Source organism: Meriones unguiculatus, chromosome 12, assembly GCF_030254825.1.
Source record: "Meriones unguiculatus strain TT.TT164.6M chromosome 12, Bangor_MerUng_6.1, whole genome shotgun sequence".
NCBI lineage: Eukaryota > Metazoa > Chordata > Mammalia > Rodentia > Muridae > Meriones > Meriones unguiculatus.
Window position 1 is genome coordinate 97876241 of NC_083360.1, and position 60948 is coordinate 97937188.

The 60948-nt window shown below is 50.2% G+C and overlaps 3 long non-coding RNA genes across 5 annotated transcripts; 1 reads left to right on the forward strand and 2 right to left on the reverse strand.

Annotated features, from left to right (window-relative positions):
- Positions 1-14444: 14444 nt before the first annotated feature.
- Positions 14445-41133, reverse strand: LOC132646686 (uncharacterized). 2 transcript variants are annotated; one of them, XR_009584935.1, is made up of 4 exons: positions 40898-41133; positions 31252-31390; positions 17047-17160; positions 14445-15687 (listed from the first exon to the last, which is right to left on the reverse strand). It is a non-coding gene; the product is annotated as an uncharacterized LOC132646686 (long non-coding RNA). The 2 variants fall into 2 exon arrangements; XR_009584934.1 differs by lacking the exons at positions 31252-31390; positions 40898-41133 and adding an exon at positions 18605-21223.
- Positions 23354-25822, reverse strand: LOC132646685 (uncharacterized). The gene is made up of 2 exons (XR_009584933.1): positions 25575-25822; positions 23354-24517 (listed from the first exon to the last, which is right to left on the reverse strand). It is a non-coding gene; the product is annotated as an uncharacterized LOC132646685 (long non-coding RNA).
- Positions 41134-53440: 12307 nt separating the features above from the next.
- On the forward strand, positions 53441-60176 carry LOC132646687 (uncharacterized). Of its 2 annotated transcripts, none has more exons than XR_009584937.1 (3): positions 53441-53846; positions 54541-54681; positions 59524-60176. It is a non-coding gene; the product is annotated as an uncharacterized LOC132646687 (long non-coding RNA). The 2 variants fall into 2 exon arrangements; XR_009584936.1 differs by lacking the exon at positions 59524-60176 and adding an exon at positions 55428-59146.
- The last annotated feature ends 772 nt before the right edge of the window (positions 60177-60948 follow it).

The following is a 60948-nucleotide window of genomic DNA, read 5'->3' on the forward strand; positions in this document are numbered from 1 at the left end:
AGTTGCTAGTATTAAAGGAACCTTATTTTTATTTAAAAGTTCTTGCAAAATTAAACGAATCTTGCTGTATTTTGACTCTACACTAAGTCATACAGTCACTCACTTTACCCAACTATTTTATCAGTTTTGTGAATTATAGTTCATGTTTCTGGATTTCTTTGTTTACTTAGTTATTAGAGACGGGTCTCACCTTGTTACCCTGGCTTCCTTGGAACAATTCACTGTGTAGAACCACTTGACCAGATTGAACTTTGAACTCGTGATGATCTTCCTGCCTCTGTCTCCCAGATTCTGGCATTGCACCACTATGTCCTACTTTTTGTTTAGGCTTTGTTTGCTTGTTTTTAAATTTTATTTATTTTGAGACAGGGTCTCACAATGTTGTCCTGACTGTCCCAGAACTCACTGTATAGACCAGGCTGGACTGGAACTCACAGGTATCCACCTGCCTCACCTCATGAGATTAGACGCCTCATGTAACCTTCACAGACCTCAAACTCACTAAGGAGCCAAGGATGACCTCGAACTCTTGACCTGCTTATCTCTACCTTCCAGTTGCCGGGATCATAGGCATATGTTACCACACTGACTTGCTTTTAGTTTTCCTAAGTTCTTGATTATGTTTGCACTGTATATTTGCATATCATAGTAACAGCTCTCCAGCCCTAGATTTGAGCAATGGAGGCAACGTGAAGAAAACAGTTCTTCACTTTCAAACTCGTATGACCTTTGCTGAGACTTCCTCTAAGAAGAGGGGTGGAAGAAATATATACTCAAAACCACAAACTGTTGTTGAGAGAAGTTCATTAGAGGATTCAGTATTGCTATAGGATCATTTTTCCCCATATGAATCTGTAACTCCATAATGCACCGACCTGGGGCTTCTTTGTAGAGAGTGATGGGCCAAGATCCTGTTCGCTCTGAGGAGGAAGAACAAAGCAAAGTGGGCCTGACTTCACACTTCCAAACAATGACACAAAATCAAGACACTGTTGCCCTGATGTAAAGACAGACTAATATCTCAGCAGAACAGTCAGAGCCAAGCCTGTTGAGACTTGATGGAGCTATCAAGGTTGTGCCATGAGAGAAAGGGTAATCTCTCAGCAAAGGGTGCTGAGGCAACCAGAAATCCATAGGAGAAAAGAAAACAGAAGAAGGTCCTGCTCTTTACCTCACACGGTGCATAAAATGAGGATGTCAGGACAGTCAAGGAGTGGCACACACTGTAGGAACAGAGGAGCCCAAGAGCTGGAGAATTAGGTCCTAGGGCAGAAGGTCATTAAGAAAATTATTGTAAATTAAATATTATCCATCCATCCATCCATCCATCCATCCACCCATCTATCTATCTCATGCACTCAGGTGGTCAGAGTTAATGGCAAGTGTCTTGCCTGATGAAACATACAGCTGTTCCCCAAACTGGTAGATTTAAATAAAATCTATAGCTTAATTTTTGTGCCTTTTCCATAAGTCCAAACAACTCTAACTAAAGGCATTTGAGATTTTTAGGTCAGTGTCTCACTGTGTTACCCAGATTAGCCTTGAACTCATGGTGCTTCTCTCTCTGAAATTTTAGACACTGCCCACCAAGACTCCTGGCTGCTACTGATAATAATAATAATAATATAATAACTTTAAATGGATGATAGGTTAGAGCTAAAACTTCCAGAAGAAACTAATGGAAAATCTGAGTAGCCTTGGGCTTGAAGGTTTCTTAAGTGTGAGCAATAGTCACAAGCTTTAAGAGTCAGTAAAATGGACTTCATTGAATATCGCTGCAGAAGTTAACGGGTACGCCAAACACTGTGAAGAAAGTACTTGCAGAACACCTATCTGACGAAAGACTTGCGTCCAGACTACATGAACAGCTCATAACTCATGAGACGAGCGACTTAACTGAGAGAGGGCCTGTATCCAGACAGCTTACAAGAGGACTGTACAGGCGGCCGAGAAGCCCAGAAGAGGCTGGGCTGCTGGGCGTGATGGAGATGCAAAGGAAGCCTACAGCTCCCGCCCCCGTCAGAACGGCTGCGCTTTAAAAGACCTGAGCCTACCGAATGCTGACAACGATGTGGACAGGAACTAGTGGGATGGCAAAACAGCAGTGGCTTTGGAGAACAATTTGGCTCAGGACTGAAGCGATGACTCGGTGGTTTAGAGCAAGTTCTCAGCACCCACCCACATGGCGGCTCACAACGGTAACTCCAGTTCTAGGGGATCTAGTGACCTCTTCTGGCCGCCTTGGGTACTGCACACTCATGAATTTTGTAGGCAAAAATGCTCATACACTTAAAAACAATAAGTGCTTTTAAAAGATATTCATTTTCAGTTTATTATGTCTGCATATATGCCTGAGTGTGTGTCTTTGCATCGTGTGTGTAAGAGCCAGGTGAGTCGGAAGAGACCCTGGATGCCGTGACCCTGGCCTTACAGGCAGCTGTAAGCTACTGCGAGGGTGCTGGGACCGAACCTGCGTCTTCTGCAAGAGCAGCCAGTGCTCTTAGCCACTGAGCCATCTTTCTAGGCCCCAAATAGAAATAGAAAGGGAATAATTAAAAAAAAAAAACAAAACAGAAAGGAAACCAGTTTTGCAATTTCTTCCAAGGATAAACTTGCACTCACCCTCTGATCTAGCTCTGTTAGGTGAACAGAAATGGAAGGATGCACACAGAGGCCTGTACAAAAATGCCTGCTGACCCTTTATTTCTACTATCCCCCGGTGGGAAATAATCCGACGGTACAGAAGTGGCTAAAAACAAACATTTATGTCTCTATCGTGGCCTCCAGCGATAGACAGGCATGACCCGCTAGACACAGCGCTGACATGGGATTTACTGCTCTCGTGTAGAAGAATGTGAAAGTACAAAAAGTGTAAGCTGCTCAATAGCGTCCAGTCAGTGTTGTCTGGTGGCACCGGGAGCGTGGGGCAGAGGAGACAGAGATGATGAAGGGGCGGGAGGAAGCGGAAGGAGGGATGAGCATTATCTTGACTGTGGGGTGATTCACGGGTGTTTATTATGTATGTGAGAAGTAACCAGATTGTACGCTTTAAATATTATGGCACAGTTCTGAGCTGGGACATGCAAAGATAAGGACCCCTGCTCCTCCAACATACATACTGCTTGTTGAAAAGTCTAGTGGGTCCAGCGACTGTGGTCTCTGGCGTGCCAGGTCTGGGTGGCGTCAAGAATTTGCATGCCATGATCTCTAGAGGATGTCGACAGCATGTCCCGCATGCTGAAGACCACGGGATGTTCAGGATGAGGCAGACAGCCTTGTTCTGATACTCTTCTGCCTGGATGGCACCCCAACACTTGTCTGCCCGTGAGGGACTCACGCACTGTGCGGGCAGGTGCCTTCCCGGGCTATAGCTCCACTCTCCTGTCTGCGGGCATGCCTTGGGGCCCGATGTTGGCAGGGACGCCTCTGCCCTAACTTTCACCGTGGATGCTGCGTAGGAGTCCAGAGCCCGTGGGGCCTTGGGTTGTGCTGCACAGTGGGGCAGCTGTAATGACCACCCGCAGTGGGCTCAGCGTGGCTGTGGCTGTGCCCTGTCGATGACCCCTCGGAAGTGTGAGGTTGGCAGCTCCCCAGACACGGTCTTGGCTGAGTTCTTTTCCCTGGGCTCTTTTCCCCTGGCCCTGCTGCTGTGAACTGCTGCTAGGTTACCTGTTGGGAGTTGACTTGTATTCCCAGAAAACTGTATGCTGAAGTCTCAATTCTCAGCACTTAAGAATTTGACCTTATTTGGAACAAGGTCTTTGCCGATTGGGTTGGGTTCGGAGATCCAGAAGGAAGAGATCAGTGTACTGAGTGTGTATGTGCCTCATTCTAGTCTATGTACTGAAATCCTAGCTTTTAATGTGACTGAACTGAGAGCTGAGGCCTTTGCAAAGCGATAGGGTCAGAAGGCGGAGGAAGCTCTGAGTGCTGAAGGCCTGAGTGGGGTGTGTGCTATTGACATGAGCTGGCCTTGCCAAGGACCTGTGCTTCAGAACCATGAGAAAACGGCTCTGGGAGCAGATGTTGATGGCGTTGTGCTCAGAAAATGTCTACCATGGCTTTCTCCCCCTGATGTTTATTGCCGGGAGACTGCTCCTACTGGGATTAGCTAAATAAGCCTGCACCCTTGTTTATCTGTGTGTAATAACGCAGTCTCCTCATTCAGCTACGGGAAATAGCCCCTGCGTCTCTCCTCAGTTCTATGTAATAAACACGCTGAAGTACAGCAATTTCTCCTTCAGAGAGGTCGGTGCACCTGACCCCAGCTTTTCTGTGTGTCTGGCTCCTCTTCATCCCTTCCCCTCCCTGGTCAGGCCCATCCTTGGCACCTACTGGATGCTGTACTCGTGGTGTAAGAATCAGAGTCTGCGTTGGCTTCCCTCCTCTCATTGTGACCAGAGACTTGACAGCAACAGCTGGAGGAGCAAAGGCCTACTTTACCTGGCTTTGGAGCGCTCAAAGGCCTACTTTACCTGGCTTTGGAGTGCTCGGTCCTTTAGGACAGGAGGGCGTGGTGGAGCAGACAGGGAGGTGAGACAAGCTGAGCAGGAAGGGGCCAGGACAAGACACAGCTCCTTGAGGCCCATCTACAGTAGCTCGCCTCCTCCCACCAAAATTCCCATTCCGCAGCCCAGCCGCTTCCCAGTCTGTCAATGCTGAAACCACTGGTGGAGCAAGGTGTTTTTATGATGGACCCCTGGGGACACGAGTCCTCTCTGTAGATGCTCTCCCAGACTCCAACACGGGCTTCACTGCTCTTTCAGGAGGGTCTCAGTCCTTAACCGTCAAGATTAACCATCACTGTCCTTAGGAGAGGCCCCTGGGACCTCCTCACTCTCTCTAACCTCCCCAGACACAATGAAAAGTGTGTGGTCTGCAGGCTGGAAGAAGACTCCTGTGAAGGAGGAATCCGCTAGCACCTTGATCTCAGTGTCTTCATCCTCCGCACACGGTAGAAACATCTATTTCAATGGGGTTTTGGTGGAGACATTGGGATGCCCAGCTGTTGGGCCCCGGGCAGCTGCAGTGCACAAGACGCCCCTGGCTGAGGTGGGCCCCTGGTCACTGCGCACATAGAAGGCTGTCTGCAGAGTGGCAGGAGGCCCCGACGGCTGCGGGCCCCCGAGCCTGCCAGGTGGGGGGGTGGGAGAGGAGCTGGCTTATTCTTCCTACTTTCTTTCTGTTTTTAAATCGCAGTGCGTATGCTTTGTATAAAGGTAAACACGCTGTTTTAAGTAGCTCTAACGCTGGTTATTAGATCTCAGTTTCTTAAACTAAGAAATGGCTTCTTCAGCCTCTTTTGAAGTCATCTCATTGCCATTTTTAAATTCAGTGATGGAGTCGTACCTTGTTACCTTTAACTGTTATCTTTCTGTCAACTGTCCCATCAGCCTCCGGTCAAGCCTCTGTTCCTGGCACAGTGCATCCTGTCCTATAAAATCCATCTTGTTTGTTCTGATGTAAGGTCTGGAGGTTGCTTGTGTACATATGTAAGGATTTCCAGATCAGTGGTTTTAAAATCTTTTAAAAATATATTGCCAAGCTCTTTTTGTTCTTGTCTTTTCTCCTCCTTCTCTCCCATGCCCTCGTGTTTTTGAGACAAGAGCTCATGTAACCTGACATTAAAATAGTTATTTAGCTGAGGCTAGTCTTGAACTCCTAATCCTCCCTCTCCATGCTGGAGTTACAGGTGTGCACCTTGCATCCATGTCCCCAATGAGGCCTTTTCTCAGTTGTTCCTCCATTTAGTTTTTCGTGTGTGTGTGTGTGTGTGTGTGTGTGTGTGTGTGTGTGATGCCCTCTGTCCTGCAGGTGCTGGGGACTGAGCCCAGGTCCGCCGAGGGAGCTGTAAGTTCTCTTAACCATGGAACCATCTCCGAAGCCTCCGTATCCATGTGCTGTGTGTACAGCCGCCCTTCCTACACACCCCGAGTGTCTTGGCCTCTTCAAGAGCCAGATTTGACTCCTTGGGAGAGCTATCTTCCCATGGAGAACCCGTGCTTAGAATGTTCTTTATTTGCATGTTCCTGTTATTAAGCTATGGGGTCAGGACATATTTTACACCTTAGAATGCCCTGTTCGCCAGCCCATGCCCTTCACAGCTGAGGAACAATTCACAGAGCAGCACAGATTTAAGCAAAGACACAATCAGTTCCTTGGCTCCTCTCTGGCCACCTTCTAAAATGCACCAGCTGTTGACCTTTGACTTCACTAGTGAGATCAGCTCCAGAGCCTTCTCCAGTCCACCCCTTCTCCAGCACTTTGCCCAAGCTGTTCCCCTCTCTGGCCAATCACAGCCGAGATCGGCCACTGTTTCTATCTCAGCACCACACAGGAAGCCGCCTCCCCAGCTCAGCGCCCTGACCCCAAATGGCTACCCTCATGGATACTTCTCAGCTCTTGCTTTGGCCTCTAGGCCTGTCCCAGCTGCACAGAGTACATTAGAGACAGAAGTGGTGGCTATCTTACACTGTGTGAGATTTTCCTCTTCATGGCAGTGACCTCCATGGTCTCACGTGTCACTTGCTAGGTCAGAGACACAACACAGTTAGTTTTAAAAGAGGACAAAGTGTGCTACTCTCTGACCAACATAGGATGTGGAATAAAATCACAACCAAAACAAACAAAAAAATAAACCCACTACTTGGAAATTGAGAAGTACTCACTGAATCAACAGCTGACCTAGGAAGGAAATCAAGAACACACACGTTTACTCAGAAAACAATGATGGTTAGAACAGGCTGCACTGGCCTCTGGAATGTCCTCAAAGCTGCACTTTAAGGAAATTCAGCGACTTGAACTTTTCCCCTTTTTTGGTAGTTGATAAAAAAACATATTTTAGAAAGCATCTACCATAAGGTATTGGGAAAATTGTGAGCCAGCAATCCAGAGCAGAGGGAAGGATGAAAAACCAGGCAAAGAGGGTCAGAGGTGTTCTGAAAGAAAAAAACAGGTTAAGCAACCTCAATAAAGAAGACCAAGAGTTAAGCATTGCAAATTAAATCCACAATTCAATAAAATTAAGTTTCAGTAGGGAGATACCAACAGATATATTGAAAACCGGAAAGGAAAACACAGAAGCGTGCTGTCGGTAATGTTTGAACACAGAGAAAAGAACAAACTTTTTACAATAGGGAAGTCTAACAAAGCTAACAGTTTTGGGAAGAGAGAAATTAGAAAGGCGGGAGCCTGTGGCGGAAGGTGCAGAGCAGCAAGGGCACCCACAGCCTGTGCTGAGACAGGTGCATGGCTCCCAGAGCCAGCATTCTGCCTCGCTGTCTCCTCCAGCGCGGCGGGGACTGCGCCGGGGCAGTCAGGGAACCTTCTGAGTGACAGCTGACTCTGCAAGTCACCTTCGCCTTTCCTTCTGTCTGCTTTTGATCAACATATTTGCCAAGTTCCCTGGGGCTCGTGTTTGTGTGTGCACCCACACACGTGCCTGCATGTTCGTGATCATGTGTGTGCACGTGGGTGCCCTGCCTCAGGACACTTTGTGAGAACTGTGTCTCTCCCGGGAACTTGAAGAGCACCATAGGCTAGGCTGGATGACCAGCAAGGCCTAGGGATGCCTGTGACTCTGCCCCCAGCACGGGAAGTGCAATAGGACAAGCCTGTGGACACACCTGGCTCTTTTATGTGGGTGCTGGGGACCGCATCAAGTCCTCCTGATTGTATAAACAAGCAGAGAAGTAAGAAGATGCAGAGAGTGTGAATCTCACCAAAGATCCTTGGATTGGGCAGGACTTGAATTGCCTGCATACAGCAGGGGTCCTGAGCAAGTTCAGTCCCGTATCTCAGGTGTATTCTCTTGGGCAAAAGGCTCCTGGGGGCAGGCTGCTCAGGGCTCTCCTGGCTGCCAGAGCCTGCCTCCTGGCCCCCAGGGTGCTTCATACTTTCTTCACTGCTAGTCTCAGGAGCTTAGCTACCATATCTGCCCTCATGGGACAGGAAAGGGTGGGGAAGGCCCTATGAATAATCCCTTTGTAGACATCCTCTGCACATCCATTGTTGGGCCGCCTGACCAGCCTGAGTCTCAAGGAAGCCCAGGGGGAGGTGCTATCCTTTCACTGGGTGTAATGCCACCACAGACAGAAGCAGATTCTGTTTCAAAGCAAGAAGAGAAACATTAGCAGGCAGCCAGCTCTCCCCGTCATGTGCCCACATGGAGCCTGTCCATGATCTACCCGGATGTTGCCATGCCAGGTACAAGACGAGCCTTCAAAGAGATCTGCAGCCTTAGACCGTCGTCATTAGAAGTTGATGAGTTGATGTTAGGCAGAGCAGGTGTCCCTGCCGAGCTCTGTGCCGGCCTGAGTAGACTGGAGCAACAGTGGACGGGACACGTAGCCGCAGCTCCTACAGGGAAGCCCTTGTCCTGCAGACGTCGCCAGGAGATGGACGGTTAAGTCAAGTCGATGTTTCCCAAGGCATGCAGTGAGGCAGCCATGGCGGCCTCTGGGCTCACTTTCTGCTTTGACATTATTCTGGCCTCTCTACCGCACCGCCCGTCCTTTTTTGGCTTTGGTGGGGTGGGGTGGGGGGTTGTTTCTGTTGACTCAGCTTGGTCTGCTCTAACAAAATGGCGCGGACAGGGCTGAGCAGCAGGCGTTTGCTTCTCCCTGGTTTTCACAGGCTGTGAGGGCCAAGGTGGACGTGCGGGCTGCTGCGGGCTTCCTGCGGGGTCCCACGTCCTGTCTTGTGAACAGCCAGCCACATTCCTGCTATGCGTGTTTATGTGGTACACTCACGGAGATCTCCTTTCTTTCTTTTCCTCTTGGTAACGCCCCCAACCCACCATGAGAGTCCTTACCCGTGTCCCCAAGTAAACCCCCAAGCCTCTAAAGGGCCCATCGCCGGGCACGGGCTTGTTGGCCGGTGTGGGAAGGGGCTGCTCCGTGATTCCTCACCTCTCACAGTCTGAGCGTTTCCTCGCCACGGGAACTCTGGTTTTGTGCAGAGTGGCAATGCACTCAGGCTAAAACCAAGCAAAACAGACGTCACTCACAGCCACCAGCGGCCATGACACAGCTGAGGCCTGATGAGGAGGATATTGGGTGGGGGTTCCTGAAATGCTGTTGTTTTTCAACTTCAGACGATTAATTGAGTGAGCACACGGCTTGTTTCAGCTTTTCCCTTTTACAAAGAATGCGAAAATCGATGCCTGGGAATGTAGCGGCGGTCTTAGGAGATGAGGCTGAGAACGGCATCCGGGGAGGAGCCTGAGTCCTTGCCGTCATCACGGCAGCCTCTCCCCCCGCCCCCCCCCCCCAGGCCTCCTACCGGACTATGGACTCCCCTGGACTCTGGAAAGATAGATCTGACTAACGAACTATATTTGGGCTTCAAAATTCGAGCTGAAATGAGGACAGGACACTAAAACTCGTTTCTGTGCGGCCCTGCAAGATGGCTGGGTGTGTAAGAGTGCGGTACAAGCCTAAAACAACAGGCGTTCGACTCCAAGATCCCAGGATGGAAAGAGAGAGCCAGTGTCGGACATTTGACCTCTGACCTCCACACGCTCTTCATGGCACTGTGTACCCGCACCCTCCCACCCCACATGAGCACTAACAAAAAAAAAAAGAATGTTTTTTTCCTAAACTGTAACACCGTTGTGTTCACCCCCACCTCTTTTTCCTCGGCTCTGAGGATGGCCCAAGGCCTTGAGCAAGCCAGGAAGCTGCTGTACCAGGCGCTGGCCCGTCCCCGGTGGCCTGTACGCATTTGCAGCTGGATCAAGGTGGTATATGTTCAAAGTTCTTAGCACTCACTAGTAAGTGTCTTTCCCATTATACGGTCTTTTAAAACTTAATTGAATATTCTTATCCTTCGGGTAGACAGTAAGGGTGACACCCTTCCCCTCCTAGAGAAGAAACTGGTGGTCTGATTGCTATTATTCGGGGCTAAATATAGGTGGGAGGGGGAAATGCCTGCTGTTTGTTTTAGGTTAATTGCCGGTTCCTGCTGAAAATGTATTACAAGATACAAATAAGCAAAAGAGACAATAGAAAAAAGATGATGACACATGAAAGTTAAAATAAACTATGAGATCAGGAAGTGATTAACCAAATAACAAACAAATGCAGTAAAAATTGTTCTGCTAAAAACATACACTTGTTTCAGAATGAAAAAACAAAATCTGTTAGCAAATTACCCAGGGGCTTTACCCATTTTTTCCCCCTTCTTTCTTAAAGAACAAACCCAGAATATCAGAGAGTTTGATTGTTGCTAGCCAGGCTGAGAATGCTGTGAGCCTGCCTGAGCCGGTGGCTTGGAGGTAAAGGCAGGAGCTACTCTGATACAGCCCACCTTGAGTTTGATCTTGGACACCCACGTGCTGGAAGGAGAGAAGTGACCCCACAGTTCTCCCCTGGCCTCTACTCGGGAGCCACAGCCCCTCCCCAAATAAAGAAATGTATTTAAACAAACAAGCGAAACCGTGGGAGTCCCTGACTTTAGGGACATGATGACTCTGGGCTTTACTTTAAAGATGACTGGGAAGGGGTGGGGGTGGGGCGGCTGCAGGAAGGCCAGTTGGCTCTTGTGCATCATGTTGAAATTTGGGGAGCAGGTCCCAAGAAGTTCCTTATGCTCCCTGCTTATTTTTAAATAGGTTTTAAGTTTTCCATAATAGTGGGGTTTGTTTGTTTGCTTGTTTGTTTGTTTTAAGAGAGCTTCTAAATACAACTTCAATTTGGGTTTTTATAAAAAGATTGAAAGACTAGAAAACATTAGGCCAGATTCCCACATTGCAAAACCAGCCTGGGCTGAGAGTCGGCCACCCGGGGCAGGCCCGACCCAGCGTCCACCGGCTGTACCCTGACTTGCCCTTGACCCTGACCACAGCCTGAATGCACTTACCTCAGCTCTCCTGACAGAGCTTTTTCCACTTCCCGTCTCACATCCTCCTTCACCCAGCTGGCCCTGGGAGTGGGACTGGGCCAGCCAGGCTGCCGGCTCTTCATTAGTTTGGGATGCTTTTCTCCTAGACTCTTTTTCTGTACTGTAAATTCATTTAGGTTCCAGTCCAGCATTTTGAAACCCCAAAGCTAGAAAGAACCACTTCTCCCCAGTCCAATTCCTTCTATCATGTCGATTCCCAGGAGGCAGTGAGAACAGGACACACAGACACCACTGGGTGTGTGTACGTGTGACCCAGTAAATCGTGAGTGAGCTTGATAGCAAGAGCACAGGCCCTTTACCAGGGGCTACACCACGAAAGAAACACTCCTTTCCCCTCCAATCGCCTGCTGCACGCAGTCTCCAGTGAGCTGTGGAGCCCACAGCCCCTGCCCCTTCACGACAGCGTGCTGAGCAGCCCAGTCTTGTGCAGGTAATCCACAGCCACCGTGAGTTCAAGAGTGCAGCGTCCATGTTGTCACTGGAAGCTCACCTCCCCCTCCCTGCTCCCCTTTGCTCTTCCTCCACAGAGTTCCTATGCCTTTGAGGTGATGACACCGACATTCCATTTGTGGTTGGGCTTCCAACCAGGCATTTACTCCTGGTACCTTGGGCAGTTCTGATTCTGCCTCCACCTCTAGTCGTGGCAAAAAGGAGCTTCGCCGACCACGGCTGACACCACACTAACCTAGGGCATAAACACAGCTATTGAGAAAGGTGGTTTTGCGGGTACATCGGATGCATTTGACAGAACGACAGCAGTGGCTTTTTCACCGGGGCCTACTCCCTCCTCATGCGAAGGCAGTTGACACTGTGTGACCCTGTGAGCCCATTGGTGCAATCGTGGTAGGTCTGTTATTGGGTAAGAAACCACTTCCTGATTGGATTTGAGGCCTGCTTCGCAGAGAATCCACATCTGGCAATGCAAACCTGGTTGAAAGCCTCCAACCAGGAATGACACATTGACACTGTGACCCGGGGGTACACCCAGGAGCATCGGATAAAGTGTGGGTGCAGCTGTGCCCCCGCCGCACTGGCAAAGGCTTAAAAGCTGCTCGAACACTCTGGCCCGGGTGAAGACCGGATCCTTTCTGGGAAGCTCACTCAGTGGCACTTACGCTGTCCCCAAGAGACTTGGCCAGGCTCAGGGAGACTCGGGGACCTGTGCTCATTGCAGAGTCGTCTGTAATGCCGATAAGTTGGAAACATCTAGAGACGTATTGATAGGGGAGTCGATGGGCAAACTGTTATACGCAGATGAGGAGAGGCACACTCTGGCAGATTTCTAATCACAGGATGCTGCTGGAGTGATTGCAGAGCATGGCCACTTGCTACTGGGGAGAAAGCATGCAGTCCAGCAAAGGCCTTTTACACTCTTGTTTACACGTGTGCCCTGAAATACCCTCATTAAGCTTGGATGCCAATAGCAAACAAGTGGGCAGGACAGACAAATCATAGGAATAACCTCTTTGGGAAGAAGGGGAATATGAGATCAAGCACTGAGTGAAGGGATAGAAAAGTGAGTCCTGCCTATACAAATAATGCCTTGAACCCAGTGGGGCGGTTAATTTACTCTGAGCACAAGCAGAACCCTAAGCCAAAACAAAACCCAAGTTAATGTTTAATGCATGTGGCAGGAAAAGAAAGCTTCAGCTAGGGCCTTACGAGAGGAGACAGGGCGGCAGTCACTGGGGGGGCTATGGGGCTGCTGTGGTTGGGGGAGGCGGCTTTGGGCAGCTTCAGGGGAGGCAGGAGGCTCTATCCTGTAACCTCTAACCTGATCGTCCTGTCCCGATCGCTGATCTCACTCTGGGACCCCTCTGTGCCATAGCCTCAACTTGCTTTAATCACAAATGTCTGGCTTCCTTGAGGCCTTGTCCAGTGTTCTTAGAGAAACTGATGGCTAGTAAGAGTTTCCCACAGAGAATGTCACTGCATGATGCTTTCAACCTGTCATTTACCTGAACCCCCTCTGTAAGGGTCAAGAGGCCTGGGAACAAATAGTTCATGTTAGCTGCCTCAGCGCCAACACTACCATGCCAGAGCCATTCCACTGACTTTTCATGTGGAAGGACGGAAGGAGGACTTTTAACTGGCAGCTTTATAGGGCAGGAGCCTCACTTTGGGGGATAGAGGTGAGAAAGACAGATGATGAGTTATTTTCTGTCTTCTCAATCCATCCTTCCTCCACATTGCACCCCCTAGTGCCAACACACTGCTCTCAGTGGTGAGCCCATGCCAGGTAATGTGCTGGGCCCTGCAGCCACCTGCCCTTGAGGCTGTTCCGCTGGAGAGCAAGGCACATGTTGCCTTGCACAGCAGGGGAAGATCAGGGCTACAGCAGGACGCTGTGGAGAGCAAGAGCACCTTGAGACACAGAGGTGAGGTGACGTCAGATGGCAAAATATCAGGGTGCTTCTCTGGCTGAAGTGTGCAGAGTGGAGGCTGGAAGACTCTGGAAGCAACAGGACAGGAACAGCAGGGGATGGGGCCACGGGAAAAAGAGCACATTCCAGCTGGGGCCAGAATTGCACAGAGACTTATCGCCACAGGTCACTCACATTTGGATTTGGGGTCAACAAAGGCCGGGGGAGTTAGAACTTAGGCTCTATCTGTCTCCTTTCTGAAGCCAGCAGAGCTGCCTTAGTTCCCCCAGTTCTCTGTTCTGAAAGCCAGGGCCACCATTTGCAGAGATGCATTTCCTGACTGGCTGGGTTTTTGGTATGGAAGCCTCATTCCCAGTCTTGACGTGAAGAGTAGACAATGGAATAGATCCTCCTCCTTCTCTGTTTATTTTTCTGAAACAGTGTCTCCTGTGGTCCAGATGTCTAGAACTGGCTGCACAGCTGATGATGCCCCTGAACCTCTGGTTCTCTCACCTCCACATCCCTACTCTTAGGATTGCAGGTGTGAGTGACCACGCCTAATTTTTGTGGTGCCCGGGATCAACCCCATGTGTAGTAGGAAGCACTCAGCCAAACAAGCTACATATGCAGCCCAGAAGCTCTGCTCTCACCAGTGCCTCAGAACCACCATTGAGGGCGACGGGCCTGGTTCTAGTGGGTGTGTTGCTCACTGAGGAGACAGATAGGGGCAGCGAGGTGCCTGGGCTTCCAGTCTGAGGGGCTCTGCATACCTGGCAGAGCCGGGTGGGCACAGGACAGGGTGAAGCTGTGGTTGTCAGCCTCCATGGTGGAGCCCAGATCCCTCTCTTGTAGTCCTTAAGCTCGTGTCGTCTCCTTCCATGATGAACAACCACCAAAACAAAGCAGAAGTGACAGAATGTGCTGAAGAGCCTGGCCCAGACAGCACCTGCATTAATTTCTTGCTTGAGGTGCTGCTCACTGTGGACAAGGCCAACTTCCGTGGCATAGGAGAGGTGGAGCAGCCATGTTGGGGGCCTATGTGATGAGGATTGGAACCCTCCTGCCAACAACCATGTGAAGAATTGCCAGAGCCTGCTGGCAGAGTTGAACAGTTCCTGAGTGGGGAGTGAGGGCTGAAATAATTAAAGCAAGTCACACCACACACGGGATCAGCTCGAGAGGGCTGTCAGCAAGACTGCTGAGGGAGTTTATTCCACAATTCCTTTATACAGGCAAAGCAAAAACAAGTCACATCAATACAGGAAAGAAGTTCGTGGAACTGCCAAAATTGTTTTCTAAAACTATAGCAGATATGGTCCAAGGTCACACAAACAAGTTTTAAGGAACTTGGTGAAACATCCTCCTGTCTCGAGGTGAAATATCTCTGACTCAGGGTGAAGGCCAGGGCGAAAACATGTTTCCTGCTGAATACTCAATAACAAAGCAGATTGACAAACAAGTAGCTCTCCACTGGTCTCCCTTTTTAAAGTTTTGAAAGACCATATCATAAGAGCTATGGAGCAGAAGATTGGGCCTGTCCTAGGTTGTCTCTCTTGAAATATTCTTACCTATCATTGGTACATGAATTCCATCACTTGTGCCCTGTCTTAGGTTGAATATTCCTCAGAGAGTTCTTACCTACTTTGACTACCAACCTCTGATAGGGTAGATGCTGGAGTTTAATCTTATGCAGATCAGCTTTAACATTCCAGAAGGCCTTGATGAAGGTTTTAATTACCACTGGCAGGAGACATGATTCTAATAAGAGTAATAAGCCAAGTCCTATAACACTCCATAAAAGTGACGTAAAAGATGACCAGGAGGGCTATAATAGCTGTAATAATTAACCCAACCATTCTTTTAGGTCTGCTTCTAGCACTTATAATCCCTTATCAGAACACCAAGCCTGAGAAACACTCACAGGAACTATAATAAAGGAAGGCTGTAGAACAAGCAGAGCTTAGAAATACAGTTTGTTAGTTTACATTGATGACAAGAAACATTAAAGGTTGGATCTTGTATAAAAATGTTAACAAGCCAAACAACAAAGCATTAGGAGGTATTACACAGGCAGTTACAGGGCCTCCTGAGAGTTTCTGCAGCAAGCTTCTAAATGTAGGTCTGCTGAAAACCAGAATCAGACCAAAGTCCCACAGTCAGTCCTCTTTCCCAGTCTTCCCGACTTTGTTGAGAATTGTCCTGATTACCACACCAATCAAGCCTAAAAGGTTTCTCTGCACAACATCTTCTCCCAGGAGTAGAATGCAACATAGGTGAGTCAGGTGCATAAGCCCAACACAGCTCTCCGTTCACCATCAGGACAGAATTCATTATCGTCAGCAGCAGGAGCATCCTTCTTCTGGGAAACACCTCCCACAAATCACACCAACCTTTCTGGGATCCACCGGGCTCCTTCTGCATCCTATGGAAAAACATAAACAAGCCCTTTTTCTCATATTAATACAGGGTCAGGGCCCTGCCATAATCCAGTAATGAGGGCAAAAACTCTGAAAAGCTTGGCTTGTATATCCCAAACCATTATCAGTCTTTATAAGGGGAGGAATACCAATTGTAGCAAAACATTTTAAGTAATGACTCCTCCTGCCAAAGGAGTTGCCATGATAAATCCTGAAAAGGTATCAACCGTTACATGAACATATTTTAGTTTTCCAAATTCTGGGATCTGAGTTACATCCCTAGATTTTAAGTTTAAGTTAACTTTATGTTACAGATTTTAAACATACCCAATGACCAATAACCAAGACATATAGAACTTATACATTCAAAACAGACAGACAAAACACCTTGCTATTTGTTGAATCCAATTTTTTTTTATGACCAAAGAGGCTTTGTAGCAGAATTAACTTATTAGCTTTCTTACTGGAAAAACTGAAAAGCTGCTCTTTTTTTATTATTATTATTTTTATTGCTCGAGTGATTTTAGCTGCAGCTTGACACTGCTCAGCAAATTCTGACTTCCATAATAAATTATTCCCTCCTTATAAACATGCTCTTGCTAATTGCTCCCAGTCCCCTGAGCAGAGGGCCTCAGTAGACAAGGACTCTAACAGAGCTTGAGTAAAAGGTGCTGTAGGACCATATTGAGCGCATACAGTTTTCAGTTCTTTTAATTGTTTACTGGTAGAGGAGTATGGATTCCCACCATAGTACCCTGTCCATCAGGTTGCTCTATAACTGGAAAACCATAAAACTCAGGTGTATCTTCTTTCTGCCTAGCTTGCTGTAAAGAAGCTTGTAAAGGGACACAGCTGCTTGCGCAGTGGACAAAGGACAGCAACTGTAGCCGTCCCGGGAGGAGGGTCTGAGCCTGCAATCAATGAGGGAGTTGGAGTGGGGGATTGAACCTCATCTAATTTTCCAATTTTACTGTTTGTTTACTCCAAGCCCCATTCCAACGTTTTTTTCTTTTTGCCAAGGCTCGAGTTTTTTTTTTTTTTTTTAAATATCCATAGCTGGATATCTCTCCACTATCCTCTGATATCTATCTACTCCTCCAGCTGTGCAACCTCATCAGGATCTAAGTCATCCTCAAAGTCTTCTCCTAACAAGGAATTATTGTCATCAGGAGACAGAGAACTCTTCAAGAGGAGCCGACTGTTTTATCTCATTTTGTCCTGAAGCCCCCTGTTTGTCTTTCCTCTTTCCCTCTGGCCCTGAAAGTTTCACTTTCTTTGTCTCATGCCACAGATACAGACTGTCTCTAATTAAAGGCCGTACAAAAAACATGACACTACTGCCTTGACTCTCAAATTTTACTCACTGTGCCTCTTTCTCTTTAGTTTATGATCTGAGCTTGCCAACACCGTGGTGTCCTTCACTGCTTCCCCGTATCTCAGATCTCCGGTTCGGGCGCCGGAGCGGAGTGGAACAGTTCCTGAGTGGGGAGTGGGGGTTGAAATAATTAAAGCGAGTCACACCATGGCATGTGTGAGAGGGCTGTCAGTAAGACTGCTGTGGGAGTTTATTCCACAGTTCCTTCTTACAGGCAAAGCAAAACCAAGTCACATCAATACAGGAAAGAAGTTCGTGGAACTGCCAAACTTGTTTTCTAAAAATACTTTCCTACAGCAGATATGGCCCAAGGTCACACAAACAAGTTTTAAGGAACTTGGAGAAACTTCCTCTTTTCTCTGTCTCAACGCTAGGCTGAAAACATGTTTTTCGCTGAGTACTCAGTAACAAAGCAGTCTGACAAACGAGCAGCTCTCCACCAAGAATTGTCATGGCTGCAGACCCTCAGGCCCCATCAAGGCATCAAGACAAGCTGCCAGCCTGCTCAATATCTCGACCATGACTCCAGGAGGAGCCCTGAGCTGGAACCACCCAACTGAACTATTTCCAAATTCCTGCCGCTCAGATACTGCGGGAGACCAAAGATGTTGGGTTTGTGTGTGTTTGAGCTGCTCTGTTGGAGGGTGATTTATTGCACAGAGCAGAGAAGTCATCCATTGCACTTGGCAGTTCTCAGTGGCTTTCGTTTTTTTGTGTTTGGGGTGGCTTCTGGGCTGGAATTTTGCTACCTCTGCCAGATAGGAAATGTTAGGGCTCCCCAAATTCAGTTCTTCCTCCCCTCAAACTGAAATCCCACAGAAATCCTCACAGCTTTGCTTATCTGACTACACTCTCTGGGCAACACCGACTATGTAAATATGCCATTTCTGCCTTTTAAAGCTGACTCCTTTGTAAAGTTTGCTTATAGATAAGCTCTTAGGTCTTTCCACACAAGAGAACGCCTTGTCTTTTCTGCTATCTAGTTAAGGTCAGTTTGTTCACAGGCCCCTGCTCAAATCTAAATTGGGAGGGGAATTTTTTTCTTCCCCGATATTCTTAACTGAGAGAAATCCCTAGAGGCTGAACTGCGAAGGCCCAGGGCCTTGGCACCGAGCTTTCTCTCTGGCCCTCAACCTCAGGACCGGAACACCCTCTTCTGAGAAAGACCCCCGGGACACACCCACCTCCTCGTTCCCCCACGCCACCCCCACCCTCCTGTGCAGATGGCCCTGGCCCACGCAAACTCTACTGCTAGGCGTTTGGTCCTGACCTGGCTGGACGCCTGTGCACGGAGGAGGCACTCTCTGCTCTCTGAAGTTTGTTTATTCCCTGTGTGCCCAGTTCTGCTCTAAGCGCTTTTCCAACATGAAGACATCTCATCCTGAAAACACCCCCAATCTGCCAAGCTTACGCTGGCAGAGCAGCCTGATTGAACCAGAACCTGTTTGGTGAGTGTCTGTGCCTCCAGGCCACCGGACAGGTTTCTGTGTATTTGTCCAGGCTAAGGGACCACACCCCCTCCCAAGGAGGCCAGGCCACATCCGTACCGAGGGAAGAGCTCAGGGACTCAGCTTCCAGGCCACCGTCTGGATGGACCCTGAGTGTCCGTCGACTCCTTCCTGCAGACCAGGTGGCTCTTGATTCATGTTGTATGAAGCCTTGAGTGCGTGCCTTGCTTAAGTGACTTTATTTTACTAAGCAGCAGCTAGCTTCATTCTGAGTGCAAAGTTAGAGGCAGAGCACATCTGCACCTCACTTGTGCACATAAATGCCAGAACCGACCAATAATTCACTCCTACAAACAAAAGGGGGCCACCTATCAGCTCCTCGAAGCACACTGGGAACATACAGACACATGAGTATATTAAGACCATATCGGGAAATGCAGGCCTCAAAACTTAGTGAACATACCGGAAGAGGCAACAGCCCCACTGTGGTCTGAATGAGAATGGCCCACATAGTTCATATATTTAAACACTTGGTCCCCGTTAGTGGAACTGTTTGGGAAGGATTAGGAGGTGTGGCCCTGTGGAAGGAGGTTTGTCACTGGGTTTTGAGATGCCCCAGTTAGCACTCTCTGTCTTGTGGCTGTGTCTCAAGATGTGAGCTCCCAGCCACTGCCCCAGCAGTATGCCCGCTTGCCTGCAGCCACGCTCCCTGAGGTCAGGCCACAGACTCTCCGTGTAGCCCCAAATAAACTCTTTCTTCTATAGGCTGCCTTGGTCATAGTGTCTTATCACAGCAGTAAACAAGACATACTTGAACCCCATGAGAAGAAAGGCCCTTCCCCCCATGATAGAGATAGGGAGAGCCCCAGGGAGCTGTCATCCAACCACAGCACAGCAAAGGTCCGAGAGAACTCTCGGCGGTCCCCATGGTCAGCTCTTCGCTTTCCCTGGTGCTCGGTCGGGCCTCTTGGATGACTGTCCATCTGGACCGGTGCCCTGCACCTCCCCGGAAGGTCCTGCCGGTCGTGTGAAGGGCCTGAGGCTTGGCTCTGCAACTGTGTGCGTGTTGATATCTAAGTCTCTGCATCTGAGGCAGCTTTGAACACCGCAACCTCTTTAACCCTTTTGTGGCCATTCGGAAACACATTACTAATTCGGGAAAACTGCATTACTAAGTGGTGTAACTGTGTGACCGGAGAGCCGATCTGGATAGTTAAGACTGGAAGCAGAGCCAGCCGAGGCGGCACACCGTTAGCCCTGGCCCTCAGGAGGCAGAGGCGGGTGTTCAAGGCCAGTGTGATCTATTGAACAAGTTCCTTCTAATCCCCAAAGCTGAGGATGGGAGGAACTCACCAGTGGTCACACCGCTGGGGACCACGATTTTCTGTCCTCCAAAAGGGTGGGGCTTCTCAGGGTCACCCCCATTCATGCTGGAAGGTCAGCGGTTTGGTCTCGTGGAGGAAAAGCGACAGCTTCCCTGAGCTCATGGGGAGAGCAGGCGCCTCATGTCCAGAGAGCAGCTTTTCACAGCATTCCTCTCAGACCTTACACACTCTCCACCCCCCTCTGCAGTGGTCCCTGAGCCTTGGAGTGGGTGATAGAGCTGCCCCAGTTGGGGCTGAGCATTCTACAGTCACCGATTCTCAGTACAGCCGAGTCTCTGCGGTCACCGTGGCCCGCTGCAGAGACGCCGCAGAGACGCCTCAGAGACGCTTGGATGGTGACAGCTAGAAGGCTACTATTGGCACGTAGGGAATAGAAGCCAGAGATGCGGCTTCTTAACTCATTCTTAAATGCACTGGACATTGCCTCACCAGCAGGTACGACCTGGTCTGAAGCGTGCAGGGGTGAGCAGCTGAGCTGGGCCCACTCCCAGCCTCTTCCCAGCCATTTGGCTCCTGTAACAGTGTCAGTCTTGAATATTTGGTGGGGGTGGGGTGGGGGTGCACCTCTCAGGGAAGAGGCCAGGCCGCACGAGTTCTCGGAAAGGACACAAGAACGTCGAGGCAGGGGCAGAGCTCGCTGGCATTGTTTTGTAACAGGCTTGGTGCCGAGCACTTCGCATATTGTATCTTGTCATTCTCATTAGTCAGGCTCTGTGCTATTATTATCCATATTTGATAGACTGGGAAGTGGAGGCTTGGCAGTTCTCTCGAGGTCCAAAGCTCTTAAATGGCAGCCAGGTTTCTAGCTCACCCAAGTACTGAGAGACGTTCTCAACCCACATGGCAAGTTCTCAGGAAGAGCTCGCTCAGAGCCCATCCTAGACCACCTGTCCCTTGTCTGGGGACTCGGGCATTTGAGGCACTCCCTGCATGGCACGGTGGCAGCCCAGACGCTATGAGCCAGCAGCGAGTACCTTGACCTTTTTGGAGAAGGAAGAGAGCAGAGAGGAGGGTGTTCATTTCGGTACAGAGACAGTTGGGGCAGAGACAGGCAGCAGAGTGACGGCTTTATGTTATTTATCGCGGCAAGGGAAAGAATGGAAGGCTTGTGTCAAAGCCATAAATGCTCTCCTTTGATCTGTACACATCAGAGATAAATGAGTCACTCTTTGGCCGCAGAAATTAATGATTGTCCTAATTATCACCCCAAATGACCTTCTAGCATTGGCGCTTCTCACTGTTCCCTGAGGAGTGACTGTCGGGGTTAGTCTGGGTCCTGGAAGACGGGAAGTGGGCCTGAGTGGGGGAGCACCATAAGTCCCATGGGTGTGGTTTATTTTCCTTTCCCAAACTCTGTTTAGACAGGGATACTGGTTTCCACTCCTCAGGCCAGCCAACGGCTAGAAGCAGACCGCAGCCTTCCAACCCAGGCCCAGAGAGCTCTGTAGATACGACCCGGGCAAGGGAAGCCCCGAGCTGTTCGCTCTGCTGCACAGGGTCTCCTGAAAGCAAATTAGCATCCCTCCTTTCCACAGGCCGGGTCCCAGTCAGGTAAAAACATTTTTGATGTTCCTTTTGTCCTCTTGTTTTTCTAACCCTGCCCCACCCCTGGGAATTTGTCCCCCTGCTACAAAGTATCATAAGCTCCACCCACAGCCTCAAAGATATCACATGGTTTTTCCTTAGACTAACAGAAAGCGAAGGTCACAGAAGCCCACCTCTGGCTGTGGCTGGTTTCTCAGTGGTGGTGGGGTGCTGAGATGGACCTATCAGAGGGTTCACGGTGGAGGACAGGGCTAGGAGAGGGAGGGCGAATCCTTGAAGGTGCTGCCAGCCAGGCTGGGACAGCAGGGCTCTGGGCTCTGGGCCAGCGGGGAGACAGCACTTAGAGGTCCAGATGTCTTGAGTAGAGTGTCCTGCTTTGTGTCTTCCTTTTCAGAGCCTCAGGAAAGATGATACAGTGTCACTTACGTCTACTGAAGGAAGGAAGGAAGGGAATAGAGAAGGAGGAAGGAAGGGGGGAGGAGGAGAAATGGAGGAAGAGGTGAAGGGGAAAAGGACGAAGAGGAGGAGGAGAAGCAGGGAGGAGGACGACAAGGAGGAGGAATCAGAATTTTCTGATACCAGTCTGCTTTCCAGAGTAAAGACTCTGAGCAATGGTGCCATCTCGTGGCTATAGCTCAGATTGCAACCGCATCCCACCCCACCCCACCATGGTGTACTGGCCTATTTTAACGGAAACTGCAAGAGAACGAGTTCTTGCTTTACGCTAGACGACTGTAACTCCACACTGGGCACATTCACTCCCGTAACGATGGAATGGTCTGAGCGGGACCACTGGAGGATCATCACACACTCGTGAGCTTCCCATCTGGAGTGACAGATGCCCTTCCCAGCGTGGTGTGGGCCGCAGCCTGGGCCCTGGCATCCCAACAGCCTCGTGGCCATTTCTCCTCAACCGGCCAGTCAGAGAGATGAGTAAGAGCGAGAAGCACGGTGGGAAGGGGAGCAAATAAAGAGGCCCCATAGCTCCCAAGTCCACTGTGGGGTCCTGACGTGAAGCCCGGGACCAGAAAGCGGACAAGAGGACATTGCGGAGTGGCCCGGGCAAGCGGGGCCCCGCCCAGCAGCGCTCCAGTCTGTCCTGCGAGGCGCGCTGTCGCAGCTGCGCACACTCTCCTTCCCGCCTTCCCCTGCTTTCTCCCAGCGCGAGAGCCTTGGGGTTTCCCGTCCCACAGGACCGTAATTCCAATAGTCTGATAGACAAAGGGGGCCCAGCGTCTCTTTAGAATAGCGTCACTGTCAGGGCGGGAGAAGTGACTCAGCTGTAGGTGCGTGTGGCTGCAGGGGACGCCGGGTTCAGGCCTCAGCACCGCAGAAACTACAAACTGGGGTCAGCGCGCGTGCCCGCAACCCCAGCGCCTTGGAGGTAGAGGCAAGAGGATCAGAAGTTCGAGGTCTTCCTCGACGAGGGGTCTGAAGCTAGCTCGGAACACACGACCCTGTCTCAAAATAAAGACACCGATAGAGCAGAGTAGCCGTGCTCCTGGGGTGTATCAGGCGTAGCCAGTATAAGATGTAACGGGAGCAAGCGCTCGTATGCTATTGGGAGATGAGGCAGGGCAGGGCCTTCAGGTAAGGTAGAGGATCAAACACGGGTTTTCCTGAGAAGGTGGCTTTAGTGCTGAGGCCGGAGTAAAGTGAGGGGGCGGCCAAGAGGACATGTGAGGGAAGGTACCCCCTCTGGGAAGGGACCCCTGGGCGACTTAGCGGCTACAGGAAGCAAGCGACAGCCTCGCTGTCACTAGTACCCTAAGCTTTAAAAACAAAAACAAAAATCCCCCAGCAGAGCTTGTGGGAAGTCGTTCTGGACTCAAGACCTTTGGCCTGCTACCCTCTGACACTGACTTTGGACACGACAAACCTGATGCACGTCACTGAGCCAGCCAAGTTACAAAAAAAATGTTTTTGAACCGATTCTTTCAAAATACAATCCCATGTAGCAATCTAGTTAGTTAGTGGCCAGTTCCTGTTCCTGGCAGACTGCTCCGGGGCCTCGCTCGTTCTGTTTGCTGTCAACAGACATGCTTTCTGGGCATGCTTCCCAAGCCTGACTGGAGGGCCGCACGGGGGCGGGCTGCAGGCTGTCCGCGACGGCGCTGGTTCTGCAGCCGGGAAGCGTGCTGCCCACAGCTGGAACTGTTCCGAGCCAGAGCGCTCCCTCCGCTGTTTGGCACAGGAGCCCAGGAGTGCGCGCCAAGCATTTCCCAGGCTGCCCCTGGGCAGACGAAGGGACTGGTCTCAGCAGGTTACCTGACGTAGGAGGTCAGAAAAACCTGCAACAAGAAATCTGAGAGCTGCTGCCAGACCCATTTCAGTGCTGAGCAGTTGGGCCTGGGCAGCGTGTGTGTGGGCCGGACTTTTCCCAGACGGCACTTGGAAACCCAAACTCAAACGGCCTCTGCTGAACTAATAATAACAATTTGATAATGTTTAAAAAAAATAAAGGAAATTAAGCAAATCCAGAAAGTCCCTTGTGGATCTAACTCTTCTGTTTTCCGGCTGCAGCGGCTACCTTATTTGGGAGTGCTCCTGACAGGAGAGGCTGGGATGTTCCATCCAAGAGGAAGTCGTCCGAGAGAGAGGACAGCTTGTTCCTTGTGGCCTTCAGTGTTGGACAACTTCAGCTGAAGGGCGCTGTCTGCTCCTGCTCCTGACTCTTACAGATGAACCGCCTCTTGCCCAAGGGACTTGTCCTGACTGATGCTATCTTGTGACTTGTGTCCCTGCCTGAGCCTGGGGAGAGGCAGTGTGGGGCATTCTTCTAGCCAGGCCTGGGCCTGGGCCTGCGTGTATGCGTGGAAGGCTGGCTATCCGCTGCCTTGATGTGAATCCAGCCAGGCGTGGCCAGATCAGCAGCCACAGCACACTCACCCAAGAGGCAGGTCATTGGCAGGCAGGGTGTAGAATCACTCCTGTGCCTTGTCCTTGCTGCTGACCTCTAGCAAGGGTTCCCGTGGCCTCAGCCTCGTAGGTTTTCACTTTCTGGAACGTACGTCTTGGGGAGAGCAGCACGGCATGGGGCAGGCTGCGTTGGCAGTGCTCGGTGAAGGATGCGTGGGTGCAGCTGTGGGAGTGGAAACGGCATTTCAAAGATCTGTGCGCTTCGTGCACCCTGCCCAAGCCTTGCTGTCAGCTGCCTGGGGCTAAGGAATACCCCTTTCCATTCCAAGAGTCCTGCCAAGGGCTATAAATAGTACTGTCACCAAACCTCCATGGACTTTTAGGGGATTCACACAAACTCTTTCGTGTGTGTGTGTGTGTGTGTGTGTGTGTGTGCGCGCGCGCGCGCGCGCGCGCGCGTGTGTCAGAAGACAAGTTTCAAGAGTTGGTTTTCTTTTTTATCATGTGGGTCTGGGGGAATCAAACTCAGGTTGTCACGGTTACCTAAACCAACGGAGCCACCCCGCTGTCCCAAGACTTGGCATTTTAGCCGCTGCGGCCTTCTCTGCCTGCAATTCTGACGTCAAGCTTGCTCTGTCGCTCTTGACAGACGTTGGCCTCAGCTCCAGCCAGAGCCAGAGATGCTGGACTCCAGGCATTTGTCTTGCTTGGACTCTATGTGAAGGCCTATCGCTCTTGACAGACGTTGGCCTCAGCTCCAGCCAGAGCCAGAGATGCTGGACTCCAGGCATTTGTCTTGCTTGGACTCTATGTGAAGGCCTATCCCTGAGCTCTCGCCTGAGTAGAAATCTATTCTGGCAAGCACCGCCGTCAGGGAGAAAGGTCAGGCAGCCTAGACCTGGTTTCTAACTGTGTCCAACACGGACTTCACAAGAGGAAAACATTTTCGTGGGAGAACGGGGCAGTCAGTTAACTACCCTTACGCCGGGACAAAACAGGAGTTTGCATCCTTGAACGTACAGTAAAATGTAAACCGAATCCACCATGACCTCCCAGGTGCCACCGAGGCCCTGCTTAACACCCCATGTGACCCCCAGCAGCAACAGCCTCCTCGAACCACTGCCGCTCCATCCCCAAACTGCCCCGCATTGAAAGCCCACCTTCTGCTCTTTAGCCAAAGGACGTGTACGGGAAACGGAACGTGTCTTCCTTCCCCAAAGGCTCGTTACTCGAAACGCCCTTGACCGGGGTCTGGTGGGCGTCCCCACCCAGTGCCTCACCTTGCACTGGAAGCTGTGGGAACTTGTCCCAGGCCCCGGTCCTTTTCCTGGCTGGCTTCTGTGTCAACCTCCTTCCTTTACACACCCTCCTTCCTTTACAGACTTTTCTGCCACAGGGTTTGGCTTTCTGCACAGCAGTCTGTGAGAGAGAGTGAGAGCGAGAGAGAGCGAGCTGCTGGTCACGGCAGACTCTCAGCCACCAGCTTGTCCCCAGAGCCTGTCTGACTGGGCAGCTGAACAGACGGAGCTGCTGTTGGAGCAGGAAGCAGGCAGGCGTGCTCTGGCTGTGGACCTCACTTGCGCACTCTGCCCGCTTGCCAACTTGGCCCAGCTGGAGAGAAAAGTTATCACTGGGCGTCTCAGTTAAGGTTTTATCGCTGTGAATAGACACCATGACCACAGCAACTTAAAAAAAAAATTATTTATTACTTATACAGCATTCTGCCTGCATGTGTGTGCCTGTGCACCAGAAGAGAGCACCAGATCTCACCATGGATGGTTGTGAGCCACCATATGGTTGCTGGGAATCAAACTCAGGACCTTTGGAAGAGCAGACAGTGTTCTTAAGCTCTGAGCCATCTCTTCGGCCCCACCACAACTCTTACAAAGGAAAACATTTAGCTGGGGCTGGCAACAGTTTCAGAGGTTTAGTCCTTTCGCATCATGGCAGGAAGCGTGGTGGGTGGCGTGTAGGCAGCCGTCCTGGGGCAGGAGCTGGAAGTTCCACTTGGGGATCAGCAGGCAGCAGGAAGTGGACAGAGATGCGCTTCCTCCAGCAAGGCCACACCCACTCCCGCAAGGCCACACCCACCCCAGCAAGGCCACACCTACTAATAGTGCCACGCCCTACGAGCAATTTTCTCTTACAGCACCACACTGGGTATCTTTGGCAGTATCTGTTGACGTGTGCACCAGTCTGGACTTTGCTTGGACCAAGACCCTGGCTAGAACCATCAGTTACGGTTCACACCCCAACCCTGTGTGTGTTTCTCTCTCTGATAGAAGAGAGGGGGAGAGAATGTGACAATGTTTTCAGCATATAAAGGACTTCATGGGTAGTCGTTCACAGGCTAGCTGGAGTGGACACTGGTCCCGACTCTGTGTTTCCTTCTCTCTGCTTCCTGTTCCTCATCAAACTGCTCCCCAAGCCACACCCTGTTGCTACCAATGGTGCTCCCCTTACGATGGGCCCAGAAACATAGAACCTCTAAACTGGGAACCAAAATAAATCCTCCCTTACTTGTTTCTGCCCGGTGGTCGGTCATGACTAGGTAAAATTAAGTAATCCAGGCCCCAAGTCTGTCCTGGCTTTAGCCGTGAAAGAAACATTGTGTACAGACTCTGGTAAGGGTTCAGGTAGTGGGGCCCAGCTAGGAGTGAGTAGCCCTGATGTACCCCTGACGGGAGGCTGCCCTCCAACCACAGCATCTGTCTGAGCTTCTCTGGGGAGTCAAGACACTGAGGTGAAGAAGAAGGAGTGGACATGAGGATTGAAGAAAGGTCACTAAGGAAATCCAGTGCTTCCTGTTCCCTCCATGAAGTACATCCCCTGATGGGATTCAGGTCCCGGGGGTGAGGTGAATGATGTTTGACTCAAGCTGAACTCTTGCTGCATGCTAGACACTGTAACCTTAATTTTACTTAATTCCCAGAAGAGCCCTACTATCGGGAACTAGCCTGGCTGGGGTCCTAGGTAATCCCCCCGTCCCGACTCCAGAGATCCAAGAAGGCCAGAACACAGGTTCAAATCCACAGTGCTTCCTCTCGTTCCTGGGGACCAAAGAACCCGACACCAAGAGCCTTCTCAAGAGGACTGGAACAAGCTCCTTTGTACGGGAGAAGGCCGAGACTGAAAACCGCCGCTGTTTCCGGCTCACTCTTGCCCTGGCCAGCTCAGACAGAGTCAGGCTGTCCTGGTCTTCCCCTCATCAGGCTTTGTTAGGCGGCCCCCTTCACTAAGCCTAGACAACCTGCTGGAGTTAGCAGAGCTGCCTCACATGGCCGCGGCCCTTCTTCCTGCTCAGAGGCCACCGCAGTCGCACCGTCCTAGGTAATTCAGAGCTCGTCCTTGTTGATTTGGGTGGCTGTCTCCTGCTGTCGGGCTCTGTCTCTGGGATGCGAGTGTCATGAGGTGCCTCGTCATCCGCAGGAGTCAGCTTGCTGGCACACAGTATACTGCTAGGTGGCCATCTTGGAGCGCTGCGGGGCGGGGCCTTCGGGGAATGTGAGCTCACTGAAGACTAGCCTGGGAGACGGGTTTTAAAGCACAGGAGATTCTATTGCTCTGCATCTGTGGCCCATCTGGTAACGAGGGCCCAGCAGGGCACAAGCACCAGGCACTCCCTCTCCCCTGAGGAGTGGGGGCCTCCTCCATAGCTTTTGACATCCTCCTCCTACTGTGTTAGAGCGGCAGGTCAGAGAACCCTGTGAGGGTTAAATCAAACGTTTACCCTGTAGCCTGTGTTCAGTAGTTAACGACGATGGTTTTGGTGGTGTTGGTGGTGGACGTGTCGGTGGTGATGGTGGTGGTGGACGTGGTGAGCCTGTAGAGGCTCAGGAAATGGATTGTAGTTTTGCTAAATGTGTGTCTTGCATCCCCACTGAGTGTTTGGGGATTGCGCCACTGAAGCTGGCATGTAACAAGTAGGGAAAACGCCAGGCAGCACCCTCCCCCGTCCCAGCTAGCACCTTCTGAATCCACTTGGCACCCCACAGGGCCTCTCTTTTCCTTGCTGTGTGTTGCCACTTTTAAAGCACATTGACACTGTTCTGGCCGCCACCTGTGTGGGAGTCGACTGACCTCTGCTGTGGGAGGTGCTTCTGCATCTGTGTTCCTCCCAGCTCCCAGCTGCTGGGGTGACTGGCTTGCGCCATCCATCCCTCCCCTTTGAGGTTGCACTTCCCGGCTGAGCTCGAGGCTGGTCTCCTGCCCCATCTCCTTGCTGCCCAGGTATGTGTGAGCAGCAGAGGCCTGCATGCTTCTTCGTGACAGTTGAACTTCCAAGAGTCTAAGAACTTCTTTCTCAGGGTCTGGGACACGGCTCAGCGGGGAAAGGGCTTCCTGTGCAAGTGTGAGGACCTGAGTCCCGTCCCCAGTATGCCTAAGTCCTGGAGACACACTTATATTCCCTGCACTTGGGGGGCACAGACGGGGATCCTGGACACAAGCTGGAAGCTTTGGATTCAAGTGACAGTGAAGAGTGACATTAATCTTTGGCCTCCTGTACATACACACATGCACCACCCACACACATTTAATCATGCACACACATTTACAAGCATACCACTCATACACATGCAAAAGAAAAAAAGATTACTGTCAAGCCAACCAGAAAGCAAAGGGAAGAAAAATGTTGGGTGCAACTCTCTTAAGAGTTGCAAAGAAGGAGCCAGGATTTTAACAGTGCCACATTGCTCTGAGTTACACTGCAGACCACAAGGCTGGTGGCTCAGTGGCAAAGCACTTCTCAGCCTGGAGAATAGGCTCTATTCCTAGCACTGCACACAAACACAAATGACAAGAACCAGCCCAGTGGGCCTGGTTAATCCCAGCACTCAGAAGGCAGGAGCAGGAGGATCTCTGAGCTTGAGGCCAGCATGGTCTACAGAGTGAGGTTCAGGATAGCTAGGAGTGTAAAGGTAACTTTTATTTACCTGCCCCAGTTGTCCCGGAGGCTTGCTGCCTCTCTCTGCTAACCTTGGCCTAGTCCTGGAAGCTTCTAGCCTCCGTACACCAGGCCTAGAACACTTTCAGCCTCGGAGACTTATTGCTAAATAAGCTCACCCTTTCTAGTTTGTTCTGAACTCATAGTTGGCTGGTTCAACCCAGATGTTCTGAGTCAAATTGCTCTCCCAGATGACTTACTCAATCATGCTTTTCTCTCAGACTCTGAATTGCCTTGCTTGGCAAAGTAACTCCAGCAATCTGCTCTAATCTTCTGGTTCTTTCTCATTCTCTGGCTTGTTCTGTCTTCACCTCTGTCTAGCTTGTTCTCTCATTCAACCTCTCTATATAAAACTCTCCCAGTAAAACTGCCTCCTCTTGCTCTCTCTCATTTCCCCTTAAGTACCTTCCCTTTCCTCTCTTTTCTCCTGAGAGTTGGGTGTATTCCATTCTGTCAAATCTTTCTCTGATTTGTCACTTTTTCTGCCACTCAATTAGACATCACTTTTAAACATGGGTGCTTCCTTCTACAAACTAACTTTACCTTCATTGTTTGGGATTAAAGGAGCGTACACCACACCTGGACCTAAGCTTTTCTTCACCTGATACTTGTTCTTTATCAGGCTGCCCTTGAACCCAGATCTGCTTGCCTCTGTCTTCTGGATTAAAGGCGTGTTTGTATTCCAGCCAGATCACACAGTCCTAGAAGATCTTTGGATGTGATCGTTTGACAGAGCAGCCATGTCTGAATGAAAATTCCCCTACAACTTCCCCCTTTCTGTTTAAACTAAAGATTGCACACAGTTTAACTTTTACAATAGAAACAATTCTCATTATCACAGATTTAACGGTCCAAATGTCCTTTTGAAGATCCACTCAGCCACTGATGCAATGATCCTCCGTAATTGCAGTCCTGGTCATCTGTCCTCAGCAACAGTCCTTTTCAGCATCAAGCTTTTCCAGTCTGCCAGTCTGATGAACTGTCTGTCTCTCTTCAGCTGGTTTGTGAAGCTGTCTCCATGCAAAGGGGATCTGCTTTCTGTGTCATCTGCATTGTTGTCTTTCTTCATCTCTCCCTTGAGTCATGCCTTTCACTTGAAAGCTTCTCTTATTCGGTCGGATTGGATCTTTATCAATTTTCATGCAACCCAGTCTTTCATCAAGTATGAAAATATAGGCAAAACCTCTTCCCCAATGTAACATATTCCCTGAGTTCTATTCTGATGCTAAAAGTATGCAGGTTGATCTAATTCAGTAGGTTTTTTTCTACAATCCAGTGTCTCCTCCCACCCCAGCCCCCAGAAAGGGTTTCTCTGTGTATCCTTGGCTGTCCTGGACTTACTTTGTAGACCAGGATGGCTTTGAATTCAATTCTCCTGCTTCTGCCTCCATGAATGCTGGGATCAAAGGCATGAGCCACCACCACCCAATTTACAATCCAGTGTTTTAGCTAATCTTAATCCCCCTTCCTGTTTATGAAGGTACAATTAGATCTTTATGAATCCACACATAAAGCAGACAATTAGGCACTCTCATTCCATGCCCAGCTCCATGCCAGTGCTCTGGGCTCCACTCTAAGCAAGTCAGGCTTTTGCCCATTATCAACGGACTGTTTACCTTGACCCTTAGTTTCATTAGGTACCATAGGTTCACAATTCAGCATTTTTTACTCTCTTAGTTTCTCTGTCTCTTGTTTCTCAAGCCTTTGTTTTATCATAGCTATTTTTGTCTTGTTGTACAGCTATTTTTTAATCTTTTTTGAGAAAAAAAATATAAAGATTGCAATTGACAGTAGAGGCAGGACTACACAGAGAAACCCTGTTTCAAAAATAAATAAAGAAAAGAAAAGAAAAAAGAAATGACAAGAACCACCCCCTTTCCAGAGTTTGGAAACAGGATTGCTGTGGTTTGTCCATTCTGAAAACGCATATTGGCCGTGAATCCCCACAGTGAGGGAGCAACAGAAGAATGGTTTGCTTGTAGTGTGTAGAGAATGAGAGGATACATACTTACTGTCTCTAGTGCTGTGATGTCCTGTGCCTCCTCAGGACTCTGCCAGCAGGAAGGCCACGACCAGACATAGGCCCTTGACCATGGACCAGAACATGGAGTCAAAATAAATCAGCATCTTTTCTTGATTAAGTTTTCAAGTCTGCATACAAAGTAAGGGGTTGTATTATGGTGCTTTCATGCTTATATATCTTTATACTTCACTGTTAATGCTCCTGGCCGCCCCCCCCCGGCCCTGCTGCCTCCACCTTTCTCTGTCCTTTCTGCTAATATTCTTCCTCCCCAGGTAGCCCTCCCTTAGATGATTCAGAGGGTCAAGGCACTTGCTGCCAAGCCTGATGGTCTGAGTCTGGTCTACATGAGGAAAGGAGAGAACTGACTCCCACAAGCTGTCATCTGCTCTCCACCTATGTGTCATGGAAGACTCACAACGCATGCGCACATGCACACACATACACACACAAACATGCACACACATACACACACAAACATGCACACACACACACACACACACACACACACACACACACCTTCTTTTTAAAAGCTAGCCAACTGTCTCCTTAGCATGAAAAAAGGGGTGATTCTGTTCCTGCCCACGCTTGGCATTTTGGGAGAGAGTACAGGAGAGGACATGAGAGGTGTGAACTGTGGCCCAGCCCGTGACATCTCCATTTTCGTTTGGTTGGGCTAAGCAGGTGGGTGACTGACACAAGGGAGCTGTCAGGGCCTGTGTTTTATGAACGTTAGAGCGGAAAAAATTGAAGACTGAAGAAAAGAACTTATCCAGGGCCCCAGGCTTCCGGAAGTGGGGCCATCACCTGTGCAGTGACAGGCAGGAGCCTGCGCTGTAGAGGAGGCATTTACTTGTTGAAGGAATTCAAGGAATGTCACCTCCAAATGTAGCACTCTGGCGTGCTGACACTTCCAGGAAAGGCACTCGGGCATCAACAGACGCTGGAAAAGGCCTCACTGTGTAAGTCGCTTCTTACCTAATGGGCAGGCCAGCCAAAAGGGACACAGTGCCTTTCATTTCTTCCCAGGGAGGCCATCGGCCAGGGGAGAGCGGGAAGGGTGTCATCGCGCCTGGCCAGACTGTCACAGGCTACTTATTGCTGAGCCTTTGGCCGGCACCAGTGTTGTAGGTGGTGATTAATATTCACTATTGGTTTATCTTCTGGTAAAGCTGCTGTTAATCCTAAACAGCTGTATAACCAAATCACCACACAGAGACTGGGTTTATTTAGTTAACCTAGAACACAATGCTGGGCAATAGCTACTCCCTCCTAAACCTCCAAGCCTTCAGTTTCCTAACATTTACATTTCCCACATTATACTTGCTTTTGGTGATATATTAGGTCCAGTCCATCTCTCCACGCTGTTCCAAGATCTCTGCTCCAGCTCTGCTCCCCTAGCCTCTCCCACCCTTTTGCCTCTCACTCTTTTCCTGTCCTCTGGCTCCTCCCCTCTCCTCCCTACTTCTTCCTCTCGATTGCTCAACATTGTGGCTGGTTGTTTTATTTTGGATGTTTATACAAAGTTGAGACAGGATGCTTAGAATAAGTATCACAATGCAATATCCGGATTGAAACCAGAGAGTGGGGGTGGGGGGAGAAATCAGCATTTGAATGAACAAGGGTCAGGTGTAATACATTTCAAAAGAACATTATACCAACACACCAGAGAGAACAATTTACCTCTACTGTTTGTCTTTGGGACATTTAGTTACCTTCAAAATCGCTCATCACCTCTCCAGATGACTACCTTCCCGGATTTCCCACGCCTCTGTTCTTGGGTGATCACCTTCTTGAGCTGCTCCTGTCACATATGCATTAGAATGCCAACCTTCCGGCCATAAGTCCTTAGCCAGTGTACCGAACCCTCGGAGGGCAGAGGGGACCTTTCCCCTAGGGACTGAATCTGAGCTGGCCTCAGGACCTTGGCAGACATGGGCTACGCGAGACAATGAGCTCTTGTCCGTCCTCCAGCAGCTTTCTGCTACAGCATCCTTGCTGCTTCGGGGACACCCGAGAAGGCTGGCTGATGCCAGGCAAGAGCTGGGTAGGAAGGGGACAGGGGAATCCCCGGTTGTGTCTCGACTGCTCCAGCTAGACACACTCAGGCATTGCTGTGGACAGGGGTGAGATCCCAGGCTTGCCTTGGAGGAGGCTCAAGCATCGGGCCAGACGTGATATTGCATGAACTGTGGTGCTGTGAGGGACATACTGGCTCCCGGGCGGGCTCTTGCCAAGGTCGGAGGTGGACAGTGTGCAATTCTGTTCTCACGGCTCTCTGGACCAGAAAGGGCAGCATGGAGCCAAGCCCGGTGGCCCAGGCCTGTAATCCCAGACACTCCAGAGCCTGAGGCAGGAGGATGGTTGCTCAGTTCAAGCCCAGCCTAAGCAACTCAATAGTGAGACCCCTGTCTCACGACAAAAACTACAAACAAACAAACAAGCAAGCAAACAAACAAAAAACCTGGGGCTGTAGCTTGACCTTAGAGTGCTTTCCTGATATGTGGTGAGGCCTGGTCTGATTCCCAATACCATGAAAGATAAAATAAAATGAAATTAATAAATTAACTAATAAAATAAGGGTAGCATGACACCTGTGGGGGACTGGTGGGGGAGCCACTGCCGTTGATCTAAAGAAGAGCCGGGTAATTGTCACGAAACCCTTCTCGTTTGGCTTCCTATCCTACTTAACGTTTTTGCAATATTTTTGAAAAGGCTTTATCACTGGGCTCCGTTAAAGAATTGAAGTATAATTTTTAGCCAGTAAGAATGACTTGCTTTGAGGATATTGTGTAATCATCACACGATCTGCATTTAAAGCCCTCACCTGAGACTGGTCCCTTCTGTCCATTGTAGCCATTCCCCATTTCCAGGCTCATCTCTGGCCCTAGGCAACCCCCATCCTTCTGTCTTCTGTCTCTGTGGACTTGCCTGTTCTGGAACAGTGTTTCAGTTGTAGCTCTGGCTGGTCTAGAACCCACAATGCTCCTACCTCTGCTGCTGTTGCTTCCTCTTCTTCTTCCTTCTCCCCCCCCCCCTTTCTTCAACAGGGGTTTCTCTGTGTAACAGCTCTGGCTGTCCTGGAACTCTGTAGACCAGGCTGGTCTGGAACTCACATAGATCCACCTGCCTCTGCTGACACCTGCCTCTGCTGGGATCAAAGGTATGCGCCGCCACCACCCGGCATCTCTGCTTCTTGAGTTCTGGGCCCACAGGTGCCTGCCACCATGCCCAGTTAGGTTTGCATCTTGACCTTTCTTGATAAACGAAATCGTCATCCGCGTGTCCTCTGTGCTAGCTCCCTCCGGCCGGCACGCTGTGGCCCATGCACTCTGTAGGATATTCATGCTCTGTTTCGGCTTGTGGATAGCATTCCACTTGCACGTGCTGCATTTTCATTCACTGTTGATCATGTGAGTTACTTGGGGACATAGCTATTATGTATGACCTGTGTATATATGCACACAGATGGCTTGGATACATGTGTTCAGCTAGCTCAGTTGGATCCCTGGGAGTTATTCCTGGGAATACATTGCCGAGTGATCCGGTTATTCATGCTGTTTTTAAAGAAACCGCCAAGCTGCTTTCCAGGGTGGCTGCGCCACTGCACAGCTCCACAGTGTGTGAAGACCAAACATTTCTCAAAGTCCTCACTGGCGCTCGCCACTGTCTCCTTGACTGAAGCTGTCCCCGAACCTGTCAAGTCTCATCCTGTCTTGTTTTTTCATATCCCTCAGGGTAGTCTTTTATGTGTCCTTGTATTCTCTGCTGTTTGTCAGCTATAGTTTAAAGGCTAGGAGGTGGCAGACAAACTTTCCTGGGGAGGGAGGTGGGGTCTGTCTTGTTCCTTAACTACTTAATCCTAAAATCTGAGTGAAAAGTTAAGCATTAGTTCAATGCTGCTGCTGTTAAAAAACAACAACAACAACAACAAAAAACCCCTACAAACTTGGTACCTAAAACCAGCACACGTTTATTCTCTTAAAGTTCTGGGCAGTTTAAAATTTATTTCCCTGGGTCCACACCAACGAGGCAGCAGAGACTCTGGACGGACCAACCCCTTCCTTCTCTCCTCCCTGCCCTCCTGTAAGGTGGTTTGGCCTCTGTTTGTAGTGAAATATCCCTTCACCGAGGCTTCCCTTTGATGACACACATGATTGCATGAAGAGTGCACCTAAATAATCTAGGCTAATCTCCCAATCTCAAAATCCTTCCTTTAATCACACCCAAGGTCTCTTTTGCCATTTAAGGAAAGCACTGCAGGTTCCTGGGATCAGGACCTGAGCATCTCGGGGACATTTTCAGCTGTCTGCTCTCAGCAACCATCTGTCTGAGTGAGGAGGCCTCGGAGGCCTCGGAGGCCTCGGAGGCTCAGGTTTGGAGTTGGCTGGTGCCTGGCAAGAGTCCAGGTCTTTTGGAGGCACAGTAAGTCCTAGAGGGAGGTCGGAGTCCTTTGGGCTCAGGCCACTTACTTTTCTTCTTTATTCTTCTTCCTAGAAACAAGAGGAGCTGGCAGCACTGGCAGCCGTGGTGGAGCGGCCTCCGACAGTGCTCCAAAGGCCTCTGCCTCACCACCACCTACCACCTCCATTAATTATTCTGTAAATAGCTGGGCACACGCCTGTAATCCCAGCGCTCGGGGGCAGAGGCAGGTGGATCTCTGTGAGTTCCAGGCCAGCCATGTCTACAAAGCGAGTCCAGAACAGCCAGGGCTGCACAGAGAAACCCTGTCTCCCTGTCTCAAAAAATAGATACTATTCTGTAAACAACACGCCACAATATTTCCCAGCGATATTAAATTATTCACAGAGCACTGGGTGATATCTAAAGGAACGCCCAAGACGTTGCTGGCCTTGGTAGCTCAGCCCCTTCCGTTGAGAGTCGGAGAGCCTGGGAGTCGCCACGCTGCAATCTCACAGGCAGCCAGCAGGGGTCAGCATCCCCGCGCAGAGGCTGCAGCGGGCGGCGCAGGGCTGTCCAGCCACCTCTGGTGCGCGGTGCTGCCAGGTCCTGAGCACTGAGTGCACTGCTCACCGGGCTCGCTCTGCTTCTGCGTGCAGACAGGGAAGGGGCTGGGGGTGAGGGTGTGGTGCTGGGGTGTCCGGCTTGGAGGAAGCTGGCCTCGCCCAGGAAGGAGAGCGAAGAGCGCGTGGGTGGGCGTGGCCCGAGGGCCCGAGGCCCCGAAAGCCCAGAGGCCTCCTTCCTGAGAGCAGGGAACTGTGAGATTTAGGCTTGCAATGAGCTTTCTGCCCAGTGTCTCAGATTCTTGGCCAGCGTTGGTCTGACTCTAAAGTCCTGTGGTTCCTTGTCCAGCTTTGGGGTCTACCAGCGTGCAAGGGGCAGAGATGTCCCTTCCTTAGCAGCCCAGCACCTTGGGGCTGTAGAGACAGAGCCTTGGCTATTGGACTCTGGGCAAAGCCGGGGATTAAAGCCTTAGCTCAGGGCTTTTCTTTTCCACGTGTGTCCTTCCTAGCCGAAGGAGGCTCTCTTGATGGAACACTGCAGATAGTTCAGGGAAACTAAATTCTGGTCTTTAAAGCAGATTCATTACTCGTGAACAAAAAGCAGCCACAAACACTTGTGGATGATGGTATGTATGTACGTTTTCATAGCCAGGAGAGTCATGTGTTTTTTCCTGTTTGTAGAATGCTAAACATCTTCAGAACACTTGGAAAGCAGCGTAGGTATTGGGAGTGGGCGATCGTTTTGTGCTGGGGGCGGGGGCTCACCCTTTCACTCTGGCCTTGGGGTGCTGCAGCATGCTAGCTGCAGAAGACAGCCTTGAGCGAGACCCTTGGTGGAGGCCCCTTTCTGTATGGCCGAAACCTTGGTCAGCTCTCACGTGTGCCGAAGTCCCATGTTAGCCCTCTGCTGAGGTGTACAAGGCCCTCTGGGGATCCTTTCTTAGGTCACACTTTCTCAGTGATTACCATGTGCACAGCTGTGGTCTTGTGTATCTTTTCTGGGAGAAACCCCTTCCCGGTTACCAAAATAATAGTTCCGTTCAGGTTTGTTAGATGAGCTAAGATACTCACTCCATTTGAACCTCAGTGGGAAAGCGGAGGCAGTAAGCATTTCCCCTTGTTTCTATTTATGCTTCATCTTTGGGGTTCCTTTAGGTATCACCCAGTGTGGATGCGTGAATAGTTTAATATTGCTGGAAAATATTGTGCTGTGTTATTTACAAAATTTTTTGAGACAGGGAGACAGGGTTTCTCTGTGTAGCCCTGGCTGTTCTGGACTCACTTTGTAGACCAGGCTGGCCTGGAACTCACAGAGATCCACCTGCCTCTGCTCCTCCCCCTCCCCCAGGGCTGGGATTACAGGTGTGCCCAGCTATTTACAGAATAATTAATGGCCTCCAGCAGTCAGGAATGTAGAATCTTGGTGGGTTATATAAGGCAGTAAGCCACACAGTTTTCAGGGCCTTCGTACTGGGTATCTTCTCTCACTCAGCTCCATTTTAAGTTAATGGGGACCTGCTATGTGTCAGACACCTTGTAGATCAAACACAGGCCAGCCCTTCTATTTACCATGCAGAAGATAGGCATTAAAATGGCTAACAAGGCAGCAGAGGAGGAAAGGAGGCCTGGAGAGGTGAGAGGGAGCAGACAGAAAGTGGGACAGAAAGCAGGTCCCACTGAGATTCAGAGTCAAGATTAAGGATTGTGGTTTCTCACAGCGGAGCTAGGTTCTGGGGTATCTGTCTGCCCCTCCCCCCATGATTTCCTGTCTGGACTCCTCTGCTGTTGAACTTACTGGACTTGGGAGAACATCATGTGCTCTGAGCCTGAGCCCTGACTCTGCTCTTTGGTGTAGGCAGGTCTCAAAGGAGTTGAGGTGAACAGGCCAGAGCCCAGGGTGATGATCCAGATGAGCAGACATCGGAAACCTCAGCAGACAGCATGGTTTACCGGGGCTCTCCCACGGTTAGGTCTGCGGTCCATCTCCACCGCGTTTGCCTGTGTTAGCTCTCTCAGGCCCTCCTTTGCCTGCCTGCACCTGGCTGATAGGAGTAGGCAGCCTAGGCTCTTCTACCTCGCTGATGGGAGTAGGCAGCCTAGGCTCTTCTACCTCGTACTAACAGGCAGGGGTTAACTGACAGATGCTCACCTCCCCTCTGCTAGGTCCATGGACTTTTCCTCATCAAGGTAATCTGCGAGAGACCCCAGAGGTAACCAAATCCACTGTTAGGTAAAGTGTCCCTGAGCAGAGAGCGGCCCATTGTTGCGGCATGGTCTGGTGCTTTATGTTTAATTGTTAATTGCTTCCCTCCCTCCCCCTCCCCCCAAATCTTTACTGTTCTGAGAGCAAACCCTCACGTATAGCAAGTACTGCTATGTAACCTTGCCTCCAAATTATCCTTGACTAGCCAGTAAATACCTACACCTGGGCAAGGCAGACGAGAGGTAGGCGGGGCTAAGGCTTGAGGGCTTGGGAGAGCAGAGCCTGCCCTAAGGATTGGTGAATGGAGAGATGCAGCCCAGATGAAAAGCATGTGAAGCATGTGCCAGTATTTATGGGATTGTGGATGGGAGGTAGCCCAGAAAGGAATAATTAAAGCAGAGGACATGTGATGTGGGGCTGGGAAATATTCAGTTAGCATATGGGGATGAGTTCCTGCCCAGTTCCAGTACACAAGCATATTAAAAATCTAACAGGTGTCTGTGACTTTTATTGATATAATAGTGGGTTAAGTACTTAGCCCCTGTAATAAGTATATCGCTTAAGAACAGATATTAATACTCGATTCTATTACAGCCACAGTCATCTGGGCATTTGTTAGCAAAGGCATCCAGGAGCCTCATTGCAGAACTCCTGAAGCCGCTCTCTGGAGTAGACCTGATCCACCGTCTCACTGGCTCTTAGAATAATTCAAACTAGAAACCTGAAACCAGGCATGTGCTCTCACATTGCATTCAGAGAGGCCTGGGGCTTCACAGCAGAACCCTTGACACTGTAATGGCTGAGGTGGAGCAAGAGGACAGGCGCAGTGCTGACCCCTGGTGCAGCATGAGCCAGGCCTCCAGACTGTTTTCCCTGCTTCCCCTTTCCTCTGACTGTGGACACCTGGGGTCCTCATCCTGGCCACTTGACCCTGGCAGCCAGGTAATGGAATGATAATTGCCGTGTGAGTCAAAGCCCTGGGAGTTGGAAATTGAAGTCTGACAGGCCCAGAGGCTGCTCTGTCTTTCCAGGTGTGGCTATCTCCTGAGCCCAGCCCCACTCTCCCACAGGCCCAGTTGCTGTCCTTTAGCCCAAATACTCCCCACAATCCTCCACATGACTCTCCTGTCTCCCTGACACGCCTCTCTGTCATAAGAAGGTCTCAAGCAACTCCATATCAAAATATGGGCAAAAACCATTAGCACATGAAAGTAGGGTCACGGAACCCCATTTCTAGCCCTATAGAACTTCAAAACAAGTCACTAATGCGCTCTGCTCGTCCCTTTGGCTTCACACTCTGTCTCTCCACCACACACTTCTTTTTTTATATTGAAAATAAATATTTTCATACAATATTTCTGATCATGTTTTCCCTTCCCTCATCTCCTCCCAGGTCTTCTCCGCTTTCTTCTTCTTCCAATTCTATGCCTTTCTCTCTCTCCCTCCCTTTCTTTCTTTCTTTTGAAAACAAACCAGAATAAAACCAAATAAACAAAAGAACAAAACAAAGAAAAAGCTTGAGGAACATATGTGTGTTCATAAACATGCGCATGTAAACACATGCCACAGAAATACAAAATCACAAGCCATAACATTAAAAAAGGTCCATACAAAGCAACATGAGACAAAAAAATCTCTAAAAATACCATTGAGTTTGCTTGTGTTGGCTATCGACGACTGGGCATGGGGCATGCCCTTACATTTGGCTTGATTACCCTTCGAGGCACCATTAGAGAAAACTAATTTTTCCTTTACAAAGAGTTGTCAGTTGGAGATAGCATGTGGGTTAGGGAGCTTGTGTCTGCTTCCCCCTCAGTGCTGGTTGGACCTGTGCATGCTGCCACAGTCTCTGAGTTCATATGTGTGTCAGGCCTGCAGTGTCTGGAAGACACGATTTCCTTGCTGTCATCCACCCACTTTGGCTTTTACAAGTCACAGTTCTTGAGCAAGGCCAGTCAGAAAAAAGATAAAAGAAAAGAGAGAGAGAAGAAGGAGAGGGGGAGGAGGAGGAGGAGGAGGAGGAGGAGGAGGAGAAGGAGGAGGAAGAGGAGGAGGAGGAGGAGGAGAAGGAGGAGGAAGAGGAGGAGGAGGAGGAGGAGGAGGAGAAGAAGAAGAAGAAGAAGAAGAAGAAGAAGAAGAAGAAGAAGAAGAAGAAGAAGAAGAAGAAGAAGAAGAAAGAAGAAGAAGCAGCAGCTCTAAGACCAGTCTCTGCCTGCAAGGCCAAAGGAACTCCCGGCCTGGCTCAGTTTCATCCCCAGTGCTGCCTCACAGCAGATGCTAGGTAAATACTTTCTGAATCATGGCTAGGCGTGACTTTAGAGACACCAGTAATGAAGGGAAGCACCGGAGCAGAAAAGGCCCCCAGGCCATGCTTTCTGCCCATGGACTCCAGCCCAGGCCCATCAGTCAATCTACTTTGCACGCAGGGCCTGATGACGATCGATAAGCCTGGAAGGTTGTCATGGCCTCACCTGTGAAATGAGCTGGCTGAGATGTCTCCTCCACCTCCCTTTGCCTCTCTCTCACTTCCTGCTGCTGATTCTGTTCTCCCAAGGCTCAGTGAAGACTCTCCAGATTCTGCTCCTGGTTCATAGGTTTGGGTGTGTGCTTTGTCCCTCCTGACTTTGCAGGCTGGAAGAAGGGGGGGAGGGGAAAGAGTTTCTTTGGCTCTGCTCCCTTCTCTGGACACACATGACCTCTCCAGTCCTCTTAGCTGCTAGGCACCCTGCTGGCAGTTTCGCATCACGGAGTATCCTGGGAAATGAGGCTGGAACGGCGCAGCCTGGAGAGCTCCAGCTGCTGCTGGGATTTGCCACAGTGTGCCTGTGTGGAAAGTGTCTGCTGGACACAGAACATACACAGTTCCTGAACTTCAAAAAGGCCCAACTGCCATGCACTTGGCATTGATAAGGGACAGGGACCTGAGAAAAAGGGATCATTCTGGGAAGGCTTCCAGGAGTGTGAAATGCTGACTTCCATCACTGCGAGCAAAAATTCAGCAGGTGGCATGGCATCCCGGTGGTGCAGGAAGAGCTGTGGTTGGTATTCTGGGTAGCAGAGAAAAGCGGGAAGCTCGGAGGGACCTGCCCTGGATGCTGAGCACCCTGCGTGACCATCCAGGCTGGGTGATTGCTGCTTGCTGGTTTCAGATGCTGAAACACATTAGAGAAAAAGGACTCTTGGTAGTCATCCAGGGATGTTGTCCTTCAATACCACTTTTATTGCGGTGGTCGTGGTCTCTCACTGGCCTTGGGCTTGACAACTGAGGCTGGCTGGCCAGGGAGTCTCAGGGATCCTCCTGTCTCTACCTCTCAAGCTTTGTGCTTACAGGTGTGGGCACTACAATAGCTTTGTTTTTATGTGGGCTCTGGGGATTGAACTCAGGTCATGAAGAGCTGAGCCCCACTCCCCAGCCTTAACCTTCATTTTGAAACCTGCATCCATCTCCACCCTCGCCGTCTGCTGAAACAGTTTTTCACCGTTGACCAGTCCTGTTGCGTCATCAACCATTCCTTAGAGTCCCCTCCCGCCTGCCCCACAGATCACTCTGAAGTCTTCGCAGATGTCACAAGCTCAGAGCATTGTGGCATCCCCAAGTGTTCTCATGTGCACAAAGGTTTCAGACCCAAGGAAACAGGCCAATCCTTTCCTTGTACAGATCAAACAAACCATGGCCCAGAAAAGACGGGACTTGGAGAATCTCCACATGTGTGTCCCTTCTTGTGCCTCACCTAGGCAGCACAGTGGAGCTGGCCCTGGTGGTGGGGATGCAGGTGAGCCGCCCTGAGGGCAACAGCATGGGAGCATGGGAGCACTGGCCCTGCCTTAGCCACACGTCTGCTCAGTGAGGTTGCATGGGAGCAAGGTGATCCCCCTCCACTCATTGTGGTAGTTGGGAGAGCTGGCTCCAAGGTCATGAAAGTGGGAGTGCTGTCTCTGCCCCTCGTTGGCTGGAGAGCAGGCCCTGCCCCTCACCTGGGCAGCGCAGTAGAGCTGGCCCATCCCCTCCCAGGCTGCAGCCTTGGAAGAGTGCCCTGGCTCCTCAACTGGGAGGCACAGGAGAGCTGGCTCTGGGGGCAAGGGTGGGTGAGTTGGCCCTGAGGGCATGAGAGTGGGAGAGCTGACCCTGCCTCCTGCCAGTGGTGGCAGTGGCTGGCCTAATCTAAGCAGTATTGGAGAGCTCACTTTAGTGATATGGAAAAGGGGAGCTGGCAGGCTGACCAGCTCAGCTACTACCCAGGCCCAGATCCAGGGCTTTGAGTTGGCCCACCCCAACATCTACCCCATCAGTGAGCTGCTGGAGCACGTGAAGGGGCCGGTCCTGCAGAATCAAAGCTGCAGGATCTCCATGACACAGTCAACAACAGGATAATCAGGAGGAATCCCAGTGAGGATCCAATATTGATGGTGTCGTAGCAGCCAGAGTCCTTGAGAGACCAAAGGATTAGAAATCAGTGGGTATTACTTTAAAGTTTAAAGCACAAGCCTGAACTAAGGCCAGCTAGGTGGAGACATGTCCAGCCACCTTCAGGGAAGAACTAGCCTCAATGCCCTGAGGGGAAGAACTGGCCTTAATGCCCTGAGGGGAAGAACTAGCCTCAATGCCCTGAGAGGAAGAACTAGCCTTACTGCATTCTTTCTTGCCCACTAGAGATACAGTTGCTAGGAAACAGCTAGGAAGGGAAGCTAGACCATTAATGGTTTGGGGGCCTTTCTATAGCCAATCAATTCAGAATGCAATATTCCCTTTTTTGTTTCGACCAATAGATGCTTGCCAGGCAGGAATCCCCCTGCTTTGGGCGGGCTGGGAGGGACTGGAACCTTTAAATCACCCAACTAACCTGAGCACAGAGCTCTTGGCTCTCACTGCTTCGGCTGTGGGGGTGTGAGCCCAAGCTGCAGCTTGTAATAAAAAGATCCTTGTGTGTTTTGCAATGGACTGGACTCCTGGTGGTGGTCTTTTGGGGCCTCGTGAATTGGGCACAACAACCTGAGCCAGACCAATGAGTCATTGCAATGAACATTTGCAAGTGAAGGTGTGTAGACAGAGGGATATACTGTGGGACACTCTGTGACACGCTACAGCTTCCACACGAGTTTTTTTTCTTCTTTGTTTTGTTTTTTAAAAAATGTCCCTTCCTGCCTTCATGTTACGACTCTGTGAACCTGCAAGCAGTATACTGTCTTCTGGAACCTCCTAGTATGAATACTTCTGTGCCAAGGGCTGCTACGAGCAGTGTGATAAAGGGAGAATTTTTGGAATTTTGGTTTCTTTAAAAACACAGAAATATTATAAGAACATGTTTTTGTTTTAATCGAAGGGGTGGAAATAAGAGGCTGCTTCATAGCAGCTGACTATGATTTGCCTTGTGCTCTAACAGAGGCATGATTTTGCCAGCTGTAGATAGTTTCTATGATTGTGTGATGTCTGAAATTCTGGTGACATATATAAATGCTAGGGCCACAAGAGGCAGATTGGGTTGTTGGTTGCAGTTTGTTAATTAGTCGAGATCAAAGAAGAAACAACAAGAAATTCGATATCCTGACGACAAAGAGCAAACTTGCCCCAGGGAGCTCAACGACCCTAATCAGCAGGAAGTAGTCTAACTCCGTCCCTTTCCCACCCCTGACTTTACTCTCTATCATTTTTTCCCTTATATCTAGTGTTAGGGGGTTGAAAGGGTGGAGAAAGGAAGGAGGAGGATGGCAGAAAGGAGAACCTACGACGCAGCAAACCCCGCTACAGTGTTGTCCTCTGCCTAGGTGCCAACGAAAGTTTCTCCTAGTTTTGTCCTTGCAAGACTGCCCATTGGCAGCCTAAGCTCTGGGGCACAGAGCTGGGGATTAGCCTTCTGTCTTTCAGTGCAGGGCTGGGTGGGGTGACTATCTGAGCCCAGGCTTTCTAACCAGTTGAGTTTTCCCACAGTGAAGCACAAGTCCTGGCTGTCATTGAAGGTCACACTGTTAGGATTTGTCTGCAAAAGTGCCTTGGTGGGTGGAGCCAAGATGTGCTGCAAAGAGGCCACAGTATGCAGCAGATCTCACGGGAGGTTTATTTGGGAGGAGAGTAACAGAGGCTTCCTCTGAGTGATGGAGGAAGGGAAGAGAGGAAGAGAAGGCACCAGGCTTTTATAAAGGAGTAGAGTGCATATGTATAGGGAAATTACTTGACTCCTGGCGATAGTGGAAATGTGTACCATTTTGGCAGCTGATGATGACACCGTTGCTATTGGTAGTTTACTGAGGGTGGGCTTAGGAATGGGATTTTCCAACTTTTTTTTCTCTTATTCATTATAAAAGGTGGGAAAATATTTATGTACGACTGGTGAGGTTGGTATGGGGGTGCTGTGCTTGTGAGATGGCTTCGTGCCTCTGGGGTTGTTGACAGTTTGGGGCACTTTATCCTTACCATCAGGGCACATTTGGTAGCTATGAGTCTCTGGCTCCTCAGTTAACGGTCAGTAAAAGCACAAAAACAAGAATGGCAGAGTACAATTCCGTACGGGGTTCTTAACGGCCCGTCTGGAGACACCGAGGTCTCCTTATGTCTTGGGAGGTTGGTGTGAGGTTGTTGGATTTTGTTTATTTTTACTCTTCCTGATCGGTTGGCACAGAAACAGCAGTTGGAAGAAGAGGCAAAGGACACCCTTCTGCGGCTGGAAGAAGATCTCGTCCCTGTCAGTTTTGGAGTGCTACTGCGGCCAAGGAGTCGATTGTCCTTGAAGGGTGAGTATGCTACCTGTTAGAGGTCCTGGGTGAACTGGGAAGAAAACTGATGATACAAGGTCAGGGAGGTCATTAGCCCTGCTGTCTTGGTGGTGATGCCCACATTTATTCCTCCATAAGGGACCAGATTTGACCCACCCTCTTATTACCTTGAGCAACTGTTCAGACCACAACTGTAATTGGTAGGGGTTCTTCTTCATGTACTACTCCCAACATGGGGAAGAGAAATACTAGTGTGCAAACTCCTGATCAACCAGCAGGTAGCAATGGTAGACTTGAGTACCATAAAGAACTGAGGTATTATGGACGGTAGGGCACTAGGGCTGAGGTGGGGTCCTGAGGGTTAAGGTTTTGTTGCAGCCCAAGAAATTTAACACCCTCACAAAAAATGTTCCAGAGGCCTTAAAGCAGTTTGCCATGCCAAAGAGGATGATATGAAAAAGGGAGGGAGGACTTGGGGCAGTTGTAAGGATATTTGACAAGGTTACGAGAGAAGCTTCAAGTGGCAGTTGTGAGATAGTCCCAAGAGGAACATATCCAGCAATCCCCAAAGCAGCCAGGTTGGGGGACATTAAGGAATCCATGGGCTGAGGTCAGAGTCTGAAGCAGGAGATAAAATGATGGGTCTGTATTGTTTAGGAGAGGGAATATTAAAGAGGTTATGACCTTGGAGGAATGTTGAATCACCTCCCCTACCTCCCCTATCTCCAGGGGTTGAGTAATCAGGATTATTTTCTCTGGATCTTTCCCACCCAGGATCCCATGGGTCCATGATAAAGAGGTAAAGGGCCCCATCTTGTCAAGAGAGGAGGGAGGCACGTACGGCAAATGGTATTGGCCAGACCAGGATGGACAACCTCCATCTCTATCTGGGCATTCTTTACAATAGCCTTCTGTCTGGTCGTAGAGGAAGCTGGCAGAAAGGCCAATAAATGAAGGAGGAGGAGTGGATTTAGGTGGATATAGAAGGATGGAAGCCTGCTACAGAACCATTTCCCAAGCCTATTTGGGGGACTGTTTGCTATAAGTGAGGGTTTCTTGAACCTCAGATTTGCATATGTAAGAGCTACTCTGGACAAAAGCAGAAAGCAGGCAGGAGGGAAAGGAGGAAAAGGACATGTCCAATCCAGTAGAGTCAGACCCGGCTGCTAGAGTGAAGCCTCGTTCTTCTGGGACCTGGGACAAGGTGGCTGATCTCCTCACCCTCTGAAACTCAAGGGAGCAGGGCCCTGTCGGGGTCCATACAGAGGAAGGGAAGTTTTCTTGAGGTGGAGTAGGTGACTCCAATAAGGAAGCTCCTCAAGGTTGGCAGCTGGGAGGGTTACAAGAATTATCTTGAAGGGACCCTGACATTTAGGAGGAAGGCATGAGAGACATTGGTCCAGAGGGAAAGAAGGACCTGATCACTAATGTTGATTGGGGACAGACAGGAGTTCGTGTGTGGCCTGGGTAGGTAGTGTCAGTAAACCTCCATAGGAGTGAGGGAAGATGACAGAGAAGGGGAGTGAGTAGGTGATCATGGATAAACAAGGGTTTAGGTGAATGACAGGGGGTCAGACCAGTCATCCATACATGAGCTCAAATGGTGAGATAGAAAGAGGTTACTTGAGGAGAGCCTATAGCCTGAAAAGGGCGAGCGATACAGCTTTACCCAGTCGAGGTGATGTTTTTGTGACAGTTTGACAAGGTGTTTTTAAAGGAGCGATTAGTTTGTTCTTTCTTGAGGACTGGAGATGGTATGGAATATGAAAACGCCAAGAGATTTTGAGAGCTTTGGCTAGGGTTTGGGAAATCTGGGAGGTAAATTCAGAACCATTGTCTGACTGGAGGAAGGTGGGGATTCCAAAGTGGGGCAATGATCTCCCGGAGGAGGAGGAGGAGGTCAGAGACTGTCTGAGCCCTTTTGCTGGTGGTGGGGAATGCCTTCACCCGCCCTGAAAAGGTGTCTGCCAAGACCAGGAGGAACCTAACCCATTTGACTGTGGGCATGTGGCTAAAGCCAGTTGGTTCTGGAGAGACAGCCTCTGCCCTGGTGGGTAGGAAAAGTAGGGCTGTGATATCTGGAGCTCGAGTCTGACATTTAACAGATTTTATAAGAGGCAGTAATAGCCTTAAGATACACAAATCCTCAGGGATGGACTGCAGTGAGTCTTAACAGCCTTTTTGTTAGGATGAAAGAGCTGGTGTAGATAGGACAGAATTTTATGAGTGTCAGTGGATTATAGAGTAAGGATGTCCTGTGGGTGAAACAGGCCTCCACCTCCAAGGGCCAGAGCTCTAGCTGCCTCATTGGCTCATTTATTTCCCTTAGTGATGATGGAATTATTGGCCTGGTGGGACCAACAGTAGACAATTTCTTTAGCAGCAGGAAGATGGGAGGTTTGTAGCACGGCCATAATTTGGTTTGAGTTGGTTATGGATCCTCCTTTTGTTTTAGATTGTTGGAGAAAGGTCTTGTGTTGTCAGATGCTGGTTTCAGTGCCCTATGATCTGGTTACTGCCTTGCCATGGGCATTGTTATGAATGTTTAACCATCTCCTGTATCCATGTGATTTAAGGAATGTTTCCCAATTATCTCTGATTGGTTAATAAAGATGCTGAAGACTGTGACTGGGCAGAAGAGAGGTAAGTAGGGTTTAGGTTCCTGGGCTGGGGGTCGAGAGGCTGATGAGGCGGGGAAAGAGAGGAGAAGGAGATGTAGCAGGAGAGAAGGAAGGAGCTCTGGGCCTGGACAGGATGGACTAGGAACATGAGGTCAAGGGAAGTGCGTCAGACGGATAAACTGATACAGAAGCCACTCAGGAGTCATCAGATTGCAAGCAATTGAATAGAATAGCTCAAATTCTACCCAGCAGAGCACCTACAGCTTAATAATAAATCACAGTCTCTCTGTACCAGTCATTAGGGAACTAGCTGGTTAAAGAAAGCTGCTGCTGTAATAATTTCCTGTATTAACTAACATGTGCAGAATAATTAATTCATTTTACAATAAGTAGTATACACTCTTTCCAGATGACAGTGTGGGACAGGATATTGGAGTCTGTATAGACATTTAGGGATTGTCCTTGTGCCAATTGAGGCACACAGTAATAACTATTAGTTCAGCCTGTTAATTAGTGGTGTGTGTGTGTGTGGGGGGGGGTGCCTCAACCACCTCGGCATCTGACACTATGGCATGGCTTGCTCTTTGGGCTCCTCGTGTAAAAAGGAGCTGCTCTCAGTGTACCAGGTACACATGGCCTGAGGCAATGTGTCCTCCTGTAAGAGTGAGGGGTGGGACAGTAGTTCCTCTAAGGTTTCAGTACAAGAATGAGATGGGGAATAGTTTGTATTTGGTCAAGAAAGATTTGAGATGTTGAGGGGTGGGCATGAGTGGAAAGTAGGTGTGGCATCTTCTACTAGTGCCACCTGGAGAGACAGCCCAGGAGGGAGGTAGAGTTTGTAAGTCTTTATGTGCTAAGAGGTGGGGCAGGTTGTGGGAGGAGAAGATAGTGGTAGGTGACCCAAAAGTTAGTTTTTTGGGCTCACAAATGAGGAGCTCAGAAGCTGCTAAAGCAAGTATACAGGGTCCGAGTCTCTGGGTGGTCAGAGTTTTTTGAGAGGTATGCCATGGGTGCAAAGGAAGGTTCCAGTTGGTGGCCTAGGAGCCTGAGGACGCATCCCTCTTTTTCTGTTGCATAGAGAAAGAGGGATGGGTTAGTTCTGGAAGGTGTAGTTCTGGGCCGGAAGATGAGCCAACAGAGCTTCTGAAATGGCTTGGTAATGGGTATGAGAAGGGGTTTGTGTGAGGGGCCAAGGGGCTGCCTCATCCAGGGGCTGGGCAAGGAAGGAGAAGGAGGGGATTCGGGAGCATAAGAAGCCAGACATTCCTAGGAATGCTCCAAACCCTCTCTGTGGTAGAGGAGACTGTGAGGGAGCGGATTAGCTGTTTTATATCCTAGCCCACGTAGGTGCCCCGAGGGGTGGACAGTCGGACCTTAGACAGCGAGACTCTGGAGCCCCGGCTGGACAGGAAGTTTAGGAGAGCAGAGGTGACAGTTGGCTGATTTGTAGAAATGAACTGCAGAGAAGGTCATCTGCATAATGCATGAGTTTAGATTTAGGGAGAGATAAAAAGAGGAGATCAGAGGCACTAGATGTAGAGCTGGAGGTTCTCCAAGACACCCCAAAGGAGAGCCTGGCTCCAGGACTTTCAGATGAAGGCAGAAGGAAAAAAACAAAACAAAAAAATCCCGTGCCCCCCCACCAAACCTGCAGCCTCACCCAAAGGAAATGTACGAGTCAAAATAGAGGGTCAACTGTAGCGTTAAGGACCGTGCCCGAGAGTCCCCGTGCCTCCAAGAACGAACACAAGAGGGTGCCAGTACTCAGTGGCCCCTTGCTCAGATCCGGGGGGGGCATTTATTCTGACCTTGGGGAGGCATTTATTCTGACCAAGGAGAACTTGCTAATTGCTGGTGTCAGTGCCCAGTGGTTGGTAAGGTGGAAAGGAAGTCTGTTGCAGGTGGCCAGGGGACAAGGGATAGGGTCCTGGCGTTGCTTAGACCCAGGATGCGAAGCCCACAGGCACCAGGACTTCCGACCAAGTAGAAGCCAAGGTGTGACATAAAGAGGTCAGACCCTGCAAAAGAAGTCGTGAGAAGTTTACTGGCAGGGGGAGGGTGCAGGGAGGGTGGAAGGGTATACAGATGCTGCTCTGAGTGATGGTAGAAGGGAAAAGAGATTTGGAAGAGCCGGCACTGGCAGGAGAATACTTGACTCGTGGCAACAGTGGAAACATTTTGGTGGCTGGTGTTGACATGGCTGCTGTCACTAGCTCACCGATGATGGGCTTAGGGATGGGGTTTCCCATTACACACACTCTGTGTGAGGGCCAGGTGGCAGGACCTCAGAGAAGAGTGGGCTTCTGCCACAGGGGTCTGCAGAAAGGGGCAGGACGGGGGGCGGGGCTTGCTTAAACCACGCCTTTCATCTTTTTGAGTCAGAGAAGGGAGGCTGGTTACGCAGCCATATTCTCGCCTCAGCACCCCATGCTGGCCTTGGGGCCTGGCTGAGAAGGGTAGGGGCTGGCGAGTTCCTTAGTGGTAGCATCGTCCCAGAGCTGAGGGAGAGCCTGGGCCTTCTGTGGCTTTGCAAACGAATAGGAGGCTGGAGTGATGTCCTTTGCTTCCCTGAGGAGTACCAAACGGACCTCACCTGGCATTCTTCCTCCTGCTCCTCAAGGAGCCCACAGCCACTCCCAGCTCTTGAAGAGGCTAAGGCTGGGAACGGGGCTGAGTGAACGGAGGGGTCCTGTGTGTGCCCTGGCTTTGGGAGGGTGAGCAGGCAGGGTGTGCCAACTCATCTCGGGATCAGCCCGGTCCCAGTCAGAGTTTCAGTGGCAGTGGGAGGGGCTGGCTAACATGGAAACAGCAGAGACTCCACATCTGCACTTGACATTTAGCTTGAAATTCAAGAGATAGTAACATTTGTCATCATTAAAATAAAAAAAAGAAGAAGAAAAAAAGACTTTCCGTGGAATTACAAACGGAACCCTGATTTGGGTTGTTGCTGTTTTTGTACATGTTTAATCTGCATTTCTAGACAGAGCTGTGTATCTGGGCATGTGTGGTGGTGATGGTGGGGACGTATGCTGTTAGAAAGCACTGAGTGAGCATCGCCGACAAATTCTGAAATCTCAGGGAAAACTGGCCCTCTGCTGAAGGGGCCTGGAAGACTGTACCCGTGTGCCTACTATGTGTCTCCATCAGTAGACCTGATGGAGGGTCAGTGCCTATCAAGTGCCTGTAGCCCTGGCTGGCCTTGAACTCAATATGTAGCCCTGGCTGGCCTTGAACTCAGTAGGTAGCCCTGGCTGGCCTTGAACTCAGTACGTAGCCCTGGCTGGCCTTGAACTCAATATATAGACCTGGCTGCCTTTAAGTTCAAACTCACAGAGCTCTGTCTCTCTCTCTAGAGTGCTGGGATTAAACACTTGCGCTGTGTGTGCTTGCACGGCTGCAGGGACTGACATACGGGTTTCTCGGGACTGAAGGAAGGATATATAGACACTGAAATGCTGGGATTCGGTGGTCTGGGAGAAACGATTGCTATTGGCTCAGCAGTCCCAAGACCAAGTTCTCAGCACAAAGGAGATTCATTTGCTCCAGAGAGACACTGGGCAGGTAAGAAGAGACAGGACAGAAGACAGAGGAGGGAAAAGGGGAAGGGGTATTCTTTCTAGAGGGCAAAGGACTGTCTCTGGATAGAGAGGAGACAGACATGGCACATAGGAAAATGTCAGTTTATAAAGGTACAAGGGGAAATCTTGTGTTAGGATGAGGTATTTAATTTTGATTGGACATGTTAATTAGGGCAGCTGAAGGGGGCTTTTGATTGCTGGACTTTAATACTCTGATAGCTGGACCTTGATAGTCAGTCTCAGGAGGAGGAAGTGGCTAGCTTCAGGAATGTGATTCAACAGTTTTTGTCGAGGTAGAGGGAATTTGGGAGAAGGGCAAGGCCTGCCTGAGCCATGTTTGTTATGCTAGGGTGCCTTTGGCGGGCTCTGTGGTGGAGAAGCCACAGCAATCCAGAAATGTTCATGTTTATTACATGCTGAGCAGAGAGGTGGGTCATTGGACACAGACAAACAAGGAGGCAGGGGCATTGCCTACAGTTAAACAAGGAGTCAGGTGCAGCTCCTCTTGGTAAGAGCAGTCTGCAGGAAGCAGTTGTCAGGCTGTAAACATTCAGGGAGACAAAGCTGCGGTGGGCATTTTCCACACACACTGTCAACGTTCAAACTCAGACCTGAGGCAGGACTTGCCATCCTTCCGAGCCTCACCTGGAGAAGTCTTTGCCTCTTCCATGGGGCTGACACGGTGGTCCTGACATGGCTGGCCCACACCAACAACACACATTCACTTAGGGCTTATGAGGCCCCCAGTGCATCACTACATTCAGCCCGGAAGGCTGTGTGGTCCTTGGGAACTGCTGTCTCCCTGCTCTTGGTCATCTGGTAGTCTGGGGCTTGTAGGTGGGCTGTGAATGTGCCTCAGATTGCTAGGCTCTCCATTTCCTGATGCCCACAAAGCCCCCACTGATCCTCAAGGTCAACAAGCAGAGGCTCATTCCATTCCCTGATGCCCACAAAGCCCCACTGATCCTTAAGGCCAATGAGCAGAGACTCATTCCATTCCCTGATGCCAAAAAACCCATCCTGATCCTTGAGGCCAGTGAGCAGGTCCCTGGACCTTTAGGAAGCTGGCCACTGTTTTCTTGCTAACATCTGATTATTTGTTTTTGTCTGCCTTCCCACTACATTGATTTTTTTTTGTGTGTGCGTGGTCACCATTTTCTCTATCCTGAGAACTTGTGTCTTTGTTTTTCCAGCCCAAAGCTCTGAGGTTCCTCTCTCCCCTCTGTAGGTGTGGGATTAGCTCTGGGGAGAGAGCTCAAGGAATCATTTAATATATTCACAAAAAACACATAAATCAACAAAAAGCTGCTGATTAGCCTCCTAAAGTCCCCGTGTCCCCAGGAGAGTCCTCAACTCCTGCTTCTTAAGCCATCTCACCACGCCTTCTGGGCGGGGCTGTCGAAAGATGGACAGACACCTAGCTCCATGAGAGAGGCTAATTGAATGGAGGTGACAAATGGAAAATCTAGGACCACACGGGGTCTGGAACTGGACCATGAGAGAAGAGAGAGAAGAGAGGGAGAATTCAGGCAGAGGCATCTGAACTGGGGCATGAGAGAAAAGACGGGGAGAGTAAGAGAAGAGGGCAAGCAAACCAAGAGAGGAGCCAAGGACCAGGGGAAGCATTGAGAGAGACAGAGACACACACAGAGAGACACACAGAGAGACACACAGAGAGAGAACCAAGAAGGCAAGTAGGACAGGAGCAAGCCAGCCAGGAGCCAAAGGCAGTTTTATATAGGAACAAGAAGCTGGGAGAAAGGAAGTAAGCCCAGCCCCTGGGAGGAAGGACGGGTCTGAGTGCTGGGAGGAGCCACAGGTACTGAATGAGCCTTGCCGCGACTTCTTTGGGACCTGGCTTGACGGAAGGCTTTGGGTGGGACAGCTAATGTGCTGTAGTCCCCAGGGATTTGGAGATTGGTTGTGGAAATGAGACCAATCCACATTACAGCAAGAGCGCTTACAACGAGCTGACTGTGACTTCGACAATGCTTGTAACCTCCGTAGCCCGTTAACCCCCCTGAGTGGGGGGTCTTATTAATGAAGGCCAATCCTGTGTGGCCTGGTGCCCACTAGTTGTTGAGCCTTGTAGGTTGGAGTGGCCAGAGGAGGCTTCTGAGACCGAGAGCCCCTTGCAGATAAGGAGTGTGGGGTTCATCTCTGTACCTCCGTTCCTAGCCCGTTCCTGAACTTCAGGAGTGAATGAGAAAAAGAAATCGAAAGGAAAGGAAAGGAAAGGACAGGACTGCTGCTAGGTATGGTGGAGGAGAAAGTTTAGTGCAGATGAAAGGGAGAGCATAGCCAGAGGCAGGACATCTGAGTTCAGAGAGGTCTGGCCGGACTGAGCTGGGCCATGTGGGGCACAGAAGAAGCCAGCTGCAGCAGCCAGGAGACAAGAGGCCTGTAGCCAAAATGTCTGGATTGCATAGGGAAGAGCCTCTGGCGGAAGGGCAGCCCAGCCTCTGGGCTGGAGAGTTCAAGGCCGAGCGCATGTCAGCCGTACTCTGTAACAGGTAAGGCCGGAGCGACGCTGAGAACCCAGAGTTTGCCTCGATAGGTTGACTAGGCACCTCAACCTTTTTGTCCTGGAGTTGAACCTTACCAAGGAGGCATTCGATAAATCCATTTGAAAGGAGTAGATGATGGGGCCTGGAGCTGGGCTTAGTCGTGGAAGGACAGGACTTAGGTGGCTGGGAGAAGGCAGGACCATCAAGACCGGAAAGAAGCATGGCTGACACGTGGGGGCAGGGCTTCCGGCTGTTGGCTGACAACTAGCAAGAAGCAAAGCATTTAACGGCCGGACTCCTTTTTCAAGTGCTGTGTGGTAGAGGGTCTCTCGTCCTCATCAAAATGCCTTTATACCAGAACACAGAGTCCAGGACCGCGGCACTCTCAGAGATGGGAGAGTGAGCGAGTGGGGGTGGGGAAGCCTGACGCCCCAAGGCACTGAAGCAGAGGTCTGCAGGCAGGTTTCAGCTCTAACAGGTAACGCGGGGCATGGATGGGAATACGGATATTTTGTCCAGGGTAGCAGGAGGAATTTAGAGTTCCTTGTAGAAAACAGGATAGCTTGGCTCCTTGGCCACCCGTGCAGGTTTTTCAGGGCAACAGAAAAGCTAACCTATGCGCATGGCAGGCGTGCTGGCTGGAGGCAGAGGCAAACAAGCACTCTGCACATTTCTAACAAAGGTGCTAAACTGTCCGTAGGACCCGAGAGACGCCCCAGACAGTCCCCTCTCCAGTGAAAAGAGGAGGGGCTGTGGAGAGCTGCAACAGAGGTCGGCCACTAATAGCTCCTTCATAGTCCTTGTTCGTTTGTCTCTGCAGACTCAGCTCACCACTAAGGAGGTAAGATCCAGTGAGAGACGGATGTCTGCTTCCCGGGTCTGGCTGGGGTCGTCCCTGCCTGTCTCCTTGCTCCAAGGCTCACAGAGCGGACAGGGCTCCGGTGGAAGGTCTGCAAATTAACCACTCCCTCTCCCATCAGGGACTCTCTAGTCTGCTCTCATGGGCACTGGGCAATGGGGTGGTTAATTTGGGGTTTTGCCACTCTCTGATATGTTGCTCAACTAGTGCCAAGAATTTTCTTAGCCGTCCTGGCAGACTGAGAAAGTGCTCAGGACAGAACTGCTGGTGTCAAGACCCTGACAAGAAGCTCCCAGAGGTATCTAGAGTAACAAAACCCGTTAGGCACACTAAACAGACTGTAGAGGGTAGCAATCTGTTTGCAGTGCCGAGTGTTTTGGTGTTCAAAAAACATCAGAAGACCACCCAAACTTTATAAATTTTGCTTTTGTTTTTTCTTTTCAGACAGGGTTTCTCTGCGTAGTTCTGGCTGTCTTGGAATTCACTTTGTACACCAGGCTGGCCTCAAACTTAGATATCTGCCTGCCTGTGCCTCTCAAGTGCTGGGTAAAGGTGTGTGCCACTACTGCCCAGAGTTTTGATTAGCTAAATTTTGTTCAAGCTGCATCCGACCCCAACTAACAGGGTAGATGGGCTTTTAAAAGCAAAAGCCATAATGTATCCTTACAGATATGCACTTCTGCAGGGGTGAGGTGACATCCGGATCTTTTGCATTACTGTCTTAACAGCCTCAGGTTGCTTACGGGGCCTAAACTCCGCCTTCCTCCTCAGCTGCTTCACCGAGGATCAAGCACTGGGCTAGGTGAATGTCAGTTATTCACTCTTAGCCCCGGACAAGCCCAGGGGCTCAGGGAAACCAACCTTTGCAGAACTTGCCCGTGGCTGGCCTTTTTGAGGCACAATCTAAGCACAGCACAGAAGAACCAGACTCAGATGCAGAAAAACTTCAGCCTGTAGGAGTCGTACAGATCAGGTGGCCCCATCTAGAGATGACTACCCTTCTTCACCAAAAGGACAATTGGCAAAATGGCCATCATTATGACATGTTGGGCGCTGACTGCTTAAACAGGAGTGGAGCCCCTCGGTGGGCTTAGATGCGATCACCGGGTGGCTTTTCTGAAGGAAAACCAAGGCCTGGAAGCCACAGTCACCTTGATACCTAAACCACACAAAGACCCAACAAAAAAAGAGAACTTCAGATCTATCTCTTTTATGAACATTGATGCAAAAATACTCAATAAAATACTGGCAAACCAAATCCAAAAAACACAGCCAGACCCAGGTAGCAGACTCCAGGTTCAGCCTGACCAGGGAACCACCACGTTGCAAATATAGTAGAGACGACAGCACAGGAGAGAGCCAGCACAGGTGGGAATTCTGGAGAGACTTCCCCCAGCGCAGCAGCCGTGTGAGAGAAACCCCTCAAGAGCCATCACCCATCCGCTCTGTCAGCTTCTGGAAGCAGTGCAGCCTTCTGGGGCCTTTTGCTGACTAGGTGTCCGTCCCATACACACACTAGCACATACTAGGTACACATGGGCCTAGTGACGGGATGTGGTGATGAGCAGGTGGACAGGCAATGGCCACCCATTTTGAGACAGTTTCAGGAAGCAGGGGACTGAGGCTGGTGGACAGAGAACACACCAGGAAAGAACCCATTTAATTACTTGATAACGTCCAAAAGGGATCAGAGAGGCATGTTGGGCATCGCTGGAAAGATTCTGCTTGCTTTGGAAACTTCTAGGAAAGGAGAGGTCCAGACTTCGTCTGATCACTTCAGGAAGTAGGAGGAAATTGAAGCAGTCATTAACAGTCTCCCCTCCAAAAAAAGCCCTTGGCCAGATGGTTTCAGTGCAGAATTCTACCAGACCTTCAAAGAAGAGCTAACTCCAATTCTCTCCAAACTATTCCACAAAATAGAAACAGAAGGAACATTACCAAACTCATTCTACGAAGCCACAGTCACCTTGGTACCTAAACCACACAAAGACCCAACAAAAAAAGAGAACTTCAGATCTATCTCTTTTATGAACATTGATGGAAAAATACTCAATAAAATACTGGCAAACCAAATCCAAAAACACATAAAAGATATCATCTACCATGACCAAGTAGGCTTCATCCCAGGCATGCAAGGGTGGTTCAATATATGGAAATCCATCAATGTAATCCACCATATAAACAAACAGAAGAGAAAAACCACATGATCATCTCCTTAGATGCCGAAAAAGCACTTGACAAAATCCAACACCCATTCACATTTAAAGTCTTGGAGAGATCAGGGATTCAAGGAACATATCTAAACATAGTAAAGGCAATATAAAGGGTGGACTTTGACACATCGTGGGGTTTTCAGTGGCCTGGGGTGGCCATGCGGAAGATTGATGGAGAAGGATGGTCTTTTGGAGGAGCCAGCTGTCAGGCCTCAAGAACCCTCAGAAAGACAGAGCATGGCCATGCTTACACAGAGCCTTATTTTACTTCCTGCATGTGAAACTGAAAAAAAAGAAAAGAAAAAGAAAGTCCTGATTTTCCTTTTATAGTGGTCAAAACTTCCAAAATAGTTCTTTTTCCAGTTCAGTTACTTTAAGGATAAGATTATGTGTGCAGGGATATTTAGCCATCACTGCGTTCGGCAAACGCAGCTCTAGGGTGTTTGCAGCCACAGTGTCCTGTGTCCATACCCTTGCAGGCTCCCGAGGCTCCACAGCAGCCTGCCCTTCCGCCCACATGGAGCTGTGTCTCTCCGTCCTTCTCCAGGCTGAGAAGCCGGTGGCATTCCTACAAAGATAGCAGCAGGCAGTTGATTTGGAACTAGACGGTGAGATGGCAGGGGATAAGGCCCCTGTCCCTGCCTCCAGGAAGCTCTGTAGTCCTAGGAACCCCGCTGAGGGCAGACTGGATTGCTGTGGGCCTGGTGGGGTGATGGGCTTGACCAGATTTAGGATTGCAAGTCCCACATCTCAGGACTGCTTCCCCGCACCTCCAGGTTAGTGAGGAGATCCTGGCCGTTCAACCTAGCAGGGACTCCAACTGGGGATTCCTTCCCTCCTCATCTCATCCCTCACCTTCACTCACCACCCAACAGGCCTTTGAAACAATCTAGCATGTCCTACTAGATAACGGTAGTAAAATGAACAATAGCAACCCACTTTATATCATTTCTCCACCATGCTGCTTGTCATAATCACTTGGAAAATTTTAAAAAATGATGAAGGGCTTCGGTCCCACCTTGGTAATGAGGTGTGACGGGCTTTCCACAAGTGTCCTCCTGTGCAGCAGATGGAGAGTCACTACCTAGGCTTGAGGATATCAGAAGGAGGCGGTGGGAAAGGGGCAGCTGAGTCCTCTGTCCCTCAGCGGTTTCTGCTGGTAGCCAGACCCGGGCTCCTTCCTTGTGGCTGGCACAGGACAGGATCCCACAGACTCCACAGCCTGCCTCCAGAGATGCAGTGTGTGTGTGTGGGGGGGCAGCGTAGCAGCAGGCGAGGCTTGGACAGCCAAGGGAAGAGATCCTCTGTAGTGGGTCTGAGGACCCCCGTCTGCCCATTTCCAGCCTCCTGGCCCAGCTTCAACAGTTCCTGGGCTGCAGCTCCCCAGCGAGGTCCTAGGTTTTCCATTTGTCACCTCCATAAGAGAAATTAACAGTTTGCCAGGTCCCGTGTAAACAGGAAGCCAAGCTGTTAACAGGAGCCCCCTGCCCTGCTGCCAGGCTCAGACCCGGTGGTGCCCCCCCCAGCCTGTCAATTGTGAGGCAGAGAAAAGGAAGAGCCGTGGGAGCCGCTTTCTCTGGGCGCTGGCTGGGCTCCCTTGCAGTCACTTGAATGCAAGTGTGTGTGGTGGGGGTGGCTGACAGCTGGGTGGCTCCATCCTTTTTTGTTGTTGTTGGGGGATGGCTGCTGATTAAGTCAGGAGCAAAGCAATGCTATGGTAGTCCTGGCTGTGCGCACCGATGCTGTGAGCTGCCGAGAACAATTAATTGCCGTGTTGTGGGATGCGCACATGGGTCAAGCAGGCAGTGGAAAGCGTAAGCATGCGGGGAACCGTCAAGCAAATCTTGTGCCCACTAGAAGCCGGCTCCCCACAGGACCCAAGACCTCCGTGGTGACAGGGGCCTGGTCACCTCCTGCAGGCCAACGGCCTTCCCAACTGGGGTGCTGTGGCTTGCTGGTAAGCTGCAGGTGGATCACGCTCTGCCAGCAAGGCAGGAGCCTCTCAGCTCTGTGGTGGCGGATTCACCCATTCACTAGAAACTATGGTGCAAAAAGTGCCCATTTTCCCTCTAGGTTGAAGTATGAAAAAGGGGTTCCTTCCCCAAAACAGTTGTAGTTATAGGCCTGGGTCTGTTGGTTGTGGTTTTTTTTTTTTTTTTTTTTTTTTAGATCCATTTTTTGTATTTCATGTATGTGTTTTGCTTACATGTATGAGTGGGATCATGGTGCCAGTGAAGGCCAAAAGGCATCCTCTCATCCCTTGGGGTTAAAGATGGCTGTGAGCCACCATGTGGTGTTGGAAGTCAACCCAGGACCTCCTCAAGAGCAACAAGTGCTCTTCCGCAGTGAGCCGTCTCTCCAGCCCCATACCTAACACAAAAGCATGTGTGTGTGTATGCGCGTGTGTGTGTGCGTGTGTGTGTGTGTGTGTGCGTGCGTGCATGTGTGCATGCGTGTGTGTGTGTGTGTGTGTGTGTATGTGTGTACATGTGCCCACACACCCACATGAACATGGCCAGTGAGTGGGCACACGCGTGTGTGGCAGCCGAAGGACAGCTTCGTTACGCTCAGGAAACCCATCTGCTTCCCTCCACACGTGGTCTCTTAGCAGCCTCGAGCTCACCAGGGAGCCTCGGCGGTGCCCAGCGGTGCCTCTCCAGCGATGGAATCACCATCGGACTCTCTGGAACATCATTGCTGGAGTTCTCTCTCCAGCCTCAGGCTCTGCGCTTATGTCTGGAACCTAATTATTTGCCATAAACCAAGGAAAGTTACGGTAGGGGTTGAGGGGACCCCGCCGGCCCCTTTCCTGTTCCTGGAGTTAAACCACATTGCAGGGTCTCCTGTGACACAGACTCGGGCTACCCCGCCTTGAAGCCAGAGATGCTTCTTTACAGATGTGTTCACATCTGCCCCGGGAGTTCTCAACTTGCCCAGTGCAGCGACCCTCTGCTACGGCGCCTCACGGTGTGGTGACCCCAACCACAGAATTATTTTTATCGCTACTTTACAACTGTAATTTTCTATGGTTACAAATCGTAACGTAAGCACCTGATATGCAGGATATCTTACATGTGACCCCTGGCCGGCTGGCCTGTACCTTTATCACATTGGGCATTTTCTCCATTAATGACTGATGTGGAGGGCCCAGCCCACTAGGATCAAAGGTCCTGGGTGATAGAAGGAAACTAGATGGGAGACTGAGCCAATAAATAGCGTTCCTATATGTGTGTGCTTCTAGGATCCTATCCTGAATTCCCTCAAGGAAGGACTGTGACCTGTAAGGGAAAATAAACACTTCTCAAACTACTTTTTTTTTTCTCTTTGAGACAGGGTTTCTTTGTGTAGCCTTGGCTCTCCTGGAGTTGCTGTAGACCAGGCTGACCTTGAACTCACAGAGATCCTCCAACCTGTCTCCTGAGTGCTGGGATTAGAGCGTGCAGCGCCTCACCCGGCTCCTAAATTGTCTTTGGTCCTGGTGTTTGTTAGGTAGATACCACAGCAAACAGAAAGTGAAGTAAGACAGGATCTGTCTCAGGCCATGTTCTGTTGCTGTGAAGAGACACGGCGACCACAGCCTCTTCTAAGGGAGAGCAGTTAACTGGGCTCACTTCTAAATTTGGAGGTACACATGGTGCTAGAGGGTTCTACTCCAGATCTGTGGGCAGCATGAAGAGAGCCTCTGGGCTCGGGATGGGCTTTTTGGAACCTTGAAGCCCAACCGCCAATGACGCACGACCTCTGAGGAGGCCAGACCACCTAATACTTTCAAATAGCATCACTCCGTGGTGACCAAGTCTTCAGATCTATGGGGTCGTTCTCATTCTGCTTCCTGACCCCGTCTCCCACTGCTGGAGGGCTCTGTTCACGTGAGTCCTGAGTGGGTGCCTATTTCTGCAATGCCGCTGCGGACGCAATAGTGAACACAGGGCAGAGGCCTGGTTTTGAGGCAAGAGTCTGTCAAGGTGAGGGGTCTTCGCTCGTGTTCTCTCACGTCCAGGGGCTTCCTGGTTCATGGCTGCCCTACGTGTCCACT